This window comes from Strix uralensis, chromosome 5 (genome assembly GCF_047716275.1).
Source record: "Strix uralensis isolate ZFMK-TIS-50842 chromosome 5, bStrUra1, whole genome shotgun sequence".
Taxonomy (NCBI): domain Eukaryota; kingdom Metazoa; phylum Chordata; class Aves; order Strigiformes; family Strigidae; genus Strix; species Strix uralensis.
Window position 1 is genome coordinate 65,389,800 of NC_133976.1, and position 72,089 is coordinate 65,461,888.

Sequence of the window (72,089 nt, forward strand, 5' to 3'; positions counted from 1 at the left end):
TGTAGCACTGAACGGTAGAACATTTAAAAGACCAGCTCTGGACCAGGCTTGGACTGTGGATTGGAATATGATTTGAGGTTACATGGTAGGACAGATTGAGGTTTTAGGCCCACATTACCAAAGCCTCCTGAACTGTTTTCAGAGATTTTATTGAAAAAAGACAAAAAACTTGCAAAGGCAAGGGTAAGGGAGGGAAGACAATAAGATGACTAGATGATGTCTGTCTCTATGAAGTAGAGGTTTCTTAGGCCAACTCTTTTCTAAGACATAGCGAAGAAAAAGTCCAGAGTACATGAGTCACCTAATGTCCCTTTAGTCATCTCTTGGCCATAATGGTCACCTCAGCTACCTGTTTCCCCTTGGGAGGCACTTCAATCAAAATTGCATGATTGAAGCTTATCACTACCAATCAGGGTTAAATTAATCAAAATTGCATGACTGAAGCTGTTTTTTTAAAAAAAATATCTCTAAAATAATTTTATATTACAGATATTTTTAATGTTCTATGTCTTCATTAACAAAATGAAACAATTCTTTACTCCACAATCAGAGTGGTACTACTTTCAGGTAGGGTTAATGAAAAATCAAAATTTATGACAGATGCTCTATGGCTATATGTCTCTACAAATACATATTCAATGACTTGCTTTCTCAGCAGCAATTACGAGTGAAACGTGGGTCATGCACATGTATGGGTAGTCCAAAACGATCATTTGCTAACTGATCAGTTAGAGTGTGAGAACCATCTTCCAAAAATTTCCATTGTAATGAAACAGGAACATTGTATATGCAGACCTGAGCTCTGTAATACTCTCAGGAGCTGCGTTGAGGCAAGTGACCCTACGGAAATGTGACACAAAATATCTCTGGGTCTGAGGAGACAGTTAGCTATACACAGGGGCACAAGAGCAACAAGAACTTTCTGACTCTACTGGCCATTGTGCAAGCAATGGGGAGTGGGAAGTAGATTTCCTAATAGCGTGAATTACAAAGGTATTATCAAGAGACACTGATCTCTGATCTTTTGTACAGTCTTCTGCAATTCACATACTCATAGAGAAATTATTAAGAGGACTATTTATCTGACCCTGCAAAATTATGTTCAGGCTGCACATGTGTGTTCTATCTAGGGCTTGCTTCATGGGTCATCAACCAGCAATGAGACTGGAAATAGGAACTGGTCCAAACAACAACACTTGTTTCCCATCCAGATTGAGGCCTAGACAGAGGGAGGGTGTTTACATTCAAAGGAAAAGGTACAACATGCATGCACAAGGGATTCATTTCACTTAAAGGGAAACTAGGATCTGCTTTATACCTATTGCTCTGTAAGGAATAGGAATTCCAATTCAACATAATCATAAAAGAAGAAAAAAAATACAGTAATTAGAAACTGCAAGCAGTAATAGCATAATGGCATCTGCAGAAGCTATTTCATGTGCAATAATCATAGATAACTGTCTGGAAATCTGTCTATAGTAAAAATAACTGGTGATTTTACTGAGTTCTCCACAGGCGCATTTCAACATCATTGTTAGAGTAAGAAGGGCAATTTAAGCAGAGTTCTTATTGCACCTCTGATGATGATTTTCTCAGTTGACGATTACTTGCTTTTGTACCACATGGTGTTACTGCTGCTATAATAATGGCACTAGATGGCACTGTTCCCACCAGCTGCCAAAATGCCACGTGAATACCACTTTGGGTTGCTAATTCAGAGTTATGCAGGGTTACACCAGGCTATGTTACAGGAGCAGTTTCAGAAGACATAGCAGACTATGAGCTGTATGAATCTATAATTAAATCTACTACTTTAGATAGAGGAAGGTATAAACTGCTTTAGACTAGGTACAAATAAAGCAAGCTCTGTTCTGATTAGGCCACAATTATGTATTTCTCTTCTACTGAGAAGCAACATGCAAAGCCTTGCACTTGGCAGACCAAAACCATTAGCAATAGTCAGGGATGTTCAGTGTCAGGCAAAAAGGAGGCACTATATACACATTCCTGTGCTTCAAGTGAAAATATTTGTTAATGTGTAAAATAAGCATGCATTTCATAAATAGTTTTGATATATATTGTGGGCAAACTGGCAGCAGATTGAGGATGTTTATGGACTCAGGCAGATAAACTGTTTAATGACCCAGTGCACAGATAAAATGAGTGAGCTGGCTGCTAAATTTGAAGAGATTTGTAACAAAAAATTATTTAGAATGGAAACATATATGTGTGAAAGCACCAGATGAGACAGCAGAACAAGGGGTAAAAGAATACCCTGTACTGATAATGAAGAACACTACTCCCTTGATTCTGTTCCCAGAACATTGTTCCCAGCAGTAAAATTGAGTAATGTGATGTTTAGGTCAAGCCCAAAAGGCCTGCACTCAGGCCCACAAGGCCCTCACTCTAAGACCACAGGACAAGGTGACTTTTCAGCAGAAGATGCTGCATTCTCACAACAGGAGGATGGGCACAAGGCAGCAGGAAACAGACATACATTTCAAATAAACAAGAAAAAATGGGCAAACCCAGCAACTTTTCCTAAGATTTATGGAGGCTGATGTAAGCAAGAGCCTAAAACACAGGACTGCCCTATAACATTGATTCCTAAAGAGTATCAAAGATCTGTGAAAAAAAAAAGTTTACCATCGTCAATCCAGAAGAACTCCAGAGACATGATGAACACGTGACAGATGTTGTACTTTGCTATCTGTTGCACACAAGTGATCCTTGCCAGGGAGACACATATATGTGCTTGTAACTGTGATATGGGCCTGTGAGTGAGTGAAATATTTGAGAGAATGTTAGTGCATAACATCAACTTACATAGAGATTTTGTAAGCAGATAAAAAGTTATCTTTCTCTAAGATCTAGCACTGGGTTTTGTTATGATGAATTTTCCTTTTATTTTTAAAACTTATATTCCCATGTCCCTTCACTCCTTCACCTCTTTTAACTCCTCTCTATTGCAGTCTTCTCTTGAGACTTGTATAAGATAGTGGGTTTGGGGTTCTTTTCTGCTTTCTTTGTTAGATTGTCTTCCTTGCAAATCATAATTTTAAGAAAATAAAAAGAAAGGGAGATGTAAGGAACTTAAAGAGATCATTTAGGTCATGCAATGATAACTAGAACAAATCCTAACACTGTGTCAGTGTCAGCTGCCAATGAGGGAGATGTCACACCCTCCTTAAGCAATGCAGGGGTAATTGCCCTTTCAATTACCTTCTAATACCTGGCCTGAATATCCTGTGATGTAACTCAAGCTTGTAATTTCTTGTTGTAAGAACACAGTAACATGACAAAGATATTTTTCTTTTTTTTTTTTGCAGCAATCTTTTACTTATGTGATGATTACTATCACTTCCCCTCTCAGTTTCTCCTTCATTTTATTAAAGACCTTCATTTCCACTTCTTCACAATTTCAGCCTAAGAATGAAAAACAGACAGGATTTTTTTTCCTTTGCTTTACCAGCTGACAACAACTATCTCATATTTTTGGGGTTCAGTTAGCCTCCCAGAGGCTAGTTGATGGAGGGAAGATATAAGAACAATAGGCTAGGAAAAAATCACCTGGTCATGAGCATGATTGAGGGTCAGTCCAAAAAAACCTGCAAAATGCCAGACCACAAAATTTCCTGACACTGTAACAAGACATACAAGTTGAAATAAAAAAGAGTGAAAAGCCATCAACTACAGGAAGAAAATATCATTCATGTACTAAGTCCCTTAAGTAGAAGGGAACATTTGAGGAAGGTTTTAGGGAGGATCACAACTACATCACACTACAGAGGAAAATTTAAAAAACAATCAAGGTAACAAAGGTCTTTGCAATTCTGAACTAGGGGAAAATTTTTTTCTGCTTGCACATCTGGCTAAAAACTTAACTTCAACCATGTAATCAGGACACACTAACCTGGCATCTGAAAAACCTGAGTATCATGGGATAACTAGCACTGCTAAAACTTGTTTTCCACCTCTGGAAAGCTGGTGATGTACCCTCTCTGAGGGCAATCCAAAGTTTAGGTGCCTTCAGGTGTTCTCTAAAGGTACCTTCTAAAAGATGCTTCAACTATATACTTTGGCTATATGAAGAACTGAGGTATTCAGGCTTCCAGCTTACTGCCTCATTTAGACTCCTGGATTTAGGTAGGATGAATCCAGGTCATGGTATAAAAAATGATGTGTAAGTGTAAACGTCTGCAACATTGACTTGATTTACAAAGTTGTTTGGACTATTTTATGGTAAAAATTAAATATAAATCAGTATTGTTATTACAATAACTGACAATTATTTTATAGACAGACAGGTAATGTCAACACTGTCAAACAATGTAATAGTCTTGGTAATAATAATAAAGACTTCACTTCAGCAGTTTGAAATTACTCTTAAATATACATATTTCAGTTCTCTCTGATTTCTTCTGTGTACATGAGATTGCCAAATGGAACACAATCCCTCCAGCAAGCATCGAATTAAACACAGTGCATTTCAATATGCTGCAGCAAAGTAGTATGCTCCATTTCATTTCTGCATCAAGTCCTAGTAATACACTAGGTCAAGTCTAAGCTCTGATTAATCATACTCCTTCCTGTCTGCTTTTAAGGAATCTCAGACCCTTGAACACTTCCTTGGCCTTTTTCATAAACATATGTTAACCTTTACTCACGTAACTCTCATGTATGGACAGACTATATTAGCTTAAGACTTGCATGAAGCTTCCAATGACAGGAATGGGTAATCTGCTATACTTTCCCAGGCTCATTCCTTATTTCCTTTACACTGGTTTGACTCAGCATAACTCCATGGATTTCACTGCTTCCATGGTTCAGGGCCAGGAAAGGAGATCTAGATCTTTCCTGTTGCTGTAGACAGACCTAGAAAGAGTAACTCCCAGTTTACTCAGATGTAGCATATCCCTGAGGTTTCCACTAGATGCTTCCACTGAGTCTTTCTTACCTGTTTCTGTAGTATTCATTAAGTTAGGTATGGCCTAGAAAAAGACAGGACCCTGCAAGTGAACCCACCTGCACTATAACTTATGGAGCCCTACTAACATAAACCGAATTAGACTCCATGCACACAAAATTAAATACTGGCCCCAGTTAGGTCAACAGCAGTTTTACCATTTTTCTTTAAGTCATTTGGCTTTGACCAACATGCCACAAGGCTCTGCTCATGAAGCTCCAATGTGAGCTTCAGAGAATCACTATCACATACTTTTCCTGTCTTAAAGCCTGTGAAGAGTGTTGTGACCAGTGTGAATGTCAGGAAGGGCAGAGCAGACCTCAAGACTGGCAATTCGGAAGATGGAAGGGCAGGGTTGATCTCATGACTAGCAATTCAGAGGGTGTTAATTTGAAAGCAGACCACAACCATCATTACTAGTGAGGTTTCTTGTTCAGCCATGCCTGATACACATTAATAAGTTACACCGCATAATAAAACATTTCCCTAATTAATAGCCTAAATTCCACAGTGCTCCCTGTTAGTAGATTATAACTTTGAACAGTGATCACAGTAACACCTCAGCACAGAACTACTGAATGCCTCCAGTTTTGTTCATTTGCTCTTACACACAGACTTGAATGAAAGGACTTCTTTCTTGAGAGAAACTACAATATGATACTTTATAGCAACTGAACGGTGGCCAGAAAGGAAATTCACAGATTTTATTATCCTCAGTGGAATCATATGGCATGGAACATGTTTTTAAAATAGATTTATTCCCACTAATTTTACTAGTATACCAGTATTTCCTTGCAATGAGCCAATTTGGCCCTACTTGTTCAGGGACAGTTGGGCACGATAAGACTAGGGGCAGGCAGGCTGCACAGTCACAAGACTTGACCACGTTATGCGACATGGGAATGCATGCTGCACTAGCCAGTGCAGCCTCCACACTGGGAAACCTGTGCCTGCAGGCCACTTCATGATTACATAAAACAGGGTACATGTTCCAAAGAAGTGGAAAGCATTATATTCTATGTTTTGTTCTCCGCTGCTCTATTAATAGAATAGCAAATGTTCTTATCTCACTGAGTGCTGTTACCCACACAGTCCCTTCAGGAGCAAGACATCAGTACAAATACGGAAGAAACGAGTCAGAATGTATTTAGCTGAGTAATATGTACTCAAACTAGCTCAGAGCTGAGTTTCATCCTTGGCAGCTGGCTGATGAAATCTCAGAAACAGGTAGAGTTACTGAGACTAGAAAGGATAAAATGCCCCCTATGTTAAAAATAGGGGGAAAGGAAGAGCCTGGGAACTATTCACTATGTCTGCTTTAGCAAGTAGTGGGACTCAGTAACAGTTTATGTGCTTTGAGAGTCAGTTCAGAAATGCACTCTTGATCCGAACTAAAATTTTGATAGAGATGCATTTGAACCACTAGTTGAACATTTGATTCTGGGAAAAAAATGCTGGAATAAATAACCAAGTTTTGGTAAGCACATAAAAGAAAACAAAGCAATTAATAGCAGTCAATAATAACTTACATAGAACAAGTCAAATAAATAGAATTTCAATCTAGAAAACCAGGCCTGTGGCTAGAGGAAAATGGAGTGGATACCATATATCTTCAGCTTAGTAAAACTCTTGACGAGGTCTCACATAGCTTTCATGTAAATAAACTAGAGGAATGTGGTTTACATGAAAATATTTTAAGGTGGGGACAGATCTGGTTCCCTTATAAGAAGTCCAGAAAAGAATAATGGCAATGATTGAAGTCTGGAAGATTTGAACTAGGAGGAAGACTGAACTAATGAGTATGGTCCTGAAAAGGAAAAGTCTAAGATTTGATTTGAGATGGTGCCTCTTATCAAGTATGCATATGCCTGCTGAAGAAAGATAGGAAATAATCTATTCTCTAGATCTGTTTTGGAGAAGACAGGAATTAATGGACTTATACTACAGAAAAGAAGATTCAGTAAAGATCAGGAAAAGCTTTGCTATCTATATGAATCTCTACATTGCCTGGACAGGTTATGCAGTCAACATTACTGAATTATGTAGCTGAAATACTATTATTGATAAATCATCCAATTTTCACAATGTGATGAACCAAAATACAGATGTTTTTAACCCATTGCTTACTTAACAGGTAGGTATTTTGAATATTATTACATTTAGGTAAGAAATTCTGAAAGAGACTTAATACAGCATATGATTTCTCATTCTTCAGTTGTTAAAGCCTTGTATATTTTCTTTGTAACATAACATGTTATACAGGTGCCATCTCTGGCTACTTTAAAGGAATTTCTCAGAGAACTGCACAAAATCGTATGATTTACAGCAAAAGTCAGTCCATAAAACTGCCCTCAAAAGGACTTCTATCTTTCTTCTCAACAAAAAGGACCTTTGTTTGCAGCAGAAGAGCACCATGTAGCTGTTGTGTTTGTTCAGAAGTGTGGCAGTCATTTGATATTCCTTTTTGTTACATCTATGTCTGAAGGGGTTGACAGGTGGGATCTAGCAAACTAGCTGTGCCAGGTTACAAAGTTAGCACCGACAGCACTTTCCTTTAGATCCTCCTGGAGATTTCTGCCTGTACAGCAGAGTTGGCAGCTCTCAGCCAGACCACCAGACTTTGCACTGTAGATGACCATGTTCAGGTCAAGAAACTTGTTGAACTTGGTCTGTTGTGGGCACAACAGCCTCTGACAGAAGCATAGTGCTAAACAGGTAAGAACTTGCATGTGACAAATCTTGTTTCAATCTCATCTTAAAAAAAAGGCCTGAAAGGTGCTGTCTTGATCTGCATAGTAGAAAAGCCAGCTGTCTATCTCTGCTGGGTTTCTTTGAACAGGTGTTCAGAAAGAAAAAATCAACCCCCCCAATGAATAGTCTTCCTAAATGCCTGCCTACAGCTGAATATAACTGGGAGTGTTTCCTTTGGCAGTGGTAGATAAGGTCCTCCTGCTCCGCAACACATCTTAAATAACCTGCGGACGACTTCAGTAAACTGCGTGCGATATACTTCCATTATGGACTGAGGTTCTGGGTCTCCAGGAGTGACTTTATGACGCTGTTCAACAGGCTCCACTTTCCAGTTTCCAAATTACATTAAAAACCAAATTCTTGTGCCACCTTATACTGGTAGCGTATTGCTTTATTTTATCCATCCGGTTTCTATAGGTAAGTTCGTCTAACTTAACATCGGGTGTTTTTATGCCTTAATACATCTTTTAGGAAGTGGAACACAGAAGCGAGGAGCGAGGGAAGGTTTCCCTTCCCACGTGAAAAGGCTCCGGTGTGACTACTCTGCCCTCTGCCGGGACTCCTCACGCGGTAAGGGCATGACGCAAGAGAAACCACTGAAGTTTGAAGATTTATGCTGGTGGCTGACGAAGAAACTACTGAATCCGGTCGCCTGGTGCTTGTGCAGCTCTCCAGACACAGGCTGCAGTGCGTGCTCAGCGCCCAGCTGCCAGGGCTTTCCAGTACCACAGCTAACCACCTCAAAGCCACGTCGTAGGTGCCGACAGGAAGCGCAGCCACACCTCTCACTAGCTTTTTTCTTTTTTTTTTTTTTTTTTTATGGGCATAAAGTATTAAACAGAGAAACCGGGCCACATTCGTACCGCGGGGCGCTAGGGACCCTCCATCCCGCCTCAGAACCGTTACTTGAGGAGCGCTGGGTGCCTTCCCCCCCTCCCGCTCCCGCCGCCCAGCACAGGGCTTTGCGGAGCGCCCCGTACCACTTGGGGGCAGGCGGAGGGGCGCCGCACCCCCACCTCCCCCAAACGGAGGCGTAATGGGTGCGGGGCCCCTACGCCCGGACAACCCCTCCTCTCCCAGCCTCAGCCCCCGCCCTCCGCCCCGCCCCACCGCGGCCTCCCGCCCGCGTGCCCGCCCCCTTGCCGCGGGCGTGCGCAGCGTGGCCGTGCCCCGCCCCGGAGAGGACTACACTTCCCGACAGGCGCGGCGGGGCGCGGCCGGGGCGAGCGGCCGATGGAGGCGGGCGCGGGGGGCTCGCGCGCCCACCTGGCCGCGCTGGTGCTGGCGCGCGGCGGCAGCAAGGGCATCCCGCTGAAGAACATCAAGCTGCTGGCGGGGGTGCCGCTCATCGGCTGGGTGCTGCGCGCCGCCATCGACGCCGGCGTATTCCACAGGTGCGCATGCGCCTTTTGCCCCGTCTCCCCCCCTTCTTCCCCCCCCCCCCCGCCCCGGGGACGGGGGGCAGCAGGGGGTGTCCAGCGCCGGGAGCGGCCCCTGCCCGGAGCAGCCGTCCCGCCCTTTCCAGCCGGCTTTTCGCTGGCAGCTCCGAGGCTTGGCCCCGGCGTCCCGGGGTGAACTGCTAGTGGCAGGCCGTGATAGTGAGGCGCCTGGTCTCCCCCGGGCGGCTTTAGCCTCGCTGGAGCTGCTCCTTCGGCTTCGTGAATGAGGCGGGGGTGCTGTAGGAGATCCTCCCTGAAGGCAAGGGGGTGCAGTCCGGGTGGCACCAGCTCATGGACCGGGCAGGGCTAGCAGGCTGCAGCCTGCCGTGAGCTAACTTCCCTGTCCCTGCCTGGTGAGGGTGAGCTACGAAGGAATGAAGGAATCAAAGTAATTTGATCACAGTAATTTGAAGTTAAAGTTGTTTTGGTTCGTGGTCGGGAGCCAGCAGTTGATGATGTTTGCCAGTAAGCATTTTTACTTTATTGAGATGGCTGCATTAAATGAGAGTGGCAGGCTGTAGGTAATCTGCAGATCACTGAATCAGAGGGTGACTTCGGTTGGTGGTCGTCGGGTCCCACCTGCTGGGCAAAGCTGGGCTGGCTAGGGTTGCTTGGGACTATGTGCAGCTGAGCTTGCATATCGCCAAGGATGGAGACCCCACAGCCCTTCTGGGCACTGGTTCAGTGATTGATAGCCCTCATGGCTGAAAAATTGTTTTGTGATTATCTGGCACATGTGTTCTAGCAGTCTGTGTCCTCTTACTGTGCTCGTCCAGGGAAGGTTTCTCTGTGTTCCCTCTACCTGCCCGCCAGGTGCTTGAAGACAACAATAAAGTTGCCCCCTTGCCTTCTCTTCATAAGACTGCATCGAGGCAGCTCTTTCGGTGTCTCCTGGCATGCGTGTGCTTCCAGGCCCCAGTCGTGCTGACTCTCTGCTGGGCTTGCTCCGGTTTTAATTTCTTGTATCGGGGAGCCCACAGCTGGACACTGCATGTCAGGGGCAGTCTCATAAATGTGGAGTGGAAGGAAATAATTGTGTGTGCCCATGTGACACAACAGAGGCTCAGTTTGTGGCAAAGTGCATGAAAGTTCCGTAGCAATAACTAAAGCTAGATAGAAGCAAGTATGTTGTTAGTGTTAAGAATATGGGCATTACAAATTTCTGTTTTCTGCCGGAACAAAACTGAGAGTTTTCTACACACATACTGATAATTAAAACCAGTACATGATTAGGATGCACGTGGTATGTAGCATATCTAGGTGCAGGTTCCCAATGCAAACCTACTGTGTTATGTTCAGAGCAGGGACTTGATGTAGTCAAGCAGAAATAGACCCCAGCTAGACTAAGAGCTGGAAGTAAGCACGAGCCTTCTGTATCTTATAGTTGCTGTACCGTTATCTATTTTGGAAAATCTTTTTTACTCTATCCAAAAAGTAAAGGAAGCATAGCTGGCAGTTTTATTTTTAATAAAGATGCAGTCAAAAACATTTCTGACCTAGATTACTGGTAATTACTTAATGCATATTGCTTAATGACCTGTGGTGGGTATGGTGGTTTGAGCGACCTTCTCATTTTCTATTTGGCATCTGAATTTGCCCAAGAGGGAGCCAGTTAGGGTTATGTAGCCTAACTATGAGGCATAACAGGTGCATTAGATGGAAGTGTGCTAGGTTTTCTAGTCACCTTTGCAACAGCTGTGCTGACAGGGTACGTGTTACACAATGAAACTCTGTTAGTGGAATGGGGAGTGCACGTTTAAGCTAACCAGCCTGAAGCAGTTTATGGAAAATATCTCTTCTGCATTTGTTCACATGGGTGTGACTTGACATTGCTGTTGCTGTCATATATATTTCTATTCTGATTATCCCATGATGTCTTTGGATGAAAAAAAATAACTAAAGCACCAGTTGGTACGTACAGCGCATTGAGAATGCCAGCGTGGCTGAAAGAAGGGTTATTTTTCATAGTTTTTATCTTGCATGCTTTTTTGTCAAAATGATGGCAGCAGTGGCCTCACAGTGCTCAGCCGGTGTTTATCATCACACGATATTCAGACTTAGCCCTTCCTTTTGTAAATGTTTATTATCCCTGAACAATCACAATCTTGCCTTACCAGTATTGAATGTTTTCTGTGCCAAAACATATGTGATTGTAACTTGAGCAGCTCTTTCTCTGGGATTGTATGGAGCCTAATTAATGCATTTTAAAACATTTTCAGAATAAGCTCATCTTATGTGTGGCAGTTTTACTTGCTGTCAGCCTTGTTTCTGAACTCTAAAATGATTTTGAATGCCTCATTTGACCCATTCACAATTCCTTGATCTGTTAGCATGTCTAAAAAATTGTGGCGTGCTGACACTGGAATTTTCTGGTAACGCTTCTGATTTTTTTATGTTGCTTAGCTTCATACATGGAAGGTGGATCAAGCACCCTACAGTATTAACCTGAAATGCAACCCAAGCTTGAGATTTTACAATCTAGTGAATATGTGTATTTTATCCCTATTGTTAAAAGTTGCTTGTTGGACTGACAGGGATAGTTTTACTAACGGAAATAAAAGAACTAGTTCCTTTCATTGCACGGTGTAGTACCTACATAAGCCAGGGTGTTGTTCAGGTTAGATTGTGGCAGATGAGTCAACAATGTTGGGATTTATTATTTATATTAATTTCTGTCACTGTCTGCCAACAGTGTATGGGTTTCTACAGACCATGATGAAATTGAGAAGGTTGCAAAGCAGTTTGGTGCTCAAGTTCATCGCAGAAGCCCTGAAGTTTCTCAAGACTCCTCAACTTCTCTAGAAGCTATCAGAGAGTTTCTTAATCATCATCATGGTAAATCAGTAATGAAGTATGCTGAGGCTTTTATGTTATAGCCCCAGAAGAATGATGCACTTATTAGGAAAAAAAAAAAAAAAGTAAAGCCTTTAGTAAATAAAAGCTAGAAAGATTCTCTTTTTTTTTTGTGGCATCCACTCATACCACACTTTGTAGTTGTGTGTGTTAAAAATATTCAGTGTTTCATAAATGTTTCTTTGTTTTTCTTCAGAGGTTGATATTGTAGGAAATATTCAAGCAACATCTCCCTGTTTACATCCCAGTGATCTTATAAAAGTGGCAGATCTGATCCAGAAGGAGGGGTTTGATTCTGTCTTCTCTGTTGTGAGACGGCATCAATTTAGATGGAGTGAGGTAAAAAAAGGAGGTAATACTTAGCTGTTTCTGGTTAAAGTTATACTTAATAACATTTTTTTTGAAAGGTTTATTTTCATACCGATGGTATTTACATTAGGAAGTGATATCAGAGGCAGGGGCTGAATTGTTGAAGAGGTGTGAGATTGCTTAGAAATTCCTTTTAAGTAGTGCTGTTTTGATATTACTGATCATTGCTCACCCTTTCTGTAATTGTTTTGTAGAAGTGATAAGGTATTGAAAATTAAAATGTTATTAACTTGTCTAGGCTCAAAATATAGGTCCCCAAAACTTTACATGTTAACTTCTGTTTGGTGGGTATTCATGTGTATGTAGATGTGACACTAGGAAAGTGTTTGTTCCTGCTGTGCAGTAGCTAATGAATGACAAATAATGTGAGGTAAAGTCTTAGCAAGGATGAGATGGCAACCTCTTAGCCTGGAGACTTACGGTTTGTTTCAGCCTGCTAATTTGGCTGCCAACTTCTGTCAAATTGAAAACTGCCTTTGAGTCACGAGGACTGAACTACTGTTAATTAGCTCATACAGAAGAATATGACTTGTTTTTCCCAGAGAAAATGTACCTATTGGCTACAGTTGCCAAGATGACCAAAGGCTGAACTCTTTACTTACAAATAAAGATTATACCTTGTTGTAGCTATAGAAGTACCTTTTGTCCTTGTACAAAGAAGTATTCTGCACATTATCTATGTTGGTTTTGTTTCTGTGATTAAAGCAGAAATGTTTTCTTCTTTTTCTAGAAATGGTTAGTTCAGATACTGTCACATTGCTATATTTTAAAAGTGGATGTTGTTACTTGGACATTACAGTTATTCTGTTGAGATATAAATTCCTTCAGATGAAAAAAATTTTTATGTGTTCAGAAAGCATCATGCTGTGAAAGAGCATGTGAAATGAAATAAATGAAGTTTGCTATTAGAGATAAGTTGGAATAAAACTTGGGCCTTTTTTAGAATAAACAGATAACTTGAACATTCTCATTATTCTTCATAAGAGGAGAAATAACACGACACAGTTTGTTTGTAAAGGATAAGAGGAATATCAAGATCATGGCAGTTTAGGATTCTATGGATTGTACTTTAGGCAACCAGTGTAAGTCCATTTCACATCCTGAGATGCTAGAATGGACATCTGTGAAAGACTTAAGTTTCATTTGGATGTACCATGTGGCTTTCTGAAGTGATTGTGTGCCACCTAGTCTTTATAGGTAGATTATTAAAATAAAAAAGCCTCGAGGCCTACCTAAAAGAGCAAAAGATTCTTTAGTATAAAATGACATCTAAAAATCTTTTAATGTGGCAAGAGATAAAGAATCATTCAGTTGCAAGAAGTATATGTGAGGAGAACAAGGAACACATCGTGCAAGCATCAGCAGCTTAAGGGTAAAAGCAAATGCCATTTCAGGAGTGTTGTGTTTCAGGTGACAGTGATTCGCAGGAGCATTATACAGTTTAGTATTGTTCTTCCCCCCCCCCGGCTTTAACGTAGTGGTTATGTTAAAAGAATTTTATATCTTTTCCTGTGTATTTCTGTTGTTCCTTCTGCATTCAGGCTTACTATTGATGCACCCTGAAAGAGAAAGGTGTGTCTGACTGGAAATGTTTACTTCATTGAGCACAAAACTCTAGTGTATTTATGAAATACAAGGTGTGTATATGTACTAAGGCCTCAGGATGTTTTACGTGTTTGGGAATGCTCTCCAACTTTTTCATGGTTACTAGATCATGAGACCTGGTGAATTTTAACTGCTTTGTGCATGTGAGTTTGTGTGGTGTAAGGACAGAAGTCTCAGGTCCCTGGTTCAGTTTCTACTGCCTGCACTACTGGCATTGTTAACAATATGGGATCTTATGGGATCATGTTTGTTCAGAGACACTTGTTTGTTTACTTGTGGACACTGAATTACCACTTATGAAAAGTTAATATAATGTGTATCCTTAAATCGGAAATATTTTGGGGAAGTGGCAAGATGTTTTCACAGGCAAAATTTCTTCACATATGCTCTTTTTTCACCTTCTGGATTTCAGGTTGGTCCTCTCAGCTCTCAGAGTTCATTCAGGACATTCCTGGTTTTAGGTGTAGGTAGCTGAATTTTTTTTTTTTTTGCATTTCCCTTTACTTCAAGTTAAGCCTCTTCCTATCATGTACTAGGAGATAGAGTATAGTACAGAAAGAGTATAATATTTCTTTCACATTGGGAAGGACAGTCTAGAAGAATGTCTCCCCCTACTCCTTTTAGTAACCAGTTTTGGAGCTGACGACCTCTCAGGTTTTTTTTAAGTTGGAAAGACAAATTTCCTTTGCTAGAAATGCAGAGCAGGCCTCCAGTTTGTTATCCACAGTTCCAAGAAAGAGAAGCAATTCAGTGATTCTTTATAGAGCTAAGCAACAAGAGGCAATATCTATTGAAAGAAGTTGGTGACTGAATTATGTCCTTAATTTTTCAACAGAAAGCTATTTAAAAAAAGTTAAGTGACTCCGAACAGGGATTCTGGAAAACTTATTTTGTCATTTTTCTCTGTTAACAGGAAGCAAAATGACAGAGCCCCAAAACCTGAATCCAGCAAAACGGTACCGGAGGCAAGATTGGGCTGGGGAGCTGTATGAAAATGGCTCATTTTATTTTGCCAAGAGACATTTGATTGAGAAAGGCTACTTGCAGGTTAGTGCTTCTGTTTTTCATGCTCTTTAGAATAATACATCTTTTACTTCTGTTATAGAGGATTTTGGATTCAAAGAATGTATTTCCATTTCTGATGAAGTCAGTATGAAGTAACAGCGCTTTGACCTCAGGACAGTTTGCTTATTATTTATAACTTAACAGGGCTAGCTGTAGCTAGGGCAATTCCAGTAACACCATCCTCCACAGCAAACAAATTTATACAAATAATAGAGCAGTACATGGCTATAAGCCTAAAACAGTACAATATTGAGTTCCACATCAGTTTGCCAGGATGTAAATGCGTATCTTATCGTTCATTTTAGTGTTAGTAAGGGTGTGAAACTGACCTTCGTGCAGTTTCATAGGCTTCTCCTGTAATCTGTAAGCTTGTATTCTTGGCCAGTTTAGTCTTATGCCAAGTTTGTACTGTAACTTAAACAGTCTTTTTCCTGATGTTTATGTCCCAGTACAGTAATGAGGAACAAATTTATTTACTTCACCTTTCATTTTGTTTGTCTACGAGTATAGTCCCTTAGTTGTCTCATGCAAGACAAGTTCTCCATCTTACAGATCCTTTACAGTATTTGTCAGCAGAACTGGAAAAAAGCCCAATGTAGGTATTTCCATGTTTCTAACAGGTATTCCTGATGTACCTAGTAAGGTATTCCAGGTTCTTACTTCTCTCTTTTCCAGATACCTCAGTAATGCAGAGATACTAGCTTTAGGTCTCTCTAGTTTGTACAGACCCATGCAGTGCCAGCTAGTGCTGTGTGAACTTGCAAGCATTGATTTGGATAGTAAATTGTGTTGAATGCTACATTTTATAAAGGTTGGGCCACTAACTCTCTGAGGACCAGAACTCTTAGGTTTTTTAATTGTATTGGGGTCCAGTGGATATTTTTCCAACTGAAATTAAGTCTTTGTGTAGAGAGCAAACAAAAAGTAAGCATACTTTTACTGAGTGAATGCTAAAGGTATTACTATTTTACTGTATTAAAAGACCTAGTGAAATCAATGTGACGTAATGACTATAATGCATAACATCTTTCTTGCGCTGTGAAATTAAAATACTTATTAACCATTGCCTATAGAAAGTTGTTTCAAATGCTTGGTTCTGTGTCACTTGCAAAAACATCATTACTGATGCTTCACTTTTATATAAGCTGTTGTGACCACTGTGTAACCAGACACTTAGCTTTCATTACATGGTACTAAATTGTACAGACTTGTATTTTTATTAACCCAAGCATAAATTTTAATGGGTTCTATTTTATTTAGGGTGGTAAGATGGCCTACTATGAAATGCGTGCAGAACACAGTGTGGATATTGATATAGACATTGATTGGCCTATTGCAGAGCAGAGAGTATTGAGGTAAAACACTATTCCTTTATTTCTTTGATATTGCTTATTGTTTCGAAGTATAGTCATGTGAATTCATGATGTATGTAATGTAAGTAATCAAGGTCAAAGATAATTGGGCAACTTTATTACTGCCCATCATTTTTTTTCTATCTCTGTTGAAATCATCTGAAAATTACCTTTGCCATATGTTTTGGTGGTTTGGTTTTTTTTTCTTTTTAAAGTTCAGCTTGGGGAAAACCGTACCACCATACAACAGCAATGTTTTAGCATCATCTCTGGCTTTTCCAGCTGAATTATCCTAGGCTTCCGTGGTGTGGACCACTTTTATTGATGCACATGACTGAGAGCGTTCAGGTAGAAGGCATGAGCTGATTACAATTTGCCACCTGCCTTTTCTTCGCAGCTACTCTACCCCTCTCTAAGGAAATAATGGGTGGGAATGGAACATGTTTTCTGTGCCTTTTTCATCCATTTTGGTTTTGCCCCAGGTAAATGCTACAGAACATAACTTCTTATGCTAAGGATATAAATCTCATCCTAATTTTTAAATGGACACCATAACTGAGCTGTCTTTTGAATAGTTCTGGTTTTTTTTTCTTTGAAGAGGGAGAATATAGTTTGAGAGCGACAATGATAAAAGACATTAGAAAAAAAGAATTTCAAAGCTGATTCTTCTGTCTGTAGATCACAACTTATTTGAAATATTTGGTTTTGGGGTGTGCAAAAACTTCCATCCTAAAATGATAGCTTCTTTGTTTAGCTTTGGATATTTCGGCAAAGACCCATTAAAAGAGGTGAAGCTATTGGTTTGCAGTATTGATGGATGCCTGACAAATGGTCGCATTTATGTGACAGAAGATCAGAAGGAAATGGTCTCCTACGATTATAGAGATATTGTTGGTATAAATCTATTAAAGAAAAGAGGAATCCAGGTAAGTGTTGTTCTGAAGTGTGAGGCTTTATGTCTGATGTAACCTGAAATTAAAAGATTCTAAAAACCCTGCAGCATATAAATTGAAGTTTCTTCAGAGTACTTGTGATCAGGCAGCATAATACATCCGTTTGGGGTTGGGACAAATGTTGTTCTCGGATCCCTTAGAGGAAAATAAAAGTGTTCTGAGAAAGTTCTCAATCTCACTCACAGTAGCTGTAGCTTCTTTCTTTTTGTCTTGGAAAAATGTGGGGGAAAATTTTTATGATGTTTTGCTAGCACCAAGCATATTGTTCTCTGTGTAGTCTAGGCACCTCGTTAATTAGAAGTCATCTGTACCAAGCAGGGATATGTTCTTACCTCTTGGCTATAGAAGAGGAAGAAATAGCCAAGCAAATTAGGTGGTTTGTCCTAGATCACCCATGATTGTTGCAAAGAAGGGAAATCAAACTCCAAACACTTTTGTCTGTGTAGTTGTTTTAACCATAACTTACGTGCTTTGAAGTTGTAGGAATTCAGTGTTAAATGAAAAACTGAAACAACACAGATTGTAACATGGCTACTTTCATTATTATTATTATTATTGATTTTTATTACTGCTACTAAATTCTGCTGATCAGAGTCTTTGCTGCATTTATGTAAAATTAGCCTCTTGGCTATTTTCTGACTGTGCTGCTGCCTTTGATACAGCTAGAAGAAATTTTTTGGGGTAAGAACTAATTGGAGGTTTAGGCTGCCTTCAAAGAGCCTTAACTCAGTTCTGTTGCAGATAGAGCTGGGCATGGGTACAACAAAGGTAGCTATACCCTAAGTAGAGTTCTCCAGATACGTTTTTGGAGTCTGTATTGTAGGAGTTTTTTTATGACGGGTTAGACAAGATATTCATGACATACTTTGCAGCTGATGCTGCCTTGTGGCAGTGAAATGGAGCAGATGGTTTTTCAGAACTCCCTCAGCCTCATTTTCTGTGAGGCAAAAAGGGGAGGAAGCTTGTAATTGTTGTTTTGTTGCCTGTGGGAGCCCATTTCCATACTTGCTGTGACATGGAATCTTTCATTAAAAAACTCCTGGTCTTTGTGCTGCACTTTATATTTTTCTCATATCTGTTACTGATATATTCTTGCCTTGTGTACCACTCCTGTTCATTCTGTACTTAAAATCAGTGCCAAGTATTTGTTAGTATTTAAAAGCAATTAGGGAAGATAAGCTTGTCCACAGCTTGGACAGAAAGCTTGGAGGGGTTGTGTCTGACATTTTTAAAAATCCTGCTGCAATCATCTTCTGGTTTTAGCTTACCTTTTACACTGTTTCTGAAATTTTAGATTTAGAATGAACTTCCAGAGATTAATGTGCTGTGCTACTTCAGTCTGTTTAGTGTTGTATTGATGCTCTGAAGTCCTACTGTAAATAAAATGGTGTTATTAGGTAGAGGAGTCATGGAAAATACTTCATGAATATTCTGCTTCTACAAATATTACAGAAAACTTCCTTGGGAATTCTCTTATTCCTACTGTGGCTTAATTTGGTAATACTGCACTAGATAGTCAGCATGCCACTGTACCACAGTGATAGCCTTTATTTTATTTGGTACAGTGACATTTAAGACAACAAATGTAAATTTTTTTTGAACCTTGGGGAAGCCTACAGAATGGTGTTTCACTTTCCCAAAGCAACTTCAAGATTGTAATGTGCTTTTGGATGCTAATCACTTCTGCTCTGAGTTTTGATTGAAGAAACCAGTTATTCAATGCTTTTCTGATATTTGAGAGAGCTTTTCTTAGCAAAATTTCAACTGTTTTTTTCATAAAGCAACTTACATGTCTTATTTCTTTGTATGTAGAATTTATTCTAACTTGGCTTTATTTTAATAGGTTCGACTCATCTCTGAAAGAGATTGTTCAAAAACATTGTCAGCCATGCAGCTGGGATGTATAGCAAAAGTTAGTGCAACAAATAAATTACAAGTCCTGGAGGACTGGCAAAAAGACATGGGTTTGAGCTGGAAAGAAATCGCTTACTTGGGTCAGTTCCTTTTTTTTGGTAGTAAAATTAAATATAGTATACACAAATACAAACTTCATAATGCTACTCAGCTTCAAATCACTTTGCTCTTTGTTAATACACTAAACTTAATGGGATCAACATGTAAATTATAACACACAATCACAAAAAGCAGGTACGTATTTTAAGACTTGTCAGGGTACAGTCTCTAAGTATTAAAGGCACTGATGAATTGGGAGTCTAATTTGGTAAGGGAAGTCTTAGCTGTTTTTTATAATGAGATTTAGGAAAGCTTTAGATATTTTGCAAGCATACAGTTACAGCTCACAAATTTGAACTGATTCTAGTTCATTTCAGATGGATATTGTATAGATTGTACTCTGAAATGGAAATAAGAAATGGACAGAAGCAAAACTGAAAGTCATATGATTCTGTATAAAACTGTATTTTGGTGACAGCTTAAGTGTATAGTCCTGCAAATGCTTATTCAGTTGCTCAAATAATTTTACTACTCTCTTGCCTGAAGACTGTGTGAAGTGTGATCAGTGTTTACACGTATCACTAAGATTTTTCTGAGAACTCAGTCACACATGCAAAATGCTGTTGAGATGAAAATTGTGCCAAGAATACAAATTCTAAAAAATAGATTAATACGTAGACAGAAAAATACTGAGTTTGCTCAGTTTCTCCCTTATGTGATATTTTTCCTTGTTTGTCATCTTTCTCAATAGGAAATGAAGAGTCGGATGTGGAATGCCTGAGGAAAGCTGGCATGAGTGGTGTGCCTGCTGATGCTTGTACAGTTGCTCAGAAGGCTGCTGGTTATATTTGTAAAAGCAGTGGTGGCTGTGGAGCTGTCCGGGAGTTTGCAGAACACATATTCATGTTGTTAGAAAAAGTGAACTCTGCAAGGAAGCAAATGGAGGAAATGAGTTCAGCAGGAAAGGAAATGGGGGGGAAATGAGAACAGCATGGGGGGAAATGAGGGACTAATGAAAAAGAGTAACACAGTTGGTCAATCCTGCTTTTCTTCCTCTCTCAGTAAGTCTGTATCCCAAAGGATGGCTTATCTTTCAAGTTTTACATTGCAGTAGAGTTAAAAAGATGTTTCCCTCTAATTTAAGGCCCCACTTTGAGTGCTGATATTCATGATCTTATGCTGATAATCATGATCATATTCATGATTAGTTTAAAAGTCATTTAAGTGCAATGGAAGGAATGCTACAGAAGGTAGTGTCCTGTAAATCTACTCTTGATCATTACACCTGTCCTACCAGAATGATGTGTCTTTATTTCATAATCTGAATATTTTCAGGGATCAGTGATTTTTCATGACTTGAGGAATTGTAATTCAGACTTCAAAAAAAAAAAAAAATTCTGTCAGTTTTGCTCATTTGTTTTACATTTCCTCTATTAAATGTCAACATGACATTGTAGTTGTGTGCTTTCTTTTTACATGATTTGTCCCTAGTAAGGAAGAGTTTTAGCATATGCCAGAGAGGTCAGGTGTAAAATAACTATCAAATTTCTTTCTATGTGTTTAAAAGACAGCTTGGTTACTGTAAAACCAGTTAATATTAGTATTAGTTAAGAAAAGCACTTAAGCATGTGTTCAGTTTTAAGCTCATAAATAATTAAATGACATTTGGAATTGTGCTTCTTTGAATCTGTTTATTCTAAATTTTATTGAAGTGCTTAAATTAATATACCCAAATGCTTTGCCAAATTTCCTATTAACTTTGAGATCTTTGCAGAAACCCAAGTTTCTTTCTCTGAAGGCTTTATTAGAACCACTAATGAGTAGAAAAGAATAAGATCTTTAATGTTTATTGTATGGGAAAGTAACTGCTGTTTAAAGAAAACCACCAGAAAACATAATTGTTGGTTGTGGGTTTATATAAAATATATATTCAGACTATTTTTAGCATGTGAATTTAAAGCTGGTGTATATGTATGTTTGTATTTATAGAAAATACAGTTTTTACCGTGTCATGATTTAAAGAACTCCCTATCTGTAAAAATTTGTAGAACTGACACTAAAAGTACGCATCAGTTTCAATCCTAGTATTTATCAGTGAGTCAAATTCTGCCTTGGGTTATGCTAAAAAATAAAAAATACCTGTGGTACACAGGCAGTTACTGCTGTGGTGAATGATAACAGCTTGTTATTTTATTTTGTTTCTCTGCTAAATAGACACTCCCAATATAGTATCACCTAATATATTGCCCTCTGATTAACCTTGTGTTTACTTCCTTATACAAAGCAAAATTTTAAACTGGAAGTCTTTTACCACCTATCTACAGTAGCAAGGTTAACAGGTGAATAGTTTACTGTACTAATCAGCTCTAAGTTCTCATTTAAGTATTGCCTTTCAGTGATGTTTTAGAGTTCTGCACTGGATAAATCCCATGGACTTTGATAGCAGGAGAGCCATATTTTGGACAGAACTACAGACTTTGGTATAGGTAGGTTAATTATTTTAGTTGTATAGAGTATGTGGTAAAGCTTCAGAAGTCCAGATTGGATGAACAGTTCGGGTTCAATGATGTCATATAGGATTGGCCAAGTTTTTGGTTACTTGACCTTGTCATCGTCAAATAATTTGCTGACTTTGATTTCAAGAACAGATTCCTGTGAATAGATAACTTTAAACAAGGTGACTGTGATGAACTTAATTCCTGTTCCTTTTACATTAGAGAAAGCAAAAATCTAACTAAGTGCAATTATAATAGAAATATGAGTTGGCAGTACTGTTTGTAGCTTATTGTTTGAATCCAAAACTCTTCTAAGGTTTCAGCTGCTTGCTGAATGTGCTGCACATAGACTGGGTCTCTACCCAAAGCTTCTACATGTACGTCCTGGTTTTGCCTGGGATAGAGTTAATTTTCTTCCTAGCAGCTGGTACAGTGCTGTGTTTTTGATTCAGTTGAGAATAATGTTAACACACCAATGTTTTAATTGTTGCTAAGTACTGTTTATCCTAAAATTAAGGATTTTTCAGTTTCCCATGCTCTGCCAGCAGGCAGCTGCACAAGGTGGTGGGAAGGAGCATGGCCAGGACAGCTGACCTGAACTAGCCAGAGGGATATTCTGTACATAGAATGTTGTGCTCAGTATAGAAACTGGGGGGAGTTGGTGAGGAGGGGTGGATCACTGCTCATGCATCAGTCAGCAGGTGGTGAGCAATTGCATTGTGCATCACTTGTCTTGGGTTTTATTTCTCTCTCTGTTATTCCTTTTCATTACTGTAATTATTATTATATTGTATGTGTTTATATGTTCTTAGCCTGCAAGTTTTACTTTTTTTTTTTTTTCAATCCTCTTACCCATCCCACTGGGAGGGTGGAGGCATAAGCGAGTGACTGCATGGTGCTTAGTTGCTGGCTGGGGTTAAACCATGACAATGTATCAAAAAATAAATGCAGAAACACTTTGGTATGTGTGTTGGTAATGAGCAGAAAGAAATGGTAGCTGATATATAAATGTTTTCACTTTGACAAATTCTTGTTTAGAAAAACATGGTATAATATTACATTGGTCATACAGGAAGAATATGAAGAATAAAAGAGCTGTAGGGACTATTTGCAAAATAAAGCTGGTTTGAGTATTTTGGAGATGCATGATCCACTGCCTGAAAGGTTCAGATTTGTACTGCCCATACTGCAGGGGAAAGCCTAACTATAGAGTACCATGTCTTAATTACTCCTCTTGATTTTATAGAAGATCCTCAATCATGAAGGATTTAGGGCTCACAGAGGCAGAGATAGTGAGGATAAAGGGGAAATCCCAGGTCCTGGGCAAGTGTCAAAAGTGCAGTATCTTTTGCCAGTGTCTCTTATTTCAGTACATGAATGCCTTTCATTAGAGGTGTGTAGTTCCCTCAGACTAGATTTCAGTGGTCATTTTTCTTATAGTGGGCTAATTATTGAATAATCTCCTCTGGTTGTGTAAGCACTTTTTTACTTTAAATTGCTTAGTATATTCCAAAAAAGATCTTGGATAATGTGAGCTGTTTTGTTGTAACTGTGAAACTGAAAAAAGTAAACTGTGTAATAATTTCTAATAAGCAATTATGAAAAAATAGCCGATTAAATTTGAAAAACAGTTTTCTGTAGTCTTTCAAGTAGAGAATGGTTACAGGTGATCTGTGCTGAATTTGCGTACTGTAAATCATACGCTTCCAAGTTCATCTGCCATGCAAATGAATTATAGCTGATGAAGGTGGGCAAATTTAATACCCAAATTAATCATGTGCACAGAGTCAGATACTCAAAATCTTCATCTTAGAGGCAAATCTTGAGTGTTTCGTGTGTGTGGTTATACCCTCTTAAATAAACTTCTTCACTTGCCTATGTTCCACATTTTCAAATGGCTGGTTTCACAGGCTGTGTGCTTTGTGCCTGTGTTTGTGAAAAGGTAGAGTTCATTTCTCTGTTTTCTGAGCTGTCAGAGCCAGTTCTGTTTCTATAGAAGGATAATGCAAATTGAGCAGAACATACTGAGTATTACTTGGCAGGATGTTCTCGGAGAGAATTGCTGTCTTGGTTAGGCCTTTATCTCTACTGGTTTTGGCTGTTTGGTGGCTCTTGCCATGAGTGTGAAGGAGAGGGGAGAAAGACAGTAACATATTGTCATTACGTTTGTTAACTTTGGCACAAGAGTAGGGGTTAACCTTTCACCTACTTCTGGCTCCATTAATTTATTCTTATCTCATCTTTGTCCTATCCAATATATGTTTCTCTCCAGTTCTGTGCTATTTCCTGTAGGGTGATCCAACGTGTTCTGACCTTAGTTCATATCAAATCAGTATGAATCATATAAAACGCAGCCTCTTGAGGTCAGAGATATTTTATAATAATTGGTGACTTCAAGTTCTTGGTACTTGTTAAACCTTGACCACACATTGGTTAACTAGCTTTTCCAGAGCCCATGTGGGAAGGTGGGTTTTTTTAATTACATTTTCTATTAGTATTATCTTAAAACACTATTTCCTGTTTCCAGAAATAATTTCAAATTAGTCTAGTTACACCCAGCAGGACTAATTATCCTAAATGTCAGCATTATAAAAGCAATAATAAGGTATGTCCAATAGAATAAAAACACTCTATTATGCATGAACCTGTTGCATAAGTAAGTTAGACAAACTTGTCAGTAATGCACTTGTCTGAAAATCCTTGGATGGTAGGTTTGTTTCTCATTCTCAGACAGATTTGTCTGTCCCCATTTCAGATCCTAGATACGTTTATGTATGTGACTCTGGTTTAATAGAGCTTTCCCACTGCTAGAGATACTGTAGGAAAGAGAAATGTTTGGGAGCAGTCCCATTCTATAGCTGTCTCCCACACCTCTAGGATTACAGACCACTTCCCCTAAAAGGATTGCCATTATTTTCTATTTGGAGATGCAAGGATTTTTGATACTGTTTTTATAAACAATTAAAACGGAATGAGCAGTGACCAATGTGGAGGCAATGATACCAGGTTATTCAGGTCAGTAAAGAGCAGGGCTGATGAAACTGAATAGATATATGTAAGATGAGCCTAATAGAAGAACAATCCTAATGTCATATATAAAAAAAAACCCCACACATTTCTACTGAGCAGTTATAATCCTGAAAAATATCTATTGGTTGGAAGTGTGTTAAAAAAGCAAACTGAATTTTAGGAATTATTAAGAAAAGCGTATAGAACAAAAAGGATGAAAGTAACTATTCCACTGTATAAATCAGTGATTTGCATGTATCTAGACTACTGTGTGCTTTGCTTCTTTCATGTTAAAAAGGTTGTAGCACTCAAATGTTTGTGGGAGGATAAAATGGATGATGAAAGAATCAGGTTCAATGTGAGCAATAGCCAAGTAAGAATTCTTCATTTTGGAAGAAGGATGACTGAAGGGAGTTGTGTTAGATGTCTGTAAAATTAAGAGGGACAGGGAGCTAGGGAAAGACCACTCAGGAAACTAGCAGTGACCAAAAGCCTGAGGAATATACATTTACCATGTTGTATTTAGCAGTGCTTTCCAGTTTTCCTGTGGCCTCAAAGTATTTGTAGCTCATGGATTTCCAAAGCCTGGACATGGCTTACAGATATTTAGTAAACCTCAGTACACTTAAAACAGCCTTTGGCCATGTGTTCCATGAGTCTGACACGTGATACGGTTCCTTTGGTTCTAAACCTTGGTTTCTTCATCCTATTTCCTGAATGGGAAATACCCAAGTGCATTTTTATCCTTCTTTCACACTATGTATCAGTGGTTCATTCTAAAATGTCAGTGTGTAGCTCTGACACAGTGAGGAGCAGGACATGGCATTGCTATTAGCAATAGGAATTAATCATCTAATCTTAAATCATTGAAAAGAGGTCAAAAGTGCACACAGAACTGTGTAAGAGTATGATGACATCAGCTGAATCGGCATCTATCAGTCATAGATACTAGTAAATTGCTTAGGAAGTTCTTGAGCAAAATGTAATTGGAGGTTGGGAGAATATTCAGGAAAATATCACATGCTTGTTCGGTTTGTTCATATACTCTTGCAGACAAGTTTCTGGATTAAACTGACATATATATCTGATCTAGTATGGCCACTCTTGTGTTAAAGTTGAACATGGAGATAGTCTCTCCAGGGATATAGCTTTTAATCAAGACTGTAGCTGCACAACTTTTTATTGCTTGTACAGTCCATGTAAGAGTTTGACTATTTTTATTTTTTTCAACTGGTTACATCTTGTCCACAGCAACACAGTCTCAAGTTGGAAGGGGATGTGTCACCAGTCACTGATCCTTCAGTGATGCCCAGCTGGTGTGTTGTGATTGATTAGGTGAAGCCTGCTCCAGAAAGCTTGGGAATGGGACAAAGTAACCAAATATAGCCAAATATAAAACACCCTCATTCATTTGACTTAATGAACTTAAAGATTTCTTCAGAATGTTTGTCATGATCTGCCTTTGGATCATGCAATTCTGTGAATGCTGCCATGTGTTCTCTTAAAGGAACTGGACCTACACTTGCACCAGACTGGAGTATGAACAGGTTTTAGGGGCAGTAGTTCTGATGACTCGCAAACAAGCCCTAGTGCTGACTTGCCACATCAGTATATCAACATCCTTGTGTCTTTTGTGCACTCCCATTGTAAAAAAAACTTGTCTGTCTGCAAGCCGTGCTGCTTTTTATTTCTTGCTCTTGTATGCTTCATACACTGCCAGGTTTTTACCATCATGTCATTGAACACCTTGTGGCTTGTAAGATCAAGGCTCCCCAAGTTTCTTATTTGTTTGTGTGCTGGTTTTGGCTGTGATAGAGTTAATTTTCTTCGTAGTAGCTAGTATGGGGCTATGTTTTAGACTTGTGTTGAAAACAGTGTCAATAACAGATGTTTTCATTATTGCTGAGCGGTGCTTACACAGCCTCAAGGCCTTTTCTGCTCCTCACCCCACCCCACCAGCAAGTAAGCTGGGGGTGCACAAGAAGTTGGGAGGGGACACAGCTGGGACAACTGACCCCAGCTGACCAGATGACATCATGGTCAGCATATAAAGCTGGGGGGAAGAAGGAAGGGGGGGATGTTCAGAGTGATGGCATTTACGCATGATAGAGCCCTGCTTGCCTGGAGTTGGCAGAACACCTGCCTGCTGATGTGAAGTGGTGAATTAATTCCTTGCTTTGCTTTGCTTGTGTGTGCAGCTTTTGCTTTACCTGTTAAACTGTCTTTATCTCAACCCACAAGTTTTCTCACTTTTACTCTTGCAGTTCTCTCCCCTATCCTGACATGGGGGGAGTGAGTAAGCAGCTGTGTGGTGCTTAGTCGCCAGCTGGGGTTAAACCATGACAGTTTGTTTAAAGAAAGCACAGGTTTGATTTATAATGGAAGCCAAGAGATTTTGGGGTGTTTCAGGGTAAATTTGTGGGCAGTGCATGGCAGCATAGAGAGCGACAAGCTAACTGGACCTGTGCCTTGCAGTACATCTGTACTGATGTCCCTGCTGAGAAGCAGGGAAATTCAAGTTGAGGCTGCTTCAGTTAAGATGATGTTATTGGTGTCTGAGCTTGGATAGCACAGAGATATATGAGCTAGCTTTATATTGTATTTCATTGACCTGCCAATAAAGTCCTACTGTACTTTTTTTTTTTTACAGTAATGTAGGTAAGTCCTTAATTTAGCCAGTAGGCAATGCTGTAGACTGATTAATTCCCCATCCCTCTTAAGTAGCTAGGCAACTAAATGCAGTTTGAGCAGCACAGTAATACTTGCCTGGCTGTTGGGTTAGGTCTAAGTGGTTTACCAATGTCACAAATGACAGAGCGCCACGGTTATCGTTTGTTTTAGTGAAAGGCCTTGTAGACAGAAAAGGAAAATCTGTGTTTATTACTCCTAAGCATCAGTATTTGCCTACATGTGAATGCCATCATCTGTCCCATCATCCTGTCTCTACTGTGGTTCCTAGTAGATTCTCAGTAGTGTGGATTGATCATTCCTGGGTACATCCGTGCAGACACTGACAGTCAGAAATGAAGGACTTCATAAGCAGGCTGTGTATCAGGACTGTCCCTGGGTACCCAGAGACAGAACTGTGCCCCTCAAATCTGTGTTTGATTCCCTTCAGAGTCCGCTTCTGCTTTTGAGACCCACAACATCCTACAAAATGAACGTTTATTTCTTGTGCTGAGCTTTGCAGTTAAAACACTGCAGTCAATAGATGTCAGTGAAGAGCAAACATTTCCTTTCAGAGGCAGTGCTGCTTCCCTTTTTACTAGTAGAAAGGCTGGATGACTGCAGAGCCTGCACCAGAGTGGACATGTCTCTGGTGCCATGGGGTTGCAGTTGTTTCCAAATAGCTGTTTCTCCACTCGGCATTGGCCTGCGGGACCAGTTTGGAAAGAGGCTGAAAGGAGGCATGGCAATGTAATTTGTGACTTCATGCTTTTCTGTCGCTGGGTTTTTCATTCGAGCCACTGTCGGTTGCCCCTGCTCACTCCCTGTTGGGGCCTTGAGGTGCTGCTGCTCCTCTCCACTTGGCCAAGGAGAAGCCTCTTCTGTGGGACCCCAGGGAGGGCAATGTCTCACTGTGCACACCCACTGTCTTTCACTGTCCTTTCCTACAGTTTATCCTCTGTGGTATGCAGGACAGGTAAAAAGATTTGGGAAAAGGGGAAGAGTGTTTCCTATCCAAGTTAATAGACAAGGTGCTGCAGAGTTGTCTCTCGTGGTTGCTGGTCCTTTGGAAGAAGGTGGATTGTGGTCACCTGTGAGCCTGGAACTGGTGAAAGAGTGATATGGCCACTCAGTCCTTTTGCCCCTTTTTGAACATGGTCTTTCAGTGATCGCCTTCACCCCCACACTCAGCCCTTTCTGCCAGGTTTGATTCCTTCTGTCCCATTCCCACTGGGTCTTTGCAACAGGAGTGCCCTTTGCTCTTTGTGGTCTGTGACTGTCTTTCCTCTCTCATCAGCTGGTCATGAAGTGAGCCCCATGGAAATTCCTTCTGGTCTTCCACATGTACTTTTCCAGCTGACAGATGGTTACAAGTAAACCCTTACCTTGATCCCCTTAGCATCTCTGCTCTACTTAGACCCAGTGCAGAAACCCACCAGTTGATGTCCTGCCCTGAGTCTTCTCTAGTTTCCTATGACTTCTGACTTCAAAGATTGCCAGAACTGGCTCAGATGCCTTCCTCCACTGGCTCATCACCTGTCACTTCTCCAGGCTCACTTCATCTTCTGCAAGGCATTCCTGAAGCTATTTGGAGAGATTTTTTCACCAGTCATTGTTTTCCTCCAACAAACTGCTTTAGGCATCAAACTCATTGTGCCAGAGCTAATGTGACTTAAGTTGCTAGGATGTTTACCTGAGCACCTTTTCTTCTGAGAGCTACTTTAGAAGATAGTTTTGTGATGTTTTCAGGGAAAACATCCTTGAAGCAAGGCCTGAAACTCACGTTCTTCTCATAAGAGTTCTGGCCCACCAAATGCTTTTGCTCTCTTTTTCATCTGATCCAATCACCAGGTAAACCTGGGTAACAAGCAAAGCAGGCTAACTTCAACAGGAGCAGGTAGAAGCCTTATATCTCAGCTCTGATGACATAAATGTTTAATGCTGTCCCCTCTAATCAATCTTGAGAAGAGCCCTTACTCAGGAAGGTGGACTATATTACGTAAATAAGAAAGCAGTATTGTAATCATTTACATGTAATAGAGGTTGCACAGGGCTTTATTTCTTCCAAATCTGGTATTGCTGTGGTCTAGGTACATTTTGGACCAGTATTTTTTTATTTTGTAGGGCTGAAATTTCTCTCTCTCCAAAAGTTTTAACTGCCATAGAAAAAAAGAAAAACAGAGGGGAAGATATTTTTACAACATCTTACTCTGGAAGTTTGAAAATTTTTGAACGTCTCCATGACCTGCCAAAATGACTTGTGGAGCCAGATTGACAATTCTTTGAAAAATTCAGTTTGAATCCCTCTGCTACAGTCGTAGAAGGGGAGAGGGAGTAGCAGCACAGTGGGGAGAGAAAGAGAAAAGAGGATGAAAGAAACACTAGGTGTAGCAATTGCTGGGAGACTTTGATTGCCAGTAACTACCATCACATACCCCTGTCCTTGAGCAGCAGTGCCCATCCTAGCTTTCTGGACCTTTGACAGAGGCAAGTTTTGCTACACTGTCTGCACCTGCATGGGGCTGTTCCAGTGCCTATGATGGAGCTGCTGCTGTGTACTTTTACTAGCAAAGCTGCTTTCTTTCTCAGGCTATGACTGCCAACCAGTTGCTGCACTGTACCTCAGGTGTGGCTGCATTGTGTAAAGCTTGAGTAAAGCTGTACTGAAAGCACTTGGAGATTCAAAGTGGTGTGTAAGTACAAAATGTAACTGAGAGGAACTTTATTTTAAAAGTCCATTTAACTCTGCAATGCAGTGCTAGAGGTCAGACAGCTGGTAAAACACTCGCTACCTTATATTCTAATGCTATCCCTTCAGCCAGTTCAGGACTGGATGCTTTAACCCTCTCACTGATCCACATGGCATGTCCTCACCCTGTCCCTTCATGCACGGTTTCATACTGTGAATATACATATAAATGTTGCTTACAGCAGTCATCTTAACACAGTTAATAAACCCACAAACTTTGCTTGCCCAAGGACCCTTTGGCTTTTTTCCATACTCAAAGGGCTAAAAAAAGTCAAGCATCTTCATTAGCTGATCTCTTGCCATTTATTACTAGTGGAAGAACGACCCCTGAGAGGAGGTCAACAGTGGTTTGTGGCATTTGAGAGGGAGAGTGAGTGATTTTAGTGTCAGAAGACCAAAGCAACACAAACTTCTGGTTTCCAAATGGTTCATTTGCAGAAAACGGTGCTCAGGGCAGCATCTCCCTTAAATTGTGTTGAATTGGTAAATGGCAAGGGACTGCAGTCAAACAGGCTTTTCTCTCACTGTTTTCTTCAACATGTAACTTTTGTATCGATCGTGCAGATGCAAAATCAGTAGGTACTGATGTCAGCTTGCACAAGCAAGGTATGAAATGAAAGGGCTGTGTGGCAAGTGTGAAATGTGTGGCTAGAGAGAGTAGTGGTGTTCACTGTAAATAAGGCCATACCTCAATTTTTCAGAAACACTACACCCAGAGCCTTACAGATGTGTGCCTTCAGAGCACACAGGAGTCAAAACAGTAATCGTGCTTGTCTGCATGAGTTTCTTTTCAATCAGCTTTTGCTGTTTTTTCTGCCTGCTGTTGCCTTGGAATTGTATGGTTGGGGAGAAAGAATCCTTAAAGCCAGTCTGCAAAGCAAGTTGAAGGTGAGGATGAAAAACATCACGGAATAAATCTTCACTAGGTTCCTAGAACAGTCCCTAGGGTGTGAACACAGACAGCTGATTCTTGGAAAATCTGTCTTATCAGGGCAGGTTAAATAAATAAGTCATGTTCAGATTAAACTGTCTCCAAGTAGCAGTTTGTTTGCCACAGTGGAACTGTTTAATTCTATTGCACAAGGACTGTGAATTAAAATGGCTCTCATCAAAACACTGGAAACAAGCATTTTCAGGAAGAAAGTCAAATGGAAAAAACCCACATTTATAGTTCCCCAACATATGGTGCAGAAATTTACGTGGATCTATATCAGTTGCATTTAAAACACAAACACTGTACTGCACCTAACCTAGAAATAAATTACATTGAAGAACTACATTTTATAAAAAAAAAAAAGTTTCTAAACAAACTTCACTCCAGATCTTCAAATGTACAGCTGCAGTTTTCAACTTCACTATCAATAACAAAGTCTGAGATAGGCATTTTCCAAATCATGTTAGACCAGGGCAGGAGCGAGTCTGAGGTCAAATCTTCGGTCATTTTCTTATGATGTGTTTTTAGACTTTTTATATATTCAGATTCTTATGGGTTTGTGGTTGTTTTGGTGGTTTTTTTAACATCTTAGGTAAAATTCCTAAATCGGACCTAAGTCCATTCATACCCCTCTAGAGCAAAAAATAAATAAATGATAAAGTAGATTTGGTTGCAGAAGAATGGGTCTGACAGCTGATTCTGTAAAAGCATATATATATGCCTGCTGAAAACTGAGTTCAGTTCTGGCATTGTGTCAGAATTTTCCCATCCTCAAAATCTCATGTTTGCAATACTTTCTATTGGGAGGATTGTAAACTGAATGGAAGCCCCCATTCAGAATTTCCCACCAATTGCTCTATCTGTGTTTGATGATAACAGGGTGCTGTTCTTCATGTGGAGTCAAAATTCATAGGTGAGACTTTTTGCCATTTTGCTGAGTTTCATTTTCTCGTTAAATATCTCCTCAAACCTTCGATTCTGTTTTGGAGTGAAATGGTTCTTCCAATCACCAACAGCACCTAGGAGAGCAGGAGCAGAAAAAGAGCAGTGAAGCTAGCAATATATGGTGCAGAAAATTATTTAAAGGCAGCCCAGTTTTGTTGATGTTGCATTTGGCACAAATTATTTATGTAGTATTAACCATAGTTTCTGCAGTAGGTTATGATCATGAGTAATTCTTTTATTGGTCTGGTGACACTGATGGAAGCAGCTGGATAATCATCCATAAGCCCTCAGCCTCAGACTTGGTTAATGCCAACAACACTAAGTGGTACATGAAGACCAGCAGGTTTCCTAGATGGAATTGGAGCTCTTGGTCATCTCAGCAGAGAGGCATCTTGCTGCACCTTAGATGTATGCAGTTAAAGGTCTCTGCCTGGGTTCTTTCACAGTTAGTAGAGAGAAATGGTTAATTCCTCACTGAAATTAATCTCATCCTAGGCAACATCTAAAACTCATCAAACTAATGGTGCACCAAAAGCAGCTATATCTTTCCACTGACTAAAGATGACTCCTGAAAAAGGATCCCTGAGTGACCTGATAGGTGAATCCCACCCTCTCACCTGCTCCTAATCTCTAGGGCTTTCTGTGGATGAGATCCCACAACTTAAGTGGGCAGTTAACTACTTCTGGGTGACCATGCACACTTGTGTTCAGTAAAGTGTTTCAACTGTTTGAGCAAAGAGGAAATTGTTTCTTAAACTCATATATTTCAGTGAGACAATGCTTACAGTTTACCCTCATGTGCATCCTCTAAAAATCCTACATCCCAAAAGTGCTGACTAAAACAGCATTCCTGACAGCAAGGACAAGAAAAGAGAGCCTGAAGAATAATATACATCTAAATCTTCTGTAAACTGGCTGAAACTAGCTAAAACCCTGGGATTTGCATAGGAACTACTTGGAAGTGAAATTGTTGGGATTTTCAAATTTTTCAACATAGCTCTATCAAAGTTCACTGACTTAGAAAAGCATATCTGAGTTTTTGTTTGTTTGTCTTTTACTAACAAATTGTATTTTGGCATTTGCTTCAGCTCATTGGTAAAACCATTCTGAATTAGCAAAATATACCGTTTCCCTATTTATTAATTGAAACAACACTTAGTTTTAAGCTGTCAATTATTGTTCAAAAATTAACTAAGTAAAAATAATCAAAATCCATCTAAACACGATGGTTTTGATTTACTTATTGTCCAAATACAAGAAATCCTGAAATGTCGGGAGCAAGAAAACAGCTCCTGCAGGTACTTTAAGATCACATCTGAGCTAAGCACTGTTGAAGATTTTACCGTGGATTCCAGCTTGGCCAAGGTTTGAAGGCTACGTATGAGGCCATGAGGTGATTGAGTCATCCATTCTTTCATTGTTGTCATTGTCAGCATATTCTTTTCAGGAACATTTCAATAAGATAAGAGGTGGTACGGAGGATAAAGGCTACTAGCCGTCTCCTTCGGAAGGAATGTATCTTGCTCTTTCTCATTCTAGTAAACTAAGTGACCTTCACAGGTGATATCAAGGGGACATGTTGTAAAAGACTGAGGGGGTCAACTCTTAGATAAAAAAAGACAGATAAAGAGTAGTGCTTCGTGAACCTTTCCTTTTAGCTCAAAAGCTCCCATGGAACAACATTAGTCAGACTGTTGTTCAGATTCCTCTGTGCTTCTCAAGTGTAAGTGCGCATTTTCAACCAGAGAACTTAGAAAGAAAGTGATTTTTAAGATGGCTTTGAATTAAAGGATCCTGTTGATAGAGGCTTCCTGGGGCTGACCCAAAGAGTCACTCCAGCCCAGGAAAGACCTGGACTGTGGCCTCTGGCTGGATCCCTACTCCTTCTGCTGTGTTAAGCCCAGAGAACTTACCTTTTCGGAAAATCAGCTTCCTGTTGGATGTCAGTGCACAAACGGTGTGACTGGGATCGTTGTTTTCCTTTTCCGTGTCGCTTTTCATCTCTGAGAAGGAGGACTTCCTGCAGATGTCTTGGATATCATTATCACTGACATTTAAACCCAGGAACAGACTAATTTCCTTTACAATCTTAGGAAGATCCTGAGGTACAAGAAAAATAAAGCTTTTATATTTCTGAGCTGAATATCAGATTTTTAGTTGATATGAAAATGATCCTTTTTATTACGTATCAAGTTTATCACACATTTATTTGCTTTCAAGCAAAGCTAAACATGTTGTTAGACTGTGTAGATGACAGGTACTGTAAACCTGATTCCCCTCTTAGACATACTGACAGAAATGAGTAAATACTGTCTGTGATATCAAATACAGTTACATTGCCAATTTTACTCCTAGTTCAGGCAAAGTGTTCTCCTGTCTTGGAATTATTTCACTGGGAATAGAGAAACACTCAAAGCTCAGCTTCTGTGTAAGTAGCTTATTTCATTGGAGGTGCTATATCTAGAGAGCCAACAAATTACTCAGGATCCCAAATAGCTTGTTTATCTTCCTTGTGGTGGATTTTTTTTTCACCAAAAATGGACAAAACTATTTTAATGGAAACACTAGAAAGTGTTTTCTATTCATCCCAAAATTCATTCTCTGAAAGCTATGTTGGAGTTTTATGCATAATAATTTCCTTTCATAAAAACTTTTTCCTTATCCCCCCAGCCTCTAATTTTCTTCTTTATCAGGAGCACAAGTGCCGCTGACCATGAGTAGTTCTGTTGTCTTATGTCACTTTTTGAAAATTTCACCTGAAATGTCAGGCAAAGCAGGTTAAGGGGTGACCCTCCACAGATGTTCTTGGTTAGTCTTTCCGTAGGACCAAGAACGAGGAACTTACAAGTTCTTCCCGTAGCCAGGGGAAAATCATGTTGCACGCATCCCACTCCTGCATCTATGAAATGCAGCTCTCACAGGATTTGATATTTATATAACTTGTGCAGTCAGAGTTAGCTCATTAATATAAAGTTCTATGCAAATATAAAATATGCCCAGAGACATACATTCACATTTTCCTTCTTTCATGTTTTTCATTATAATTTGGTCTTTGATATTTTAATGATGTTAATTTATAATTAATGCATTCTGAAAAAAGAGCAGAGAGCATATTTACCTTCTTCATGTCTTCATAGAACAAAAACAGGATGTTTTTGTCATTTGCATGTTCCTCCCAACTTAGGAAATGATCAAACCAGGATCCGCAGACAACTGAAAACGCATGTAAAAGAGTTTCATACAAACTTTATTCATAAATAACTCTGATGGTACTACACACATTTAAGGGAATGAGCCCTTCATTATACGTACCGTATATTCCTCTAAACCAGATTCAATTCTTTTTATGAAGTCACTCAAACTTACAATTCAAAGAGGTTATCATTCTTGTTGGAATTTGGTTTTGTATCAGAGATGCAGATACTGTTCTGAGATATGTAGTGGAAACGGTCTCCAAATCTAAGCAAAGGCCAGTAATGAAGGAAAATGTACTGCCCTAACAAGATCTGAGTATCTCAGCAACTGTCTGCATGTGTGTGGTCACAGCTAGAAATATGATCACTTCACTAGGAAATTAAATAAGGAGTCTGTCAAATGAAGCACACTGTTGTTAGCTCTATTTTGTCCCAGCAGAGAGGAATCTGTATTGTTTTTAAAAGTCAAAGAATAATTATGTAAAGAAGTTATTATGCAAATACATCATTCAGCCAACAACACAGATAACTTATGGTTTTATAGTTGACTCATAGTACTTGTTTTGTCTGAATGCTCCTTTTGGTGAACCATGGGAGGAGAGCTAAATTTCAGCTTTCTTTTAAAAAACGAAATTCTGACCCTTCTGGTTGAAAGGCAAGATGGGCTGCATTGAAAGCTGAGTTGAAAGACTCCTGTAGGATAATGAGAAGAGGCTTGGACAGAGCAATCACAGCCAGCATTCTCCAGAACTGTAACTGCTTTATGACAGCTACCAGATAAATGGGCATCATTTTTGTTGCCAACCTTGAGATGTAATTAAGTGTTTTGCTGAATGCTCCAGTCTGTAGCCGTCTCCTGCACACAAAGCACTGTCTGACTGCAAGGCATGTGTGCTCCACAGTGTTCAGTTAAACCCTGCTCTCCTGGTCAACCACACTGGGGATGGGGCCAACGATAGCATAGAACAGCCCTGTTGGCTTCAGGGGTACAGCATATACAGCCCCAGAGACTCCAGGGACAGCATCACAGTGGTGATGTGTGTCCTCACCCTTGTTCTGAACTGAGATTAACTCTGTATTAGTACTACAGGCTCTGAATCAAGCATCACAATCTTCATATATTTCTGTTAGGAGCAAAGATGACAAACGCTCTCTCAGTATCACCTCTAACATAAATTTCTATTGTAACCAACATAGTTATCTTTTTATGCCATGCATAAGCACACAGAAAATAGAAGGTGGCTACTAATTTACAGATAAATGTGAGACGCATTTAAAATTTAATATAATCCTCTTGTTTTCACTATTGTGTGTTCAGAGTTGATACTGAACAAGGCAAGATCTGCAAATCACTAAAGCACATGCATTAGGGCTGCTCTGAACTAGGAACACAACATCTGATCCAAAGCCCATACAAGCCAATAAACAAATTGATGTCTGGAGCTTTGATGTAAGCCCATGATAACTGCAATGGCACTTTTCTTTTGAAGTTTTCAAGCTGATCTATCATTGTTGCTATTATCGTCACTGTGGTTGTCTAGCAGGAACACATGTCCTGAAAGGAGTAATAAAACACTAAAAATGGGAGTGGATAGCATGTTCCTGTTTTCAGCTTCCATGCCACCATTGCCACTCATAAAAATCTCACTCTTGCCCTTGGTCTTTGGACCCCGCTACTAAGACAACACATCAGGCAGAGTGTGTGCAGGAGGGCTTTATGAAAGCATCCAGAGTCCCTTTGAAGGGCCACCCAAGGCTGTCTTCAAGACTGGAGAAGGCACTACACCTGCAAGCACAGCTCTCCATGCAGCCCGAGGATGGTCTCCCCCTGCACCCCACTGCTTGCCCTTCAGTATGGCAGTGAGCCACATAGAGCTGGCTGAACACCTTCAAACAGCTCCTGCCCCACTGGCCTGCTCACTGAGGGCAGGAGCTGGCTGCGGTGAGCAGAGCTGCCCTTATGTCCGCTTGGGAGGAGCTGTATATGCATGAATGTGTCTTGGTGGGAAGCAGTCTGTTACTGTTGTTCACAAGACAAGGTTGGAAATGTTTTCATACAGGCAAATCCACATCAGAATCAACAAATTGTCAGGGGTTTCAGAGTGTTTGTGGGAAGAAATTAAATCAGTAGCTTGTCTGTGAGAATATGTTTTTTAACAGATATGTCAGAGAGCAGCAAAAACCTGCAAAGAGCAGCTGTGCTGAAATAATGCAGCCACTTACCAAAATGTGTCCTTGCAGGGCTGACGATAGCGTCCTATTATTTGCTCTTGTTAAGTTTGACATTAGAATTTATCCTGAAAGAAAACCCTAGCTAAAGCCATGTGAATAAGGAGTTCAATAAGATGTTTTCACCCAGTTCACATTTCTTAATTTTTTCTGTGCATAATAAACTAATGTAAACTGCAAGAAGAAAACATAACTTTTATCCTTACCATCTCCTTTTAAGAACAAATCAAAGAAAGCAGTCCAGGTGTCTATAGTGGGAAGGTTTGGGTTATCTCTGTAGTAATGATACATGGAAACTGCAGTATCTTTTGGATTTCTGCTGATGTAGATCATCTGTAAATGAAGATGATATAGTTATTAATGATAATATCCTTCCTTTATTTTAGAGGAGCTCTGTACGTAAATGTAGCATTTTCACAGGCAGTTTGCAGCATCAAAACCCTTTCCTTTAGGATTCCTCTGTCAGTAACCATGCCATTAAGACAGAAATGTATTTGTCCCTGCTTAGACAGGAGTCATTAGTAAACAATTCCATGTAGACAGAGGTGTGTTTCCTGCAGCTGGGTAATATTTACGTTTTATGAAAGAGGCAGTGTTCATTTTAACTCATGAGTAAGTATACTATCTCATAAATCTAACTTATGAAACCATTTACTAATTAACATTCACAGGACAGTTGCAAAACATAAATTTTGGCCTTTCATTCAAATTAGCCTTGTACCAAAAGTCTGGATCTGAGTAATCCTGCAATTTTGAACTTCTAACCTAAAATCTGAAGCCCAGAGCTGATTTTTTTAAAGACCTCCCACAGTAGCATGGGAGGAACTCAAAACTGTGATCTGAATCCACCTCCCACATTTCAATTCTTATCTGTTTCCCCAGTAGGAGAGGCAGAGTTTCTTCACCCCCAGAACAGCTGTTAAGTGCCCAAGATACCTATTTTCTGAGTGCTCCAGCCACTAAGAAATGGGGCCATGAAAATGCCCCCCCATCCCTAATAATATATTTCTGATTGAAAGATGTTGATGTTGTATTTTGTGTGGTGCCTGGTATACAAATCACCCCGTGATAGCAGTTGGGCAGGAGCAGAGCCCAGCCAAAGTCTCTGCTCACACTGCCTTTGACTGTTGGTCAGCTGTGTCTCCAAAATTCACAGCAAACCACTTCTGAAAATGAAAAATCATTTGAAAATTATTAAGGAACAACTAGACAAAATAGATTCCTAATAGACACTTAACATATACTGCTTTTATGTTTTTGCCTTACCTTGCATTTTTTATTCTTAAAATTTGGAGGTAACATGTTGTAGTCTAAGTGTGTTGGGATGATTCTCTTTGATGAGAGTTTATTCAGTTCCTCCAGTTTGGATATGTCTCCAAATTCGATGGGAGATGTAAGTATAACTTGAGTATTGTAAAGCTTTGTTATAACTCCTGCAAGCCAGTGTGTGCCTGCAGAAAAGGAAAAAGGAAAAAAAAAAAAAAAAGAAAGAAAAAAAAAAAAGGAAGATTTGTTACTGAGAAAGTATGTGGAACATGCATTTTGCATATTGAAACAGCTTGCCAGTGCACAAGTGATACTTCTAATCCCCCAGATTCAAGAAACTTTACATAACTGAGTAATTGTGTTGGCTCCAATTTTCCAACTGGAAAAATTAGGGCTGTAGCTGAAGTACAAAGTAACTCTGTGAGAATTGTTAGTATTGGTATCAAAACAATCTCATGAGACAAACTGCTTGTCAGCTGAGAGGTGGTTATATTATTTTTATCATTAATTTTAGAATAACCCGTTTGGCTTTTTTTCTTATAGTAACTTGAGTCTGTATATTTGGGAAGTACTGATTGAGCTTCTTCTTTGGTGTGTGCGAGTGAGGTGGGAGGAGAGTGAATAAAAAATTAATAAATCTACAGCCAAGAGCCATACAAATAACTTAATACAACTCTTGACTTGTTCATAATTGGACGTAGAAAGTCCTCAGGAAAATCCTTCAAGTACAGATCTTGCTTACAAGAAATAAATATTTATTTGCTTTCCAATCTGAAAACAGCTGAGATTATTTTCAATTAAAGAATCAAGATTTAGATAGATGACCCATATTTCTTTGTAATTTGAACACTTACAGACAGAATAATATATTCACATACTAAAACATCCTCCCCTGTTTCTTGTACACAGACATTTCCCAAGTAGTTTAAGCAGAGAACATGAAACAAACAAATGAGACTTCTTGCAATTAACATCTAAAAGTAGAACTTACCAGATTTAGGATAGGAAACCAAAAGGACATCATCTTCTCTAGCATCAAAACTATCCAAGGATTTTAAAAGTTCTGGAGAAGATCTGGTGGTAAAGGAAATCCCCTTAAACCTGTGAATGAGTTCTGCCTCACTGGGGTTGGACATGTTTGCTTAAATCTTTCGTTCCTGAAAATCAGATAACAGTGAAATGACAAGAGGATTTAAGGGTCACTTCTAAGTCAGATGGTTTGAAGTGACAAATTGAGACCAAGCAATACAAACTTCACGCTTATATAGTTTGTTACATGCCATGGAGCCCTGTCAGATATTGATTTTTCCAGGTAGTTGATAAAGGCAACTGAAAGAAGTAACTTGATAAATAACTGAAATGCAGAGTCATGAAAAATGCATGTCATTTATTAGCTCTCCAGATAAAGTAATGAGGTGACAATCAAACTGTATTAATTATGGAAAGTTACAAGAATGAACATTATATATTGCCTTAAAATATGCTTAATGTGATTATTCTATAAGCTGCACATCGTTGGAAGCTTCCAAGGAAAAAGCTACATCTTGAAATACTTTTTATGAATACAAAAACAATGTCATGTTTTATGTGAATGAAATGGTTTTGGGGTTGTTTTACCAAATACACAACAGCCTGAATTTTGAAAAGTGCAAATCAATTCCAAATGTTCGAATTTTGTGATATTAAGGAACTAGTTTTTTGAAGATTTTAGAATTTCAGCCTGAGCCATCTTAAAAAGAGACACTTAAAGACACATTCATTTTTTAAGCTGTCATATGTCTCCATAAGAAGAGTACAGGCAACAAAAATCACAAATTTAAAACAGATATTTAACATTGGCTTGAATCCCGCATGTTTCATGACTAGAAGTGGTTGAAGATTTTTAAATATTTCTACAGAATATGTGGATTCATCAAAATAAAAGTTGCTTGCAGGAAAGAGGCAGTTCTCAATGAATTACCTGTTTTGAAATTTACTTTTTAGAAAAATTTGGATCTGTGGAAATCATCATTAATGTTTTTCATATTGAAAGCTCCACTTTTGTTTAAAGTGACCTTAAGAAATGCGAAAGCATCAGAGTAAAATAAATAGCTCAGGTTTGAATCAAAACATTTTGGAATGCTTAATATTTTCAATTTTCCCTTCAATGGCCACAAATTAATTTACTAATTTTTACATTCTTTTCCTCAAATGTCCAGTGGCTTCACTATTACTATTGAAAACCTCCTACAATATATTCAGCAGAGGCCCTTCAATGTCTTCGACTCAACTTGAGAACCTGCATGCAAATCTTGTTTTAAAATAAAACAGTCCTTCAGGAATTTCCCAAGTTTACCAAGGTCCCAATTCTTTTTTATTATTTATGATAACTTAGGTTTGGTCATGGGAGCTAACTACCAAACGTACCTCCTATGATCCATGGTAAGAAGTTAATGATCAGAGATGCCCTTCCAGGAAACACCTGAGCAATCAAGATTACTCACAAGGAGTCAAGACAGTTACCAGCTTCTGTACTTGCTTCTTTCCAATGCAATCTCCAGAAAAGTCAGCATTATACAATTGATTATTTCCCCCCTTTCTTTTCTTTGCAGTATTGCCAGCCTACCAGTCAAAGAGAAGTGAAGTCAGCAAGCCTAGGTCTTCTGTGTTTCCTATGAAGTTGCCCTTCAACCGCTACTGCCTGCAAAATGTGCCCTGTGCCATCAGCAAACTCCAAATTCCAGTTAGACAGGGTCAGGTGAGGATGAAAATCATGGAAAATATGCTCTGTAGAGTTATCACTTATGGATGAGAGGAGATGGGGGAGTCTTTCCAGGAGGTAATTGAGTCAGTGAGAATATGAGAAACACGTGGATACTGATGCTCAGGTAGAAGTTGGGAGATCTTTCAGTGGTGAGGAGTTCAACACTTTTCTCTTGCTCTCAGTCTGAAGATCTAAGCCATCACTTCATATTTTAGGGTCTAAATCCTATAAATATCTATCCTTTATTAACAGATTTCACTTTGGTTACTTCAGGTATACAAAGTATGTTTGGAGGCATTAATAATTCCTGTTTCTGTATTATTCTGAACGTCTCTACTAGCCTGAATACAGAGATTTCTAAGTTTTATTTTACAGTCATCATTCCATCATATGCATTTAGTGCAAGCTAATAAAATTGTATTACCTTGACCTAGCAAAAAAAAGCTTATTGCAAAATGCATTGCGTATTTGCTATGCCTTTTCCCTTTCATTTCTTCCTCCATTCCTATTAAGTTTTGAGTCAGCACATTTGGCTAATCTAATCACTTGGACTTTAATGAATCATTCACAGATGAAATGACCAAGGTGTAAAACAGAAGCAATACAGTAGCAAAGAAAATTCTGATTCTCTTAATTCATCTCAATCGCTTTTTATATTAGCTTCTCTTTCAGCAAGCATAATGTTAATCCAGGGGAATCAAACTGAAATTAGTATTCTTCAAATGCTCTCTGGACTTGAAAAATAGGGCCCACCCATACAAGGGTACAGTATCCTGAATTGCAATAACTTAAGGAAGAAGAGAGTATTCAGCATCTTGCAGGAAAAAAAACCCCTTCTTATTAAGGTATTAGAAAAACTACAGTAGCTACGTTAGCATAAAAAGTACATTATTATAGAATCACAGAATCATCTAGGTTGGAAAGGACCTTGAAGATCATCTAGTCCAACCGTTAACCTAGCACTGACAGATCCCAGCTACACCGTATACCTAAGCGCTATGTCGACCCTATAGCTACATTATACAAAGAGAACACGGGTTTAAAGAATGCTATACCAAATCTTCCATCTGACTTTAATTTTTTCCTGTATTGGTATTACAACACAGAGTGTAGACTACAGCTGTTGCATTTTGAACCAGATGAACACAGGCATGGCAAGCTAATACTGAAGGATTCCTGTATCTATTGCCTAGATCCCTGCCACCGGCTCTGAGGAGCTTCTCCCAACAGCAGGTTGTCCTTGTCCTGGTCTCTGGCCCTGCTGTTGGTGCAGATGGAGTGCACATTTGAACAGCAGGTTTCACAGATACTTGCTATCAGGAAAACAATGTGAAATTTGGAGTTTGGGGTCTCTCTCTGGTTTGAGGAAAATGCAGCTTGGTAGCTGGACACTGCATGCATGGGTTGCTTCAGGCCAGCTCCTTTTGCCTCTGTATCCAACTTACCTTCTCCTGTCTTTATCCTTGTCTGAGTGAGTGACTTCTTTATGTTGTTTTAAATGACACAAAAAATTAGGCAGTTTTGTACCTGCCTTGCCACCTCCGCTTTAGGCGCACCATTCTTTTCTCTGCTTGATAAAAGACAGTACCATGTACATCTCCTTCAACTGAAGATTTCTCAACTGAGGCCAATCACAATACTGTTCCCCTCCAAACACATCTCAGGCAGCATGTACTAAAAGAAATAGTGACATTGTGGAAAATATGCAGATGAAGTTATATGTGTTGGTTATATGAGTCAGAATTTGGATGTACATCCACAGGGTTCTGAATGCTTTTAACTAGCACTATCAAGAACCAGTTTTCTCATTTTTTGAAATGGCCTAAAGACATGAAATATTTCAATTTTGTCCTACTAATGAATGGAGAGGTAAAACTGACATCTCCGATCATAAGGTTTTGTTGTCTAATTATCCAACAGATACGTCAGTCACCTGAAATTAGTAAAAGCTATGTCCATAAAGATTGTCCCTGTGCATCAATGTAAAATTTGTACACAGGCTCTGCAACAGTGATGAAGGAGTGACATCTTTCAAGACTGTTTCAGTGCAGAATATCAAACACTGCTGCTGTTACAAAGTGTGCAAGACTGATCTCCAATACAGAGTTTCAGCCAGGAAATCCACTGTTACGGGTAAGCTGTGTAGTCACTTTCACAGCTCCAACTTCTCTCCACAATGATCCATAGCATCATTTCTGTAGGGATCACTCCATCCAACCTTTGCTATCCCATATTGCAGAATGACATCCCTACTTATATTAATGTTACAGCTGAAGTGTCTCTTTTAAGTTAATGGACAATGACTATTTAACAGAGACAGCCTGCAAAATGTTAAATACAGCATGAGTGCTCAGACTGATTGGGAAATTAGGGCACCTTGGCACCTAGATGTCAACCATTTAGGAACCTAACCCTGGGCTTCTATGTGGTTCTAAAATACCCTCAGTTGCAGGGTGGGTGTAGAGCTGCCCACAATACATCAAGACTCAGCTGAGCTGTAGTAACTGTCCATTGGTGCACTCTGAGCTGGTCTCAGCTATCAGGTAGTGTGACTTAGCCAAAACCACTTCACTGGGATGGGCATTGCATCGCATTGCACTTCCAACAGCAGTTCTCTACCTGGTAGGTTTTCTTGCAGTGCCTGACTTTTGCAGAGAAACCTCCGTTCATTGTCCCATAGTTCAATACTAATCAAGTACTATGATTTAACAACTCTGATTTCAGAAGTCTCTAATTTCATAGGCATTGCTATCTGTAGTCGCTACGTCTGCATTTAGGTATACTGTGAAGTCAGTCAACCATATGTGCAGAGTCATGTTGCATTTATGGCATGTCAGATTATAAATTTCCTTGACCTTCTTTTACTCTCCCTCTCCCAGAAAATCATTGCCTGAGAATAATTTGTGCCAGATCCACAGGTGATACAGCTAATCAACCCATTGCTGCCAGGAGAACTGTGCCCTTTGGAGAGCTGGCAGGCAAATGCCATGGCTGTGAGGTTACCACTATTGCCCCAGGTCCTGCCCTGCAGCTGCACATGCTGGTACCTTCAAAGTGTGAACACACAGGTAACAAAGGCGTGAACGGGGGATGGGGTGGGAAAAAAGAAAAGCAAACGACAATTTTAGCCTTCATTGAGGTAAAAAAAATGTTGCTGTATACATGCAGGAGGACTTAGCCAGGTAAGCGCTCTCCCTGGCAAGTCCTTATATGTCAGGGTGGGATTGCCTGGGGACATTCCCAGGTTCCCAGGGTGAGAGGAGAATCCTTGGAGACCTGGTTTATTTTCTGCTTATCTTTATTGTCATATCTAACATGGAGGCTTACTGGGATAAGATTAAATGAGAGAAACTAATGAGCCACCATGTTATTGCTAGTGCACTAGCACTTCAAATGATGCTAGTAACTTCACTAGTGACTTGAAATAGTTCCACCTTGTTTTGATTTGTTAGCATAACTGTGCAGTAATTGTCTGATATTTTGAAGCACACATACAATAATAGGCTAAAGTGTTCTATAGGGAGCCAGATAAATTCCAGCAAAAAAGCCTTTTGAGATGTATGTCTTTCAGAGATCTACACCCTGTGTATCATCACTGCACACAGCAAAATCAAAGCAAACAAGTCTGATGGTGAATGCTATCCTGTCAGTTCACACACTGCCTTTAAATTCAGCAGCTGGGGAAAACAGCAGTCCAGATAACCACAACTACCACTGGGAAGGGTTGTGGGCCACAACTAGTGGAACAGTACCAAGGGGAAGAGGAGCCAAGAGGAGCCAAGAGCCAGCTGAGGTGTTGCAAGCATAAGTCTGGCAGCCAGGAGCATGCACCTCTGGTTTTGCTATACCCCTTCAGTCAGCCCACTATGACAACCCTGCAAAAACGTCTCTTCTCCCAGGAGGAAGTAAAGCAGTGATCAACCAGTAGCAACCTTGGCATTACCTCTCCCTGACCTAAGGAGGCTGACCCATGGGCTCCAGGTCTGCACCCTATCAGTGAGGCAGTACCATTCAGGACATTGACATGGAGACCTGATAGTGGCTTGGCTGCAGGACCCATATCAGCAGTACAGACCTCAAGTTGCAGCTTGGTTCCTATCTGCAGTGGAAAGGTCAGAAGAAACATCTTGTTCTTAAGAAGGGCCACCTCCACAGCAGCCAAGAGGAGTCTGGGATAAACACAGACGTGGCATGTCAGGTTATCAAGGCCTTGTTATCTTCTGACATTGTATGATTCTATGATTCTATGACATGGTGGAGGGGTAGGGTTGTTTCCTCACGCCCAAGAGAAATGTGGTCGGCAGCACCCACCACTCCAAGTTACAAACACGTGTTTTAGACCCATCCACACCTGCAGACGCCTCCCCATAGCAGAGATCTGAGGGCCACAGACCCCTGTTGGGATGGCCCCCTCCACCTCTGCCTTCCCACACAGCAGAACTGCACTGCCTAGCTGATTTTAATGTCCTAGCTTATCTTAAGGTCCCTTATTTTAAGGTCCTTTAAGGTCTGTAGGACACAAGTTATTAGACATGAGCTGTAAAATGCTACAGGAAAATCAGAAGGTGGTAGAGAAGAAACATAGTGCCATGAAGTTAACTCCTTCCCAGCCACAGCCAGTACAGCCCGATTGTCCCCAGAATTATTAGTTACTCCTGGACAGACAAATGAATTCCAAAGTCCAAGCAAAAGTAACTTGGCTTTCCATCATTTGTGATCGAACAGGAATAGAAACACAGGCCAGACCCAAACTGGATAAGTGAAATGTGTTTAGTGCTGATTTTCTGCTTTCATGTACTGCAGTGACTCTGTAATATTCTGCAAACTTTCATATTTCTTCTCTGCTCTTATGAGGGCTTTTTAATATGTCCATGTGTTATACGAACTATTTAAGCATAGATGTTTTATACCGGAAAATATTTTTTACTTTTTTCTGTAAGTAGAGAATTCCCACTGCACACTCGTCTTCTCTGGCAGTCAGGACGTGGCTCAGAACAAGGGAAAAACAAATCAGTCATTGTCTGCCATGCAGTGTTTTAGTCTTAGTGGATGTAGGGAAAAAAACACCTTTTTGTGGTTCTAAAGGCAGCTTTCAAAACAGACATTTTACAGCTGCCCAGACATTTTGCTGACATAGAGCACAACTCATAATTCTTTCCTCCCAGCATCTGAAATAATAATTTTGTTTTACAGGCTTAAAGGTACAAATAGCTCCATAGATTCTGTAGTCTAACCATGAGTCTAACTCACCACACAGTTTCATCCAGTTGTACCTAGTCAGATCTCAACAGCCTATTGCACACAGGTGTATTTTCCATCTAGTCTTGGTTGAAGTCTTCGTTCAAAAGAACAGAGAAGTCACTTCAACCATTATTTTCCTGGTAGATAACCACTGCCACTCATACCTGTGTCTTACTGCTAAACTAGAAAAGAAATTTTCCAAATGTGAATAAGCATGAATAAATTGTTTCTTTTGTCACCTTTCTGGGAGGTGCTGGATTATAAATGGCTTGAAAATCTTCAATTTACCTGAATTTTCCATACACACCATCGCCCTAAGAGCAACTGTTACAATCAAGACTTGCAACATACAGTGCAGAGGACTGAATAGATTCCAGTCTCTTTGGGGTTTTATTTCCATCATAACACTTGCACAAAGCAAGGACAAAGATGAGGAATATCTGCAGATGTAGGCAGCAGAACGCTGTGGGGAGTGGGCTGCCAATTGCCCAGGTCCAAGGGCTAAATCCCTGTCACGCTCAGATATCCCAGGTGTGATCAGGATCCTGCTGGGCTAACACAGTGGACAAACTGGGATTTGCCTGTGCTCCTGAATGTGCACTGTCTATGCTAGGGCTGCCCAACATTCATGAAACTGGAAAACAAGCTGATTTTAGGCCAGTTTAACTCCTCCCTGAGTTGACATGATCACGGTTGTAATCTGCAGGTTTAACAGCCCTTATTCTCTAACAGATGTTCAAAATTGAGTAGGGATGTTGATTAAATCAAATCAATTAACCACTTTTGTCTAGTTACTAGATTCTGCTTCCATTTATTAATATATATTTATAGAATATATACATCTATATAAGCACTGATTGCAGTAGCTATTTTGTTCATTCAAGTTACTTTTTCACTCAAAAGAGAAGAAAAATCATATATATTTTCACTCCTTATCTGCTTAGAGGGTATGGAGTCTCTTCCCTTGATGTTGGAAGTCTATGGACAGCCCTCCCTTAAGAGTCACACAGATCTTCTCTACATGTCACCAAGACAATCCAAACAAGGTCTCAAAGGCATTGTTCTCAGGCTGGGCAATGTGTTCAGACACACTGCTGAAGGTACAGGGCTTGCAAAGAGAGCTGTTTTCTGTCCAGATCATTTGTAGTGTTGGTGGGGTGAACATAGATCTGTACAAAACATATACAGTGAATTGCTCTTGAATGCTGGAGACAAGCCTGGATATGGTCTTTACTCAGATATGAATACAAGTCGGAAGTGCACCCTTGCAGTGATGAACTGCATATTGGGCTGCCTATGAAAGAGTGTAGCCAGCAGGCTGAAGAAAGTGATTATTCTCCTCTGTGGAGCACTTCTGAGGCTGCATCTGGAGTACCGTGCCCAGTTTTGGGTCCCCTGGTACAAGAGAGTTATTGACAAACTAGGATAAGTCCAGCAGAGGACTACCAAGCAGGTTGGAGCTGGAGCACATGATGTACAAGGAGAAGCTGGGAGAGCTAGGTCTGTTCAGCCTGGAGGTCAGGGAAAGCCCTTAATGCTGTCTGCAACTACCTATTGGGTGCTTGTAGAGAAGGTGGAGCCAGACTTTTCTCGAGAGGTGCACAGCAACAGGATGTGTGGCAACAAACACAAGCTGCAACAAGGGACATTCCAGTTAGATATTAGGAAAACTTTTTCACCATGGGAGTGGTCAAACACTGTAATAGGTTTCCCAGAGAGGCTGTGAAATCTCCATCCTTGAAATGATTCGACACTAGAGTGGAGAAGACCCTGAGCAAACCAATCTAACTTGGCACTTTAGTCACGCTGAGCAGGGGTGGAAATAGATGCTCTCCTGAGTTTCCTTTGTACCTGGATTGTTCTGTGGTTCTGTATTTCAGAATTGAGTGGTAGGACCACTGTTGAAACACAATCCCCATTTGTGTAAATCCAAAGCAGGTATTTTCATCTGATGAATGTTATCTTGATATATATAGTGTTCTGTGGATAGCAAGATAATGTCAATGTAAAACCAGTAAAATAAATGGAGTTAAGATATTGATGGGATAACTGCCAGTACAAGATCAAATTTTTCTGAGTTGGATTTTAAATGTGATATTTCCACCTAAATAAGCAATAAAAGAATAGCCACCCCAAATCCAACTGGTGTTCTATGTAGATCAGGTTTTGTTTTCACTTAGCAACTACTTTTTTCTGCAATTTATGAGAGTACCAGAAAATCCCAGAAGTTAACTGATGCCAAGTGGAGGTGTCTTCCCCATCACCACTAATGAATAATCATTTTCAGCCCCAAAAATGTTGAGTAAGGCCTCCAAGATCTTTGCAACTTTTAGAATACAATTGAGGAATCATATATTATATGTAACCACATCACAAAAACTATGATGTAACTTATCTGAAATAGTTACCCTTGTTTTACACAATTAAAAAATCAGAATCCAATCCAGATTAACTAGAATGAAAACTTTAAAGACTGCTGAACCAACATCCACATCAATTTTTAAATTTGTGGATCCACATTAAGACCTTCTAGATGTCACCCAAGTCCTGAGGCTCAATATTTCACATTGGCAGTCTCTCTGTTTTCAGAGTTATCTTGCCATAAGATACATTAAAGTCTGTGATTAAGGTGTAATGTCGTGATCTATTAGGGGTTTTTTTTAATCTTACTTTTTGATTCACTACGTTCCACACTGCATCAGGGCTAGCCAGCTTCAGTAACTTTCATTCACAACAGCAGCATCTTTATTAACTGAGTGCATAATTTCTTCAAATGTACTTTAATTGGCAAACTTTTTCAAAATTCTCTCGTGCTGTCATCTTAGTAATAGCTTCATGAGCTATTTTATTTTTCTCTGAAGAAAAGTGAATGCTTCTGAAGACCAACAGGTTAAACGCAAAATCAAGCAAATTACTGCCACCATTACAGATCTAGAATTCCGGCTGCTTTTTACAAAATCACCCTCAATTTCCTGCATTTTCAGATCATTATTTCTTATACTTGTACCATCCTGTTATTATTATACAAAAAGAAGAAAAAGTAGCTGGCTGAGGTATAAAAAGAAAAGTTAATGGAAGAGAAAGAACATGCTGTTTATTTCTGCACATTGGATTGCAGTCAAATTCCTAAAATGATCCTTAAAATAAAACGAAATACAGATAGCAAATATAAATATCAACATACAGACTCATATTTCTTCGAGGTTTCAGATGTATCCAGCATTTTGCCTCAAATCCATGTACTTAATTAAAAAATGTTTCTTGCTTTCTCGCATGAATGTAACTCTAGGCTCAGTATTGTGTTTCATATTCAAAAATTAGGAAATAACATTGAGTTTAGTGGGAGCAATACGTTTATGCATGGATGGCAGAATCTGGATTTTTCATTACTAAGTCTGACTGATGGGAAAATAATTTGGGGGGGGGATAGAAATAAAAATATTAAATGTTACCAGCTACAAGAATACCACTTTGCAACAGTTCTTGATTGCTGAATATAAAATGAAATAGTTATGTGCATGACTTCTTTAAATGTGTATGCAGAAGTCACACACATATATGGAAGATATGACTTTAGAATGTAGAAATGAATATATGAACTGAATATATGTAAATGTAATCTGGAATTTCTTTTATTCTTAAAATCAGAGAGATCTTCAAATTAATATTTATGATTTGTGCAAACATCTTACACAGTTATTAGGTGTATTTTTTTTTCTTTAAGCTTGTAAAGTGATTTATCCTGCTGACAGTGAAAGATTTAGCATCAGATGTCTGCCCTCATTATCAGCCAGCACAATAAGCAGTGACTACATCACCTTCATTTGATGAAGATATATTAAAATCTTCAAGCTATTTTTCAATTACTTTTGTTGCTCTTTTGATGAAATGTGAAAGAGAAGTGCAGCAGAAAAACAATGTAGCCAGCCAGTATCATGCACCTTAATGCAAAATTAATGCATATTAATTTTTGAGACATAAGTCTAGAGGTGTACTTTTTGTGCTGGGCATTGTGCCATTGTTGGGTTTTAAATGAGTAGATAACATTTTGATTGATTTTAATTAATTTCTAAATAACCACTAAATTAGATTTATGGTATTTATTTATTTGCCTAGTGAACAGAGGCCAGTTCTACCATTAAGACATATTTCTACTGATCAGCAACAAACAGGGTAGTAGATATTCCTTCTTTTATAAACGTATAAATTAAGGTGTGGCAAACATTAAGGTTAAATGCAGTTCCTAATCTCTCAATTTTGAGCTCTGGAATGTGAAGATCCTGGTTTTAGATAATAATATAAATACCAAATCATATAAATACCAAATCTAGTCAGTCGAGAATCTAGTTGTTCATAAACATGTGTTTGTTTTCTGAAGTTGAGCAAATGAAGTTCTCTCTCAGGTCTGAAGGCGCCCTTTTAGCTGGCTGACAAGTTATGACTACTTGGTGCTGGTAGCTCTCTTATAGTACATACTTAAACTTTGCAACTCAGTCTCAGACTTAGGTGTAGAGCAGTGCAAGGAACAGCAAACCAGCTTGCCCCAAGTGATCTGGCATGTACCTGGGGGCAATAGCAGGGTGTCTTCCCTCAAGCCTTGTCTGCTCTCAGGGAAAGAGGAGGACGAGCCTGTGTAAAGGGACCTGAGCTCTGCCATGAATGTACTGCTGAATCAGGTCTGCTCTGCACTGGTGCAGGTTACAGCCATGACAAGTTGAGCTCTGGTCTAGCCACATATATCTGTATAGATACAGCCCTGGTCAATACTCCCAGACTTTGGCAGGCATATCAGCAGGGAGCCTTCCAGCTAACTGGGAGAAATGGGCACTTCTCTCTTGTTTTACAGTAATTTCCACTCAACAAGCACTTCTCCTCCCACTTCCAGCACTTCTTCCACCACTCCCTTGCCATTATGTGCTATTGAGCTATTAGTACTGGTAGTAAAGACATAAAAAAAAGCTGATCTTTGCTGACTGACACTTCCTGCTGCTGTGTAGGCACATCACAGCCAGGAACTTATTAGAGAACATCAATTCAGGCCCTTAATAGCTGCTACATCTCTCCTTCTGCTGACTTTTACTCTCTCCCTTCACTCAACACCTCTGAAAGATAAAAGACCTTGTACTCTTTCTCATGTGAGTGAGGTGATGAGAGGTGTAAGACTCAAAGACATACACGACAATTATAATGTGTCTGGAGGTCTTGGAGAGGTGTCCAAAACACCAAGGCTAAGTCCCCCGGCCTATTTATGTATGAGCAGGTTCAGGGTAGGTGAAGGTCTCCCACAGACTTCAGGCCAATTTCCTGCACGCAGGCTGTGGGCTTCTCTAGATACCAGCACGTGTGCTAGCTGGGAGACCTCCAGATTTCTCATCAGCAGAGGAAAGGAGAAAAATAGTTTAGCCGTGCCTCCACTTTGGAGAGATGCTTCCAAGTCACTTTCTTGCACCTGATACCCTTCCCACCAGCTCATGCAGGATCCCCCTTTCAGATCCACCAATATCTTTCCCCTCAATCTCACGTCCACATCAACCTCAGCCATACCTCTTCTCTTCTACCCTCTATTTCTGGTTAGCTGCAGTCCTCATAATCCCCAGCTACTCTTCTCCTGAACCCTTTGCCAATAAAAGTTCATGGGTGCAATTTTTATTCTTTAAAATATACTTCAGGTTTTGCATAGTTGAAGGCTTCTGCACCTGATGGCATTTCTTACCCTCTCAAGCAACACTGACAGGGGCAGCTTGTGCCTTCCTTTTTTTGGTTTCTGCCTATCACACTCAGGTTAATCTTGTCTAAGTGCAGTTTAGATTTGATAACACAATGTAGCCCTTTGGACTATTCAAATCACATGGAAAACAGCCTTCTTGAAACCATCTTAAAAAGTCTTCCTGCACATATACAGGACACTGTATTGGTATGTGAGTATTTTGCATAGATATCTCCAAACAGCTTCACTCTTTTTGAATGTCACTGCATTGGTACGGACTCGAATGTGTAGAGTTAACTGTGCAGCAAATAAGAAAATTATTAATGTCTTAGATTTGAGGACCATTATAAAAACCCAGGAGAATAAGAAACATTGACAAATACTTTGTTTCATTTTTCAAAACAGCAGGATTATATTGGAGAAACCCCTAATTTAAATGACCCCATTTTTGGCTCGTTAGCTTTAGTCTACAAGCCATTAATATGCAAGCAAATTTCAAGAGAATGAAGAATTTAAAACACTTAGAATTGATCTTTAAATTGTCTTCTTGTCATAAACTGATAATATAAATGATGCTCCACTGTGAGACAGGGTCACAGGCAGGATGATTTTGTGCTTGAAAAGAGCAAGACACTTCTAGGACCTGTGTCTCATACAGAACCTGTGGTCTGGGCTGATTATTTATAGTTTACCACCTACACTCTGGCACACACAGGAGGCAGTTCAGACCAAATGATAGGAAAGTCTTAAATGTATCTGCAACCTGAGAGATGATTTGCTATATTGGATATATTAATAAACCAAAACTGAGAACAGCTGCATGACAAGACAAATAACAAGATATTTTTACTGTGATCTCTTCAGGAGTTACAGAAGCACTGAATGCACACTCTACTAACAGTACAACTGTTTGCAGCATCTGTTATGCATGAGATAAACAGCCAAAACCTTGTCAGGAAAGTATTTGCAACTGGGGGCTGGGGGGAACACAAAATCCTCAAAATAGATGAGATTCTCTGAATGTCCAATCCATTCCAGCTCCTTCTGAATAGTGTTACACCTGTTGGGACAAATTCTCCTCTCACATCTGCTTCTACAACCTGATTATCCTCTCTTGGCCCATTGTGTTTAAACAAACCAAAGGAAAAAATGGGAAGTAAAATAAGCATCTAAGCAACATTATTTCTATGGATTTGCCACAGGTTTCATATTAAATTGGTTTCTAGAAGATGCTGCAGCTGCTACCTAGAAGATCAATCACTTGACTTTCATTAGATTTGACAGCTATAAATGCTTCTAGATGTAGAGTCTGGCAGGCTTAGATTAGTCTCCTTTCAAGTGAAACCACACATCAATGCAAGCTTGGGATAATTGCCCTAGTCAGCACTTACAGGGAGCTGAGAAAAAAATGTTTCATATTTAGGCAAATGGGTATATTTGGAAAAGAAAAAAATAAAGAAAAGTTAAATCTTGAAAAGTACAAATGCAGATATCTTAGTTACTACTTCTAGTATAAGAGAGCAAAAGGCACCACAGTGAGATCAGACTCAGAAATCCAGATTCCTTGCTCTGGAAAGTTATTCTGCTATTAACTTTTGTTTGTTTGTTTTCAGAGGGCTTTGTTTTTTTCTTGCTTCTCTGAAATACAATAAAACCTTTTTGAAAAGCTGACTGATTAACTGTACTAGGCAGATTTGCAAAACAGAGGCATCTTCCAAAGCCTGTTGAAATCATAAGAAAGGCTCTCATGTATTCATCTGGTCCACCACAAATATACATCTGTTCTTCTTTTATTTGGAGACCATCCCATATAATTAGCTGACTCAGGCAGTCCAGTCCCTTGGGTGCTCAGTCCAAATGGGCTTAGTTCTCTTCCCACATAATAACATATAATATGTTGAAAACCATTAGAAAGACTACAAACCAGACCAGCCTGAAAACATCTTCATTACACACCCCTTTCTGCAATCCTCTTCAATGTAGAATTACTATTGAAATGTGTGAAAGTGATGAAGGATTGCATGGTTTGATTTACCAAGCATTAACTGAGGGGGATCTTATCTCCAGTAGAAATCTTTCAAACCTTCTAACCTTTCTTTGATGGAAGAATCTAGCAACTGAGTTCTGGGTAATAATAAGGGCTACAGAGAAAACAAACTATATTTGTAAAACAATTTTGTGACCAAGCTATTAGTTAAAAAAAAAAAAATAAAGAGATAATTCTTACCCTGGTGTTTTTTCAATATCTTTTCCAAAAAATGAACCATTACAAATTTTTCTCTGAAAAAAAATGCAAACTTCAATCAGTCACTTGCTGACAGCTGGGTCAGGCATTATATTCACATGAACATTGAATAAAGGAAACTCCCTTCTTCAGCTCCATAAAAAATGGTCCAAATCTTCATGCTAAGTAGATCAGCCACTCTCTTACATTCTGAGGAGATCTATGCTCTAAAATATATCTTTCTGTAGACTGCTTGGGTTTTGATGAAGTGGTATTTTTTAGCAGAAAAAACGTCTTCAATTATGGGGAGGGACTCTTTATCAGGGATTATAGTGATAGGATGAGGGGTAACAGTTTTAAACTGAAAGCGGGTAGATTTAGATTAGATATAAAGAAGAAATTCTTTACTGTGAGGGTGGTGAGACACTGAAACAGGTTGCCTGGAGAAGCTGTGGATGCCCCATCCCTGGAAGTGTTCAAGGCCAGGTTGGCTTTGAGCAACCTGGTCTAGTGGAAGGGTCCCTGCCCATGGCAGGGGGGTTGGAACTAGATGATCTTTAAGGTCCCTTCCAACCCAAACCATTCTATGATTCTACAATTCTATCTAGCCAGCTCCATTAACATCTCCAGCAGTTCTGTCTGATCACTTTACCTAACAACATCCCCAGCTGTGACAGGTATGTACTCGCACAACTTAGCACAAATGGTACTCACAGTGCTTTGTAAACACTGAACTTGGTGAGAAATTAGAGTATTTGGAATTTGGGCCATTATTTAATCAATCTCTGCACAACTCTGTGGGAAGCTATGTGTGTTTTCTTCTCTGCTGCTGCTGTTGTTGTTTCTTTTGTCCTTTTAGAGTCCAACTCCAGTCCCAGAGAAATCCATGGGTGTTTGCAATTCTCTCCGTGGTTGTCCGATCCCACTGGTGCTATTTCACACAACTCAGGGGGCATGGGATGCTGTCACAGGATAGTTGAACTTGCTTAAATTAGATGAACTAAGGTGTAATGAGGTAACAGCAGAAAAAGTCACAGACAGGGTTTACACAGCAGATTTCGTGAAGACACATTAAAAATGTGTGGAGTCTTAAAGGGAATAGTGTCTAGGTGCCTTCACTGAGTGACGTCTTGTAACAACAGCCCTAGAGAAGAGACTATGCGTATTTAGGCATTGACTGAAGGGTGGAACTTCCCTTCTTATTAACCTGCGCTGGGCTTGAGCCACTGATTAAGATGTTCAAATCCATTACTAATCCCTTAAGCTATTCAGTCCTTCTGGTGTATTTTTGCTTTGTTTTCTAATCAGATTTGCTGCTTAAGAATTTAGCATCTGTACTTTGGCTTTTCCAATGTCTCTAGATCAAATGTCTCCTGACCTTCAGAAGCTTGTTTAGCAAAGTTTGGCAGAAGAATTTCCACTAAGAGAGATGCAATCTTTAAACAGGTGGGTATTTTAGTAGGGATTGTATTCCAAGAAAATGCAAAAAAACCATGAACTATAAAAAATTCAGGTGCAACAGTCTCCATTCCCCAAGTAGTTACCCCTTAAAGATGCCAGAAGGTGCATTAATGAAGGTTTTATGCACTTTATAAAAGTATTCCTTCTGGACCATAAATAAAATTTAGCCTGAGGATGGGGAAAAGACAGCCTCCAGCGCCCTTTCAGCAGCTTAGTTCCATCTATTTCAGTCTTCACCCTCTGCCCATCATACTGTTCCCATTCCCTTCTCTAGTATACCCAAGACAAAGCCAATGTGCGAAATACAGAACAACCACTGCAGCAATCAAAATGTATTGGCAGCAGTGTTTTAAAACAATTATTTGACGGACATTTTGCCAAGACACACCTTCACATTAGAGGATAAGGCTAATGTGTGTTGGCCAATTTTTGTGACTCTTACTGTAAGCATCCCATGTCTTTGTTATTTTCTTTTGACTTCATAATTGTTTTGGCTAACAAAGGATTTTGGAACTGCCCCATTACTCCTTAAAACACAGCATAACTATTAAATCCTAACCCAAAAACTTTTTCTTGGTCTTAGTTAGCTGTCCCCAGTTGCCATCACTGTAGCTTTTGTGTTCAGGCAAAAGAGAAGAAAAGCCTACTGAAAGAGCAAATGTTTCTCCCAGCCAGAAGGAAATTGACCCAAGCTCCAGTTCCCCAAAATGTATCAGTGCTGAGTTCCAGCAAGGGAAGGTCACCAGATTTTCCTAGCTCCATTGGATAAGGTTTTTAAAGGTATTATGTGTACCTGCCTACCTACTTTTTCTTAGTACTGAGCCATAATGAAGACTACAAGTGAGGGAAGGATATTTTGACTCATAGAACTGAAGAAAGCATCATGATGATAATGGAGGCTTTAGGGAAAGGTATAGAAAATAAAGAAAAAAAGCTATTAGAATAACAACTGGATGAAAGCATTACTGACAGAGGATGTGTGCAGAAAGAAGAAAGAACATGAAAACAGACGTGAAACAGAAATATCTGGTGAAGGAGAATGACCTGGGGAAAGCTATAGCTATGAGGAAGAACTAGACTAATCAGATAGATTACATTAAAGAGCAGCAAATCTGGATTTGCCATCAATCTCTGCCTCTCATGTGAGTGTTTTGTCTACTTACATGGTACTTTTTGAAGTTAGTATCTTTTTGAAGTTAGTACGTGTGCAGTGGGTAAAACTAAGATTCCAATTGCAGTTGGAGCTGCCTTGTGCAATGTGATATATAAATGGCAGAGGGTGTAAAACTGGAAGAAGATTTAGGAAGAAGATTTAGGAAGATAAGGAAGAGGGAGAGCAAACAGAGGTGAGCAAGAGGAATACTTGTGGCAGGCAACATGCTCAGAGGGCTTGCAAAGTGCCATGAAAATAAAAATTCTGAGATCTGCTCAGCTCTGGCCATAGGGGAGTACAATGTTGATGACATGAGGGAAGACAAATGTGTGATTCCCATTAACATTACCAAGTCTAAGTCCCCCACTGAGACCTCCAACAGCTGGATCTAACAACGGTGATAATTTACTCTGTTCTCATGTACTTCTGTTTGGTTGACCTGCTAGAAATTTCTAATTGAAACATCATCTCTGTATGTAGATGGAACACTTGTGAGCACAAATGTCAGATGTGGTATTATTCATACAAAATCACTGCTGGACATAAGTCACTGTAAGCAAAGGAATTACAGCAGGGAGGAATTAGCCCTGCTGCAGTTAAAATGTCTATTTATACAGCTGTTTCAGGTAGCTGCTCATTATGTAAAATTTCGTAAGTGACAGTGATGGTGACATTATAGTGAGGAATGAAAGGAACAATACAGGCAATTTAACTGTATCTATGGCCACAGTCATATTAGTCTCATTAACTAAAGTACAGTGGGATTTTCCTCCATTTTAAAAAAGAGTAAAGTCAAAATTATAGAGGGGACCATTTCCTGTTGTAGTTGTCAAACCAACTATGATAAAACACCACCAATGAAGATATGAACATTTATTTTTATGGCAAAAATTTAGCTAGGTCAGGGTTTTTCACTTTTGGGGAAAATTATAATACAGTAGTAGTTTTGAGGAAAAAGATAGTGACTCTGTAAACTGCCATTGTGAGAAGGCCCATTTTTCAAATGAAGAGAAAATAGAGTCCTTTTTCTCCTCACCTTTATCTGTTCACTGCCCAAGCAAAAACTATGGGGAACATTTGAGTCAAACAACCCCCCAGTCAGCCCCCATATGCAGCTGTAAAACTGGTAGGTTAACTGGTAGATAAATCGTTATGAAAAGATGAATATCTCTTTTTCCCTTTTGAGCTAGTGTACATACCTGCCCTCTGAACTGGGATGGCTTTTTTTCAAGGCACAGCAGAAGAGAAGCACCTGCAACGACAGTGTGCGTTGCTCAGTCTTGTGAAGGGAATTGAAAGCAATCAGAGATGCACTCCTCCTACAGTAATATAATTTCTCAGTGTCAGAGCATCCTGGAGGTGCCTTGATGGCTGAAAAAGACTCTTTCCTCCCCAGTTCTCACCTTGGAGAGGTTTTTGGGAGGGCAGTGGTGCCCTCAGAGCAACTAACTGGGCATCACAAGTCCATCCCACCTGTAATTCAATTTGCACGGTGTTGCGGACACTGACTGAAACCAGCTGCCCTGGGCTGACAGTGAGTTTGGGGACCCCTTTCAGGTTGCCATCAGTCTATAATACCAGCTATGAATTGCTGACTAAGGTTATAGTCATATGGAGCAAAGCTCTGGAGGATTTGCTCAAATGAAGAAGTGTTTGGGAGTGATCAGGTCATTTGCAAAAGCAGATGAAATTACCATTGAGGTTTGTCAGAAGAAAATTAAAATTTATGTTCAGGTGAGGGACTTAATATTCATCAGGATATTATCAGCTTATAATTTTCCTACAGCCTTTGGAAATATGGAAAACGTCATCCTTCAGTAACATTTTTTCTGCAGAAGCACTGCATAGAGATATTTTAATGACTCATCTTCTTGACCACGGGCCCAGAGGAGAAATACTTATTTGCCTATTCAGACTGATTACAAAGTGAACTAAATGGAATCAAAAAATATTTATTCCTGAGCAGGACATATTGACAGCTTGCCCACATCTCACAACTACACCTTCAGCTGCTCATTACAACTTTTTATTTTACCTTATGCAGAAACAAATATGTGAGAGAACTATGAGCCTACGTGAGAGAACTATGAGCCTATGTGAGACAACACTGAAGATGCCAGTCTTAGGAAACAAATATCCCAGTTACACAATCAGCAGCAAGGATACTAGTCTCCAAACCAAATTTCTATTTTAGTAACCAGGATAGTTGCTCAAAAGGGAAAAGAAAATGAGGAAAAAAAAAAAAAGGTGTGATGTGGAAAATGGGAAGTGGGATAATGTGCAAAAATACATAAGCAAAAGGAGGCCATCCAAAATGACTGACATGAAAGGAGAGAAGTGCAGAAACTTGAAGCATGATCCAGCAGTTCTGCAAGATCACTTCTCAGAATTGAGTGGGTGGATGGACACAGGACAAGCATTGCAACACGAAAGCCGGCTAGCATCTGCAGAAAAGCAGGTGACAGGTTGGTAAGAGTTTTCTAGTTTTATCAGCCACTTTGGAAGAGTGTCTGTACATTATGTATTGTTGTAAAACAATTTTGATAACATACTAGAAGTACTGCCACAGGTACGAATAACAAACACCTAACAAAGGATTATATAAATTATTCTAAGTGACTATTACCATGTAGGCTGAATTACCAATGATCCTAAAATAAGAACGTGTAGAGTGAACTCTCACAAGAGGGTAGGAGAGGTTTTGAGAATGCAGGCACAGGATGAAGTCAGCAGTCCCAGGGCTATAAATAGACATTCTGAGTGGCTGATTACTCATCACTAAAGGAATACAACTATGAGAGGGACTAGTTTTAGGGCCTAACAAAATAAATAACCCTGTAACAAAGTGGTATGCATGGCTAGATTGTGTTAATGAAGCCATTAGTTATGCTATGAGGATATTACATCTCAAAGGCTGTGGAAGGAGAACAGGAACCTCATGGTGAACAATTGTGTACACATCCTATAACTAAAACTTATAAAACCATACTACATATACCCATAACTGATTATTTTGAACAAAGACATCTTTTAAAGTACATAAAGACTGCAACTGAAACAACTAGCTGTGCAAGCATCAATGCTTCAGAATCAGGTATGCAGAAACAATCATGCTGGCACCCTGTAGCCCTGTATATATAAGTATTATCTTACTACTGCTGAAGGGAATGATATCTTCAATGCTTATGTTTGCTCTAGTAATCAAAGGTTTTGCTGCAATTTGGATATAGCAGTATGAACTAGAAACAAAGTGAATGAAAAGGAGATCTTACACGTAGAAGTGATGAGCCAATTTGTTGGGGAGATGAATTTTTCTGATAAGGAAATCTGGGGATGCAACGCCCCCTGAACTTCTGCCACCTGGCCAGCCAGACTGGGCTGGGGGAGTTAGAAGCCAGAGGTTGGTGGCCTGATGGAGATTTGAAATTAAGCCTGTCATTTGCTGCATCTGTAATGGAGCTCTGACTGGGGGCTTGCCTGTTTGGATAAGTTAATGTTGATGAAGCTGGGTTGTGAATTTACTTATAAGCTCAGTTTATCCTGAGCTAGCTTCCAGGGTGGACCCTGAAGCTGTACTCAAAGACTTAGAGGTGTTTAGAGTGAAACACAGGGATTTAGTAGGTAGAAAATTGGGAAAAAAAATGTGAAAAAGTTGGGAGAAGTTATTCCAAAGTCAGTATACTTGTGGTGAGTCATATTTCTTAGACTTCTGTTATATCAATATAATCACATCAGCCCTAGTTACTGCAAAATAATGTAAAGTCTACCTAAGCAATTTTTCTTCAGGACCCTAAGAGGCATAAACGCTACTTTCTTCCCAAAGCAGAGCAGAACTCACTATTTTAATTTGAGGCAGCATTAAAATTTTCAAAGCAAATTGCAGAGGGAAAGCTCCAAAGGACAACCCCCACTGCCTGTTTTGAACAAAGGAATTGAAATTCTTAGTTTATAGTTACCATTTTTTGATTCACATATTTGAGCAGCAGTACTAACATAGCCATGATTTCTGCTCCATTTGCTGTTTGAAAGAGGGAAAGGGGATCTGACAAACTGAAGTAAGCTACAGACTGCCTCATTTTTTGGGGCATTGATATTACATTTCTCCCTGTAAAACCATTTTGCTACTGTTTGGTTAAACATAATTCTAATTCTAACAGACATTTCATTATTTTTGTCAAAAGCTTCTTATTATCCTTGATACTGTTAACATGCTTAGCAGGTCTGCTCTGATCTGAGGAGAGTGCATCCAAATCCCCAAAGATTTTATTACTGAACAGTGTCCTCCATTCATCCAGGGCAGGCCTATCTCTCCCCTCCAGAAAGGGAATAAATCCTTTTCACTGACTGCTCACTGCTCACCCCCAGGAACTGTCTCAGCGCAGAGCAGTGTACCAGCTCCACATCTGCAAGACCAGCCAGTTTCTTAGGTGTCTCAACATGGCACTTAAATCACAGCACAGCTTCCACCACCATATATAGAGGCTTTCAGAGTTATCACCTGGCTCACACTATGGCAGCATAGGGACCAAGAGATGATCAACCATGTACCAGAGTAACTGTGACAGACAGCTGTCTAATGGATTAGTGATATACCATGAATTTTGGAACATATTTTCATCAGATGAAAACGTATCTATTATCTTGTATTATTTCTACCTGAATGCTTAACGTCAGCCCTGTACTTGTGCAAAGCTTCCTTCTCAACTAACTTGCATTGGACTAATGCCATTGAGTGATACCATTAGCAAATGAGCCAAACAAGGATCGGCCCAATTGAATTATTCTGTCTGGCATCCACAGGCATAAACATGCATATAATATGCTGCTGATTGCCCAACACTCTGCACAACATCATTGTTTCACAAGCTACCTGGCTCTGAGAGGTACCTCTCTTAGAAAGCAGGAGCTCAGCTAATGACATCAGGTGTGAATGACAATTGATTTTTTCCCACTTGAGCCCACCTGCAGAAATTGTGGAGGCTGAGCTTTTGCAAACACATTGTCTTGCCATAGCTACTCCCTACACTGAAGATTACTCGTTTTCTGAGACATATATTTTGCCCCTTAGAAATATTCCCTGACTGCCCACACAGCAAATTTCTACATCAATGGTGAACCTCATTGTTTGTGCTGTGAGGCATCCAGCAAGAGTCAGAGAAGTTGAGGAAATTTCTATTTCATGTCTGTCTCCTGCAAAGAAAGAAGTGCTGCTTGGAGAGACAAATGATTTAGCAGGAAATCCACTGAGCATATAAAGAATACATTTAAATTCTCTTGTGTGTTATCCCTAAGAAAAGTAATAGCAAATTTGATATAGGCAGTGTTTTGACATTTTGCAGACTGTGGACTGTGTATTGGACTAATGTTCAGGACTCCTGAGTTCAGTTCTTAACTTGGCAATTGCTGGGTGACCATGGCCTTCCCTGTTTGCACAGCAGAGGTGAAGCAGGGCTGTTGGTACAGATCTCCTGTGCAATCTAGAGTCAAAAGCCATTACTGAAGGATCAGGTATTCTTCTCTTCAAAGCAGTGGTTAATAGCAACATGTTATGTCTTTTCACAGACAGATAAAGTTGAATTTGGGAGGTTAATTTGGGAGGTGGAAGTTTGCTTTGATAATATCAGGGTGAGAGCTTTGCAGTCCTAGCTCTCTTCCCTTTTCCCAACTCCTTATAGAGCACTGTGTAATTTAACTAGATGTAGTATTGATTTAGTAAGACACAGAATAAAACCCTAACAAAATAATCAAGTGGAGAGAAGATAAAGAATAAAAAAAGGAGCCTGCAACTGCTTATAAGTTCTTGTTCTATTTCTAATGCTTTACAATGTTCAGTCTTTAGTAACCCAAAGGATAATCCTGTCCTTTGTTCTCTTGCAATTTGTTTCAATGTCTGGAAAAGGATGCATTTATTTGACATAAATCAGTTATCTAAATATCATTTTTAGCTACAGACAGGCCAAGGTAAGAAGAAACCAAAGTATATATGAAAAGCAGACAACACAGTTTGCAAATGCTTCTGAAAACACAGGAACAAACAGCCAGGGGTTACCCAACTTTAGTGTCCACCCAAGGGGACCTATGAGCTTGCTCGCTAAGCTCACTCTGTGATAACAGAGAGCTAGTCTCCAAGGTATGTACAAAGGAGGTCTGACGTAGTTGTTCTCAGCTGAATTTGTCCATGGAAAGACATAGGCATTTAAGGATGCAGCTCACTTAATTTAGAAGTCAACAACAGACAGATAATTGTGCCCTGGAAATGCTAACTTCTCTTTGCTGACCAGAATGGGAACTTGGGAAGCAGTCCAGATAGAGACATCTCTGCCACAGAAAACTATGTTGGGTCAGATAATTACAGTGAGGCTTTCCCATTGGGCTAAGAAACATTTGATCAACACAGTGAAGCCTCTTTATACTTTACCCTTTGTAGTTCATTCACTCCCAAGAAGAACATATGGCCATACCTCACACAGGCAGTTACTTATAAATGAGACATTAGTATAGGAAGAGACAGAAGTAACCACTCACTAAGGGCAAAAAGAAGTCCTCAGCCATGTCTTTGACAAATATTTTGATGGGAACTTCTTGTGTCATGCATTCTGAATGATGCCTCATGCCACAAGAGTACTCCTGGTTATAAATCCTGTAAACAACAGATTGCTCTGTAAACAGACACTGGTGCAAGGTCCTGGCCCAAAGAGTTATTTCATGATGGCAGGTCACTAACTCATTAAGCATATGTAGTTCCAGCTGACTGCTAATGAGCATTTATAACTAACAAATGCTTGCTTTTTTTTTCTGAAGTGGCCAAGTTAACAGAGAAAGTGCACAAACAATGCTCACCCCATCATCTTTGCTAAAACTGTTTGATAATCTACCTCCTTCTGTCTGCAAAGTTGTTGAAAAGAGTCTGACTTTGTCTATAGCAACTGCTGTCCTTGGCTATTGCTGAACAATATCTGCCAAAAACGCAGGAGTTCCTCCTGTGTACCAGGAAGTAATAAGTGGTGTACGTTAAGGACAGATTTTAACTGCGTGTTATTGAAGCAGTACAGTGTAGACTCAGAGGAAACAGGAATGATTAGCTGAGATGGTTGTGGCAGCGGTGGAAGAGGGGATGTAGCATACAGACCTGCAGGAAATCTGACTTCATTGGTTCTGTATCTCTTTTGCATGTTTGCTTTAATCTGCAGACCATCAAGTGAAGGAATGGCATCACTAGGGTCAAAGAGAATTAAAATCATTAAGTAGTAGCCCTGGCAATGCTACTGCATCTGTACTCATTTCCTTTTGCTGAAAATAAATTCTTTGCAGACAGCAGTAAAACACTTCCTAGAAGAGACTTTCTCTTAGCCACATTATTATAAAATAATCCTTTAGATCAAGAAATGTTTCTCATATCTTCTTCTTGACTAGCCTAAAATTAAAATTCATGAAGAATTTTTCTTACTCTTCTGTGGGTGGGAGTAAGTAGTTAATGACATGATTTTTACCATACATGAAAAAAAAGGATAATCTTGTGCTTAAGGGATGATAAGAGGAGCTTGTGTTTCAGGTCCTAATTTGCTTCAGAGTTTGCAACATGTGAGAAAAGAGTGAACAGTAAAGGATAGTTATACCAGTTAATTCTGTGTACTTCTTTTAGTACTATATCTGCACATTCAATTTCATATTGGAATTACATGTCTGGATGTGTATGAAATTAGATTTTGTTTCTATTATGAATTTATGTAAAAATGAGACATTCATGATGCACTGCAGGGTTGTGATTAGTCACAGAGTCATATTATATTATTTGTGCTCCAGGGCTAAATGAACATAACTCTAGCTTTCAGGAGATTTCTTACATGATTGCTCATGGAAAATTTTAATTAACTCCCTGCAAATACATTGGTTTGAAAAGTCTGGGGAAAACCTGTTATCCAGAACTGTGTTCTAGACCTCCACCTTTCCAGATCAAAATAAGATATTCCAATACCTCTGTCTTGAGCACAGGTTGCATTGTCTTGTCTGGTGATCTGGATGCAAGAGGTACAGAAATCTGACTCTACCACAGCATGGCGTAGTGGAAGAATGGGGAATTAGTGGCATATTCCTTTCACAAATAGAACCACATTCCTTCAAAAGTTAGATGATGTTCAAAGAGATTAAAGATAACGCAGAGGCAATGCTTTCACAAAAGCAGGACCAGCTGCCATGGAAGCCAGATGTATGGCCTTCATGGAAACAGCATTAAGTTCCCAAATCCTACAATCCGTAGTGTTTGGCTATCCAGGGTAGTCTCATGAAAGATGGTACATTTATAACTGAGTCATTAGGAGAGAGAGTGACAGATCCCAACTAGGAAAGCAATCCACTTATTATGGGAAAAATGCTGAGGACATCACTTTCTCTAGGTGAAAGCAAGCAATGCCTGTGTCCATATGCTCTCAGTACTTCTCCTGAGAAGATGAAGAGTCTTGTAACAAGCTTGGTATTAACTGTTTTGCTAAAAGAAATGAGAGGAAACACAGAGGGAAAAGAAGCTAAGCACCTAAATAAATTGGAAAAAAAAGTTTTCTCAGGAGTTGCTCTACTGTTTCTTGACACAACATGATATCATCTGTCTGCTTGTATTAATTACTTCAGATTCTTAAAAGAAACAATATTCCTTTCCAGAAGTGAAATTAGGAGGATGTCACTGGGATACGAGGAAATCCTCATTAAATCTGAAGATTAAACATCAGTTCTGGATTAAATTGATTTATGGGCATAAATGAATGGCTTTAATCTTGAAATGAAAGCATGAAAAAAAGGCTACCTGTCACTGCATAAACAAGACCAAACTTAAAGCGGACGGGAAGGTAAACAATATGGGCAAATTACCTGGGCTGGATCCCAGAAAATCTGAATTCTGTTCCACTATTTACCATGGCATTGCTACAGGATTTGCAGTAAGACTCTAGAGTGGGATGTCTACGTAGATTTAGGTGAAGTCTCATTTTAGGCACCAATGTGCCTCCAGTTCTTGGCACAGAATTTTCTGTCATCAGTGTTTCCCAGGCGTCTAAATGCCTGCCTCCATACATGCCTGACCATGCCCTTGTAGGCTTTTGCATTCCCTACTCCATCTGCTGTACATGTTTGGTAAAACAGGACATACATCTCATCCTAAGGACAGGTGAGCCCTATACTCTGTAGTCTCTGATTACCCACCTGACAGTGTATTTATACACACAGATTTGTAAATTTTGGGACATCAGACTTATTACACATGTTCCCAGGAGGGATGGCATTATCTGTTGGGTCAGTCATCTGAGTAAGTAGATAAGTAATTGGCAGCATTGGCAGAGAAGAGGAGCAACACCAATTTATGAGAGGAGTAATCTGAAGAGACATGAAAGAAGCAGAGAAACTGTCATTTCCACACACTACAAGGAGGATATGTAGAATAAAAAGCAATAACAATTGCCTTGGAAATCCCACTACTTGTTTTTATTCTGGAACTGGAATAAATGAAGTATCAGGACATGTGGGAGATACCACATTGATGGGAACAAAATAGACTGTTTTCCATCTTTCCCACATTGCTGTTCCCAAGTGGAGAATCTTCTCATCATTGTTGAAAACTTTAGATGTTTACACTTCTATTCTTCACCACCACCCAAAAATATTCCTTTGCTGTGGAAACCATCTGTCTTGCTAGGAGGATTGAAACATTGATCTGATTCTGTGGAGATGGAGACACTAAGTTTCTCTCCAATATGTTTCATGCAGTCCTAGGGAAACACACAGTAATTCTTTGAGGTACCCCCTTTGTTAAGGCAGGTTTTAAAACCATTAATGTAAAATGAAAATTGATGATTCCATGGAAGGGGGGATCATTCTTAAACAATTCAAACTGGCATTTCATGTTTCTTCCCAGAAGACTCTCATGACTTGTCTCAAACAGCCAAACCAATTATCTTCAGAAGAGCCAGAGGTGTCCACCTTTTACAAACTACATTTTCTAGGCCAGCACCATCCTGTTACAGTCCACTGACTGATTTAACAGTGTCGGTTCTTCTCCAGAGAAAATACATTCTAATTTTAGATATACAACAGAAGCAGGACTAAAATGGATGAACATATGTTTCTTTGAAGGCTGTTTGCTAACAGAAATTATTTTTACTCCCAATAAATTTGTCAGGAACTCCTCTACCGTTTTTCTCACAGAGCTATATGGAAAGTGAAAAACAACTTTCAGAGATAAGTCTTTCAAAAACAGTATGAAATTCATCAAGTGAATTGTTCAGTGGTTCAACCAATCTTAACTATTAGGTTGAAAGCTGGTGGGAAGGAAATATTGCTGCCATTTATCACACTCAAAAGACAGGTAAGATGCATCAGCATTAAAACAAAGAAACCCCAATCAAATCAAAGCTGATCTTAATGAACATTGTCCTTTACTTCTGGATACAAGTTTTCTAAGGTCCAGGCCTATCTTCAATACTACACCTATGAAATTTTCCCTGAACAAAGCCACCGGCTCCAGTCTGGAGCACATGGTGGGTCTGTCCTCCAATTCTTTTCATTCCCCTTGCTTTAAATTCACAAAATTTAAATGGCCTGTGGCAGCTTGTTCTTTGCTAAATACAAGAATATCTTGTACTGAAGGCTATAAAGTGTATTGGAAAACCACAGACATGCACATTACTTCTGACTTCTGCAAGTGTGTCCATGACTTGGCTCTCTGAGGGCAGTCAACAGGAGAAGCATGGGGCCTTTAAGTGTTCTAATACTGACTCATTCCTAGCTCTGCATCTCTGTTCTCCTACACACTCACCTACCATCTCACCAGCTAATAGACAGAGGAGGCCTAGTCCTTCAGTACAAGTGTCCACAATCAGTGTCTGTATGAACCTGTAGAGGGAACAGCTAATTTTAAAAGCTCTTTAGATGAACAGAGGTTGTAAAAATAACCAGTAGCCAGAAGCTAAAATATAAATGAGAAGTAGCAATTCTTCAGTAAGGCAAACTAGTACAAACACCAGCTGGGAGGAAATATTCATCCTCACTCAATCCTTAAATCGTGATGTGATGGCTTTCTGAAAGATACATTTCAATTTAACTGAAATTTGTTGCGGTGCAACAGGGTCCTCTTGCCTAGGAGATAAGATTATTTTCATCTATAGGTGGAAATACAGAGGGAAAGTCTGCAGTTTATGCCATGCAAAAGGACCAGCTAGGTTAGGGCAACTTATTATTTGCTTAAAAAACCCCAAACACTCCCTGTATCAGGTCACGTAATGAGAGAAACATGTGGTGCCTGACTATATGACTCCATGTAGGATGCCAGCCCTCTGCCTCCTGCTTTTCTTTTGCAGAGGTGGGAGGGATAAGTTCCTAGAGCTGTGGGAAAGTGACAGAGGAGAAATCTACATCCATCTCATTATGGCAAACTCTGGTGTCTGGTTTTAGATGCTGCAACAGTTCTGGACAAGCTAGAGTATAGTCACCATAGACTACAAAGTTGCTAATTTTCTTCTGTGTTTAGAAATCTCTGTGAGCAGTTTCCCTGAAGAAGCAAGGTCAGCTTACTGCTATCAGCAAATGGGACCTTGACCATTCTGCATGAACCAGCCACATCACAACTCAGATAGGTAAGATAACACATTTCCAATCAATCCCTCTCATTCAGAAGGCCCTTTACTTTTTGTGTTGTACATGATGTATAAATAGAGCAAAACATGTCATACATAAGGTTGGGCTGCAAGGTTGGGATAGAACAAGTGATCACAAATTAAGGAGTGCTGTGCTGAGCTGTAGGTGCTGCAATGTTATGAAAACAATGTCCTTGCAAATCCCTATTATCTTGCATCAGCAGAGAAATAAACTGCGCTTTTACCTGTTGCTATCTGACACATATAACCCAATCATAAAAAAACTATCTGACATACTCATTGAACTATTTTCAAGTTGGAGTTTCTTTCTGTGCTCCTAGGAAAAGCAACACAAGCATAATTTTCCAGACTAATGACAAAAGTTAATCTAATGCATCCCTGTGGGTTTCCCATAGTTGTTTCTCTGTGTCTTTATTTCTTCATTTGACTAAATGTGTGGCTCTCCTTCAGGTATAAGTAAGTCTAAATTGCAATAGAAAACACAAATGACACCACTGAAGCCTGTCACATGAGCTTGGGTACATATAGCATATTTTTCCCCTTGTGATGGCCAAGCCATGGCTATGTTTTCCCCTGTGTTTTGCAAAAAAAGGAGCTGAATATGAAGGTATCTGGAAGGAGGATGAGAAATAGTCAGAGCATGACAGATGACAGAAAATTAAATAATTGCATTTATTTCTTTTGAAGAACAGAAAGTTATGCCTGTGAAGAAATTTCTTGTATCAGAATAGTATAACCCAACAACAAATAACAATCATAGATTAGAATTCTAAAATCACTGCACTTTCTTCAGAAAAAAACCCCAAGATTTAAGGTTACAAAGAAGGATTAATTCCCACTTTGCTAATAACACACAGTAAATCAGCTTTTCCCCTGTGGTTTTAGTTCAGTCCATTGCCCTTCTTCTTCTTGCCTTTCTAGAGTAAGTTTTCAGGCAAAACTGCAGTTCACTGTTAATCAGATATTTTGCTCTGTCTTCTTGTTGGGTGAAATGATTACAGTACTTTGGCTTTTTCAACATACAAAGTACTTTCCATGTCTGACTTTGATTAATGACTGCCTTCTCTGCTTTTTTTCAGAAGACTAAACCTTTGCTGTTTTATTTATGGAGTGGTTTTCCTCATTAATGACTGAAGGCCTCTTTCTCTCCATTGCACAAACAGTTGGGTAGCCAAAGACGACTAATTGAAAACCATCCAGGAAGAACCCTGTATGGGAAGGCATTTGCTACCCCAGGAAATTAAGAAGCTGGCAGGAGGGGGACTGACCTGTTTTGAGATAAAGACTTGTTTATATTCTGAAGTGCAGCTTGACCTAACTGTTTGAAAGATATAATTTTCTGCAAGGGAGAAATGTCAAGAAAAGATCATTGTACCATCTTCAGCTTCAAAACTGAGTTCCTGTGCATGGCTACTCTTGTTCAAGAAGCCAAAATCAGAACAAAAGGAATTTCTTATGCAAAAACATTGCCTACTGAATAATCAAAATCTGGCATGGCTTTTTATTGCTTCAGAGTCAGTGAATGCTCAGAAGCAAAGCTCTCATATTTTGAAATGGCCTTTAAATCACTGTGCCCCATTTTTTTCTGCATAAGGTTCCTAAGAAATAAGAGTAAGAATAAGGAATTGTAGACATATTCTGCACATCCTCCATATTTTTGCATTTATAATCACTCCATCTGACTAACAATTAAGGAGACTGGGTACAATTAAAATCTGAATGCAATTAGTGTGTAAGGCTGCAGCTGCTATAGGCAACAGATTATTCAATAAATAAGCCAAGCAACCTGAACCTTCCCACTGGGGGGCTTCATCCACAGTGTTTATCAATTTGTTACAGCATCTGCAATAATCCTCAGCAGCTGCAAGTACTATGAAAACTGGAAATGAACTGGATAAGCCAAGAGCCTATTGCCAGGAAAACATTGACATGCCTGCATTGCAAAAGCGTCAAGGTAGATATTTCCTTGCTTTCTTCAAGACTAAATATTGAATCCAGACTTTTTTGGCCTAAAACTGAAGTAGCCTGTGGAGAACCTGAACCTCTGACCGTTTGTTCTCCTATGACCCATTTGATCTCCTTGACCTCTTGGAAGTCTAAGTATATTCCAAGCATCCCCTGAGACTCTCTTTTTCTTCTATCTGCATCAGCTGCCAAGTGCCTAAGTCTTCCTACCACCTGCTTTTTACCAGGCTCTTTTAATTTCTGGCCAGCTCAGATATGAAGTCTAAAATGGGGCTGACAAAACCGTTTACAGGGAATGCAGCTGCAGGGATACATTTTAAGCTCAGGAGTCAAACATATACACAAATTGAAACTGAAACTCACTGAGGTACATACTTGTGGTATGTCTTCTAGTCATTTAGTTGCATTGAGGGTGCTTATTTTGACATCTGAAGCATGAAGATTTTATATCAGGGTACTGTACTTCAGCAATCTGAGACTAACCTCCTATGGTCAGGAAAAAAACCACCGCAAGGAAACTGTCTCGAAGCATCTCCATTTCCCTAAAACTGCTGTCTGCATGAAGTCAATAGCTGTGCTGTTTACTGTATGAAGTACTGAAGAGGAAAAGAAATGAGTAATGTCTTAATAGCTGCCATCAATGTGGCCTATTACAAACCATTTTAGCTGCTTGATGGACTGCAGAAAAAGTAATTTTCTGTGAGGAAACCACAGGGTACAGAGCTTTAGGAAAAAGTGCTCAATCACTATAAACTAAGTGAAAATGTATGGCATCTCCACTGGACAGGATTTATTGCACAGAGAATCATTTTACAGGTGTGCTCTGTTGGGTCTAGGAACTGTGAGTCATTGAGAAGTTTTCTCAGTAGTTTTTAATTATAACAGCACATTCTTCAATTATTTGACTTCTGCCACCTGAAGTCTCTCTGCCACCGTAGCTTCTTGCCTGATTTTCATTTGCTCACCCAGACTGCTGGGTTTAGTTGTTTATAATTACAAGAGGGCTGATGTGTTTATTCCCAGAAGTGAGTGGATTTAAGGCTGTGAATGGAGCTGTATGGATGAGGGTATTTGAGCTTCTGAAGGAGTCACTGACTACTCCCACCTCAGCCTGGGCTTTGCTTAGTCTCTCTCCTTGTAAGTGGTATAGACAGTGGAAGGG

General features: G+C 39.6%; 2 protein-coding genes across 2 annotated transcripts; one reads left to right on the forward strand and one right to left on the reverse strand.

Annotated features, from left to right (window-relative positions):
- Positions 1 to 8,908: 8,908 nt before the first annotated feature.
- Positions 8,909 to 21,484, forward strand: CMAS (cytidine monophosphate N-acetylneuraminic acid synthetase). The gene is made up of 8 exons (XM_074871394.1): positions 8,909 to 9,111; positions 11,849 to 11,991; positions 12,206 to 12,361; positions 14,897 to 15,030; positions 16,309 to 16,403; positions 17,155 to 17,326; positions 19,197 to 19,347; positions 20,058 to 21,484. Exons 1-8 carry the CDS (start codon positions 8,951 to 8,953, stop codon positions 20,288 to 20,290), a joined length of 1,245 nt encoding a protein of 414 aa, XP_074727495.1. The 5' UTR covers positions 8,909 to 8,950; the 3' UTR covers positions 20,291 to 21,484.
- A 10,576-nt stretch (positions 21,485 to 32,060) lies between these two features.
- On the reverse strand, positions 32,061 to 39,930 carry LOC141943794 (sulfotransferase 6B1-like). The gene is made up of 6 exons (XM_074869455.1): positions 39,786 to 39,930; positions 38,795 to 38,979; positions 37,735 to 37,861; positions 35,224 to 35,318; positions 34,019 to 34,205; positions 32,061 to 32,179 (listed from the first exon to the last, which is right to left on the reverse strand). The coding sequence occupies exons 1-6, from the start codon at positions 39,928 to 39,930 to the stop codon at positions 32,061 to 32,063; spliced, it is 858 nt and encodes a 285-aa protein (XP_074725556.1).
- Between the last annotated feature and the right edge of the window lie 32,159 nt (positions 39,931 to 72,089).

Bases quoted from the DNA above. Each gene is read 5' to 3' on its own strand.
- CMAS (XM_074871394.1), top strand. From the start codon at position 8,951: ATGGAGGCGGGCGCGGGGGGCTCGCGCGCCCACCTGGCCGCGCTGGTG. The intron at 9,112-11,848 runs GTGCGCATGCGC...GTCTGCCAACAG, and splicing joins GACGCCGGCGTATTCCACAG to TGTATGGGTTTCTACAGACC. The intron at 19,348-20,057 runs GTCAGTTCCTTT...CTTTCTCAATAG, and splicing joins GAAAGAAATCGCTTACTTGG to GAAATGAAGAGTCGGATGTG.
- LOC141943794 (XM_074869455.1), bottom strand. From the start codon at position 39,930: ATGTCCAACCCCAGTGAGGCAGAACTCATTCACAGGTTTAAGGGGATT. The intron at 37,862-38,794 runs GTAAGGCAAAAA...CTTCATTTACAG, and splicing joins TTAAGAATAAAAAATGCAAG to ATGATCTACATCAGCAGAAA. The intron at 35,319-37,734 runs GTAAGGATAAAA...ATGCGTTTTCAG, and splicing joins TTTGTTCTTAAAAGGAGATG to TTGTCTGCGGATCCTGGTTT.